Source organism: Anolis sagrei, chromosome 10 (genome assembly GCF_037176765.1).
Source record: "Anolis sagrei isolate rAnoSag1 chromosome 10, rAnoSag1.mat, whole genome shotgun sequence".
Classification (NCBI taxonomy): Eukaryota; Metazoa; Chordata; class Lepidosauria; order Squamata; family Dactyloidae; genus Anolis; species Anolis sagrei.
Window position 1 is genome coordinate 19,570,710 of NC_090030.1, and position 72,089 is coordinate 19,642,798.

General features: G+C 42.8%; 1 protein-coding gene and 1 long non-coding RNA gene across 2 annotated transcripts; one reads left to right on the top strand and one right to left on the bottom strand.

The window, feature by feature from the left end:
• Positions 1 to 20,583: 20,583 nt before the first annotated feature.
• LOC132762933 (uncharacterized) lies at positions 20,584 to 35,792 on the top strand. The gene is made up of 2 exons (XR_009630222.2): positions 20,584 to 21,085; positions 29,974 to 35,792. It is a non-coding gene; the product is annotated as an uncharacterized lncRNA (long non-coding RNA).
• A 2,271-nt stretch (positions 35,793 to 38,063) lies between these two features.
• On the bottom strand, positions 38,064 to 53,145 carry C10H8orf48 (chromosome 10 C8orf48 homolog). Its single transcript, XM_060756185.2, has 5 exons — positions 52,840 to 53,145; positions 48,808 to 48,939; positions 44,091 to 44,332; positions 41,415 to 41,567; positions 38,064 to 39,014 (listed from the first exon to the last, which is right to left on the bottom strand). The coding sequence occupies exons 1-5, from the start codon at positions 53,042 to 53,044 to the stop codon at positions 38,895 to 38,897; spliced, it is 852 nt and encodes a 283-aa protein (XP_060612168.2). The 5' UTR covers positions 53,045 to 53,145; the 3' UTR covers positions 38,064 to 38,894.
• Between the last annotated feature and the right edge of the window lie 18,944 nt (positions 53,146 to 72,089).

Sequence of the window (72,089 nt, forward strand, 5' to 3'; positions counted from 1 at the left end):
ATAACAAAGCAAAGTCAAGACGTCTCTTTGGCAAAATAGGAGCTGAGCGGAAAATAAAAGAACCGGACCAATTTTGTGTTATATTATGATATTGGGCTATGTCTACACCAGCTGTGGGCAACCTTTGGCTCTGGATTTTATATGGCAACGTAAAAGGGGCCCCAATTAACCAATTTTATATTCTGCACAGTCAACAAGGGAAGCCCCATGTGTGTCCAATGGCAGCAGTCTAGCTTAATTGTTTAAGAGGCTGATGGGGGAAAGGAAGGGACCTGAGGCTGTTAGGAATTGTAGGAGTTAATGTCCAAAACACCTGGAGGGCCAAAGTTTGCCCATGGCTGGTTTACACTGTAGAATGAATGCCGTTTGGTACCACTTGAACTGCCAAAGCTCAATGCTGTGGACTCCTGGGAGTTACAGTTTTGCAAGATCTTGAGCCTTCCCTGCCAATGAGTACTGGTGTTTCCCAAAAATGCAATCCCCAGGGTTTCATAACTTCAAGCCATAGCAGTCAAGTGCTGTCAAACTCCATTAATTCCATTGTGTAGATCCACACTTGGTCTAAAGCACACATAATTAAGACAGCTTAATTTACAGAGCTGAGGTATAGTAAAGGTAAAGGTTTCCCCTTGACATGAAGTCTAGTGCTCACCAATGCTTCCTCTTCATCCTAGAAAGAAGTGATGAGCGAAGTGCCGCAGGGCTCCGTCCTGGGCCCGGTCCTGTTCAACATCTTTATTAATGACTTAGATGAAGGGTTAGAAGGCAGGATCATCAAGTTTGCAGACGACACCAAATTGGGAGGGAGAGCCAATACTCCAGAAGACAGGAGCAGAATTCATGGTTTCCTCCTTTCTAACAACCACCATGTCAGACTACACAGAGAAGCCATTGAAATCCATAAGCATGTGGACAATTTCAACAGAAAGGAGGAAACCATGAAAATGAACAAAATCTGGCTACCAGTATTAAAAAAACTCTAAAATTACAACAGCAAAACAACAGAGAGGAAACAATCAGGGACAGCTAATCACCTCTCAACAAAAGATTCCCCCAGGCACTAGCAAGCCACACCAAAAAAACTGCCAGGCCATCAAACGCTAATCAAGGTGGTCAGTTGAAACATTCACACCTAGCTCCAGCAGACAAGAGTTCTTTGTCCCACCCTGGTCATTCCACAGATATATTGTGATGGCGCGAGTGGTGCCACCTATAGAACTTTAATTTGCAAAGGTTTAAACTGTATAACATGCCCAAACTTGCCTAGTTTGTAAATGTATAGTTGGATTGATTGGTTATTTATAGCTGTCAATCAATGTTGTTTACACCAATTATATTGCTTCCTCAGCTCAATTGCTTGGCTCTACCTCTTCCTGGAGGAGGGCAGAGCTTTTCCTTTTCCATTCTACCATCAAACTTGCTATCAGATGTGAGAAAGAGACTTGGCTCTAAAGCCCTTAATTAAGTTACCTCTCACCACCAATTCTAAGGTTTTTACCCTTGGGACTCATACTTCATGCCCAGATCACCCTGGACAACACTGAGGAGACCCAAGCACCTTCAAACCAGTTCTGTGGTATCAGAGGAAGGCTTTGTGTCTTCAAATATAGGCCATTTGGATTGGGGCTGTGAATGTTCAGGCATTTGCAGCCATTGAGAAAGAGGGAACCTTGAAAAGCTTCTCAGCTGCGAAATCTCCTTGGACCCAAGACAACCAGAGACTGTAATGTATATTTCCTTTACCCCTTTGAAACTTTCAGCTTATTGCCTTAAAGGGATAACTCTTTGTGGACAATAAAACTTATTTTGAGTTATCTACTGTGTTTTGGTCCTTGGAAGTTCCAGTTCTTTAAAGGAAGGCAAGAAGCAATCCCCTGGGGGAAAGATGTCACACCTATGTCTCTTTCTCTAAGAATTATAGCCCCCAGGTGTGCCAGCATATATATAAACCCATTTTCCTAGTTCCAACAGACCTCACTGCCTCTGAGGATGCTTGCCATAGATGCAGGCAAAACGTCAGGAGAGAATGCCTCTAAAACATGGCCATATAGCCCGAAAAAACCTATAACAACCCAGTGATTCTAGCCATGAAAGCCTTCGACAATACACTTACTAAGCTACAGTCACACCTGCTTATTTAGAACTACAGCTTTTGCTTAGTTACTGCATCCATTTAACCCTTTCAGTGCTTGACTCACATTTTTGTAATTAAAAATACCTAGTTAATTTTTAATATTTCTGACATCATATAATCCAGTTCAAAGCAGATAATCAGAATTTTATATGACCATGTAAAAGGGGCCTTGGAATCACATATTAGTCTACTTTCTTCCACCCAAAGCATTCACAGGATGGCAGGACATAATTCACTGGAACTCAATTTGGAGAAAATATGAATCGGCTCACAGAAGAATCACCTAGATCCATGTTAAAATCCATTTGCTTCCCACTTTAATTCATTCCTCATTAAGCAGCCAGAATGCTTTGAGATAAGGATGTCTCATCCAACCAACTTAATCCTTCCTTGGAGACGTGGCAGATGTCACCAAAGAAAGCCAGTAATTTTAATCAATTTTTTTAAAAAAAGAATCTTGTCAAATTATTCCCTGAGTTTGTTTTACTAGAACCTCAATTATTCATAATTACTGAGCTGACGGAGTCGACATGCCACACAAAAGTCTGAGAGCATTTTCCGGAGATGTGTCGTGTTGGTTTTATATCTGAGCAACCATAATCTGCAGAATTTTGTTGCAATGGAGAAAGTCGTTTTTCTGCAAGTCCTCTGCTTTTTGTGACTTTTCTTTCTTAAGATCAGTGTTTACTAACCTAGGGGTGGAGCCTCCAGTGGTGCAATAGGTTCAACCCTTGTGCCGGCAGGACTACTGACCGACAGGTTAGAGGCTCAAATCTGGGGAGAGTGGGTTGAGCTCCCTCTGTCAGCTCCAGCTCCCCATGCGGGGACACAGAATCACAGAATCAAAGAGTTGGCAGAGACCTCATGGGCCATCCAGTCCAACCTCCTGCCAAGAAGCAGGAATATTGCATTCAAATCACCCCTGACAGATGGCCATCCAGCCTCTGTTTAAAAGCATCCAAAGAAGGAGCCTCCACCACACTCTGGGGCAGAGAGTTCCACTGCTGAATGGCTCTCACAGGAAGTTCTTCCTCATGTTCAGATGGAATCTCCTTTCTTGTAATTTGAAGCCATTTTTCCGTGTCCTAGTCTCCATGGAAGCAGAAAATAAGCTTGCTCCCTTCTCCCTGTGGCTCTCTCCCATATTTATACATGGCTTGGCTATCATATCTCCTCTCAGCCTTCTCTTCTTCAGGCTAAACATGCCCAGCTCCTTAAGCCACTCCTCATAGGGCTTGTTCTCCAGACCCTTGATCATTTTAGTTGTCCTCCTCTGGACACATTCCAGTTTGTCAATATCTCTCTTCAATTGTGGTGTCCAGAATTGGACACAATATTCCAGGTGTGGTCTAACCAAGGCAGAATAGAGGGGTAGCATTACTTCCCTAGATCTAGACACTTTGCTCCTATTGATGCAGGCCAAAATCCCATTGGCTTTTGAGAAGCCTCCAACAAGGATGGTTAAACATCAGATTGTGCATCATTGCAGATGCACAATTCTCTCACACCAGAAGCGACTTGCAGTTTCTCAGGTTGCTCCTGACATGACCCCCTGGGAGGGTCATGAGGGGGTTTCAGAAAGGTCACCAAAGACCATCAGAAAACACATATTTCTGATGGTCTTAAGAACTCCTATGGCAGAGAAGGTTGAATATCTCTCCATCTGCCCTTCTCTTCCTTTTTGGTGTTGGTGAACTACAACTTCCATAATTCAATAACAATCTGTCCCCCAACTCCACCAGTATTCAATGTTGGCCATGTAGGAAATGTGCCAAGTTTGGTGCAGATCCATCGTGGGCTGCGTTCAGAATGCTCTTTGATTGTAGGTGAACGACAAATCCCAGCAACTACAACTCCCAAATGACAAAAATACCCCTTCCCCAACCCCACCAGTATTCAAATATTAGCATATCAGGTATTTGTGCCAAATTTGATCCAGTGAATGAACATACATGCTGCATATCAGATAATAACATTATGATTCATAACAGTAGCAAAATGACAGTTATGAAGTAGCAACAACAATAATTTTTATGGTTGGGGGTCACCACAACATGAGGAACTGTATTAAGGGGTTGTGGCATTAGGAAGGTTAAGAACCACTGGTTTAGATCAAGGAGTCATGCTTGGACAGAGAGAATCGGGCTCAGCTTTGGCTTTCGGTATGGTTACAGCCACTTTCTCCCTTGAACTCTGATGTATCACTCTCATATTTCTTTATGGAATTATGAATGCTCTGCCCTGTATTGAAAGGTCTCTTGGCATCCAACCTGTCAATATGTTCGCCCATAAGTCAGATCGTCTTAGGCTCTCCGTGAGTCCAAAATGACTTCAAGGCCTTGATGGGGGATAGAAACTTTTAGAACATACAAACCAAGCACATCTCTGGGCTATCCGCACCCCTGGTCAACTTTTGCTCCTTCTCTTTGAGTCCAAATAATGCCTTGGCATCTGTTACAGGCGTATTTGCATTTCTGTCACTTCGCATTACCACCAGCGCTGAATTTAGGCCGTCACTTCGAATCACGCTACACAATGTAATTGAACATGTCAAGGCAGCCGTGATGGAGTTTAACCTGTCACAATTCTCTCTTTGGCTTCCATTCCACATCGTGCAATCGTTGACACACCTGCCAGGAGTGGAAAGGCTTGGCAACAAGGCATTATCTATTAGCCGGAACCATCCAGGAGAGTGACACCTGCCATTCATAAGGCTAGTGATAACTCTAATGACCTTCTCCTAGAATCCAAAGTCCAGGATCCTGCAGCCCTCTGAGATCTTGGTGCACTGCAAATCCCAACAACCCTAGTTGATCAACAGTGAGGCGTGCAGGTCTGGGTTACATTGGCTGGATCTACACTGCCATCTAATGCAGTTTGAAATTGTGTTATATGCCAGTGTAAACTGCCTTTCATCTCCTTTTTGTTTGTATTTTTGTAGTGCAATCTTGCCATAGTGTTGCCATAGTGTGTTAAATCGTTTTGCTAAATGTAACTGCTGTGATATGATTTTATACTGTGTGGTACTATAGTTTGGTATAGTTTGTTCTACATGCCCCGCCAAAGACAACTCCCAGAATTCCATAAGATAGTGTTTCTGAGATTGGGTGTTGAGAACCCTGGAGTGGTTGCGAGGGGGTGTCAGAAGGGTCACCAAAGACCATCAGAAAATGCAGTATTTGCTGTTGCTCATAGGGGTTCTGTGTGGGAAGTTTGGCCCAATTCTATCATTGGTGGGGTTCAGAATGCTCTTTGATTGTAAGTGAACTATAAATCCCAGCAACTACAACTCCCAAATGTCAAGGTCTATATTCCCCAAACTCCAGCACTGTTCACATTTGGACACATTGAATATTTGTGCCAAGTTTGATCCAGATCTATCATTGTTTGAGTCCACAGTCCTTTCTGGATGTAGGTAAACTACAACTCCAAAACTCAAATTCAATGCCCACCAAACCCTTCCAGTATTTTCTGTTGGTCATAGAAGTTCTGTGTGCCAAGTTTGGTTCAATGCCATCATTGGTGGGGTTCAGAATGCTCTTTGATTGTAGGTGAATTATAAATCCCAGCTACTACAACTCCCAAATGACAAAATCGATCCTGTCCCATTACCCCCTACCCTACTAATATTTAAATGTGGGCGTATCGGGTATTTGTGCCAAATTTGGTTCAGTGAATGAAAATACATCCTGCATATCAGATGTTTACATTACGATTCATAACAATAGCAAAATTACAGTTATGAAGTTGCAATGGAAATAATTTTATGGTTGGGGTCACCACAACACAAGGAACTGTATTACTACTACTTAGGCGACCCCTCATTGTCCAAGTAGGTTAATCCTCCAGGGTGGGTCTGTAGGTGACTATGGACCCCGATTCTTGATCTGCATTGTCTCCCGCAGTGAGGGCAATGGTTTCCAGGTGGAAGGCGGTCCCGGTCGGGGTTGGTTTGACACGCCTTCCTCTTGACACGTTTCTCTCTTTCGCCCTCCATTCGTGACTCTTCAAATTCTGCAGCACTGCTGGTCACAGCTGACCTCCAACTGGAGCACTCAAGGGCCAGGGCTTCCCAATTCTCAGTGTCTATGCCAGAGTTTTCAAGGTTAGCTTTCAGCCCATCTTTAAATCTCTTTTCCTGTCCACCAACATTCTGTTTTCTGTTCTTGAGTTCGGAGTAGAGCAACTGCTTTCGGAAATGGTGGTCGGGCATCCGAACAATGTGGCCGGTTCATCGGAGTTGATGGCAGAGGACCATCGCTTCAGTGCTGGAGGTCTTTGCTTCTTCCAGCATGCTGACATCTGTCCGCTTGTCTTCCCAAGAGATTTGCAGGATTTTCCGGAGGCAGCGCTGATGGAATCGTTCCAGGAGTTGCATGTGACGTCTGTAGACAGTCCACATCTCGCAGGTGTATAGCGTGGTTGGGAGGACAATAGCTTTATAAACAAGAATCTTGGTATCCCTATGGATGTCCTGGTCCTCAAACACTCTCTGCTTCATTCGGAAAAATGCTGCACTCACAGAGCTCAGATGTTGTATTTCAATTTTGATGTTGACTTTGGTGGAGAGGTGGCTGCCAAGGTAGCGAAAATGGTCATGTATTAATGTATTAATGATGGAAATGGAACTGTATTAAGGGGTTGTGGCATTAGGAAGAGAACCACTGCCAGGGCAAGGGTATCAGGAGACCCTGTTCTTGAGGCTCATACCACAATCCACATATTGCGAATGTCATTCTGCTTCCCCATTGCAGCCAAGTTCTTGATCTTGCACAAAGGATGCAAATCCCAGTAAAAGTTAATGAGGCCTTTCAGGCAACCTGCTGGCAACGGAAAGTCAATCTCTTTTCCTCGCTGGAGATGTCCCTTCGCAACCTGTACTGTAGTTTCATTTTGCATTTTTGGCAGGCTATTTAGAGCTGATTTACTTACTGATCTGCCAACACCTCTCCTGCCTCCATAGTGTTGCTACATCAAGCTGCAACAGGACCAGTTTCTTTTTAAATCTCCAGCATCGATATTGCAAAGACTAACCTCACGGAGCAATAGCTTCTGCTCCTTGCCTCCAAGAACCAAACTCTGCTGGATTTCTTATCCCAAGATCCCAAAAGCTTGGGAAGTTACTTTCCAAAAAAGGCAGCAATTCAATATCTCCAAAATATCTGGAAATAAGGATATGCTGCAATAGCGTTTCTCTTGCTCCTGTTGCCATGACAAGTCTGTTTGGTGAGGATACTAGAGACAGCACAGTATAGTGGTTTGAGCATTGAATTATAATTCAAGTTTTGGGGTTTTAAATTATATGGTGTTCGTAAATAATAATAATAATAATAATAATAATAATAATAATAAGAAGAAGAAGAAGAAGAAGAAGAAACAACTGGAAAAGCTGAAAGAGAAACAACTGGAAAAGCTTACATGATATGAGGATTTAAAGATCGAACTGCAAAGACTCTAGCACAAGCCAGTAAAGGTGGTCCCAGTGGTGATCGGCACACTGGGTGCAGTGCCTAAAGACCTTGGCCTGCACTTAAATACAATCGGCGCTGACAAGATTACCATCTGCCAGCTGCAAAAGGCCACCTTACTGGGATCTGCACGCATTATTCGCCGATACATCACACAGTCCTAGACACTTGGGAGGTGTCCAACGTGTGATCCAATACAACAGCCTGCAGAGTGTCTGCTGTGGACTCACCTTGTTGTGTTTCAAGTAATAATATTAATAATAATAACAATAATATGAATTGCCACTCTCTCAGTCTCAGAGGGAGGCAAAGGCAAACTTGCTCTGAACACACCTTGCCAAGAGAACCCCATGATAAGGCTGCCATAAGCCAGAAATGACTCAAAAGCACACAACGACGACAACAACAACTATTACTGCTACTTTTGGAAAGACATGACCTTTTAGTGATCATCATCTACTCATTTGAGTGAATCTTCTCCTTAGTGGTAAATATCCACTAGTATTCCTGCAAGGCAAATTAGGCTTCTCGGTTGTTAGATTGATATACCTGGTTATCTCTCTGAACTGTTGGGAAAAAAGATATGCCAATGCACAAAATATTTAGCAGATCTCCAGAAGTGTTATTTCAGTTGTCCAAAAGAAGCACCCGATGGCTCAGCGGGTTAAATCCTTGTGCTAGCGGGACTGAAGACTGACAGGTCATAGGTTTGAATCCGGGGACAGTGCGGGTGGGCTCCCTCTGTCAGCTCCAGCTCCCCATGCAGGGACATGAGAGAAGTCTCCCACAAGGATGGTAAAACATCAAAACATCGGGGCATCCCCTGGGCAACGTCCTTGCAGACAGCCAATTCTCTCACATCAGAAGCAACTTGCGGTTTCTCAAGTTGCTCCTGACACAAAAAAATGTTGCCCGAAAATATATATCTACTTTCCCATGAAATATATTGTTTTTTAAATTATGCTCTCAAGAGACCAATAATAAGTAGTCTTCATTAAAAGTAACGTATTTGATTTACTTACAAACTTCATGTATTCAGCGTACAGGTACATTTCTTATTGATTGAGAGTTTAAACAGAAAGTTGTCTAAGGCATTCTGTTTCAGTCTCTTCTTTGTTGCATACAGACTAACAATCTCTTCAGTTGAATACATACTTGACTCAATAAGATTATACGCTGCGGCATACTGACACCAACTGCATACTGTACTGACTAAAGCCCTGGCCCTTAAGCACTCCAGCTGGAGGTCAGCTGTGACCAGCAGTGCTGTAGAATTTGAAGAGGCACGAATGGAGGGCGAAAGAGAGAAATGTGCCAAGAGGAAGGTGTGTCAAGTCAACCCCGACTGAGACCGCCTTCCACCTGGAAACCAATGCCCTCACTGTAGGAGAAGATGCAGATCAAGAATAGGGCTCCACAGTCACCTGTGGACCCACCGCCAGCACACTGATCCTGGAGGACTATCCTACTCGGACAACGAGAGATCGTCTAAGTAAGTAAGTAAGTAAGTAAAAAGTACTGACTGACTTCTAAAATGGAGTCTCAGTCTGCATAGTCCCAGATCTGGTCACATGATCTTCAGTCCCTCCCAAAACCTCAAACAACATAGAGTTAAGGGGAAACTGCATCTCAATATATACATACAATATAGTAAGCAATCACAATTATATACATAACAAGTAACTAATATAGGAGGCTTACAGATGGTTGCTATTTCCAGCAACAACAAGAGAGGGCCTTCTCAGAGGTTGCTCTCATCTTGGAACCAAGCCCCAGCAAATAAGCCCCAATAGGGCTGGGCGGTTTTGTTCGTTAATTTCGTAATTCGTTATTAATTTGTATTTAAATTAGCTTACGATCTGATATTGAGCCATTTTGGAATAGTGTGAGGACTTAAATAGATTCGAAACAATTTTTCAACTTATTTCGTAATTGTTTCGTAATTGTTTCGAAATTGTTTCGAAATTGTTTCGTAATTATTTTCGCATGCCTGGTGCAAGTTTTATAGTTGTTGTTTGTTTTATCACACCAACAGTCAACAACAGAGGGAGAGGGAAGCTTCAGAAGTTCCCCCTGTCCCATTTGGAGGTTTTTTTAGCATATTTTTAGCATATTTGGAGGTTTTTTTAGCATATTGCGCAATCGCGTCCGCCATTAACTAATCGATTTGAAATTTACGAAATTTCGTATATTTCGAAATTTTTAAAAGGAAAATTTCAGAATTCTTTAAAGAAACGAAACGTGATGGACCCCTTAAAAATGAATCGAGTTTAGAAACAATTTTTTTCGTGGTTACCCAGCCCTAAGCCCCAACTATCTTGATTATTAGAGTCTCAGTGAATCTTATTATTATTATTATTATTAATAATAATAATAATAATCTTCTCTCATTTTATACAGTATATCCTTTCTTTTGTTAGAAGATCTACCTGAAAGGCGCCAGATCTGGTCTGATCTTGAAAGCTAAGCATGGTCAGGCCTGGTTGATACTCGGATGGGAGGCCACCACTGAATCCCACGCTGTATTTCAGAGGAGAAACTGGCCAAGCCACCCCTGTGCCTTTCTTGCCTAAGAAAACCCTATGAAATGCAAGGGGTCCCCATAAGTCGAAAGGTACATAGATACACAATCTATTCCCAGTGCAGCCTGGCATATCATTTTGTTAAGTCTTTAACACCAGCAAGCATCAGCTGAAGTTGCAAGTTCCCTAGAAACCTTTTCAAAGCGAAGCAGAGTGGATTTGCCTCCAGGAAACGCATTTTACAGCACCAGCCGCGAACAACAAAAGGCCTGCCAAAGAGGTGGCAGGCACATCATTTCCCCACAATGATTTTTTGGGAGCTGAATGGATGCTTCTGTTCCCAGCAGAAGCATCAGCGGCAGTTTAAAAAACACCAACGACATGAATATCAGCACAATGTCAAAATGCGCATTTGCCTGCTTCCATTTCGATATATGTACCGTACATCTAAATGCCTTTTATGGGAATTGACTTTTGGAGGGCTGTTTTGAAAAGGAGCAACCTTTGCTTTGCTGCAAGGTCATTCCTTCATGTCATGAATAGATTGTTGTCCCCTGCTTTCAAGTTGGCTCTGACTAATGGCAACCCTATCCTAAGATTTTCCTATGGATACTTATTCTGAGGGAATTGGTCATTGCCTTCTACTTTTTTTCTGTGCCAGGAGCAACTTGAAAAACTGCAAGTCACTTCTGTTGTGAGAGAATTAGCCGTCTGCAAGGATATTGCCTAGTGGAAGCCCAGATGTTTTGATGTTTTACCATCCTTTTGGGAGGCTTCTCTTGTGTCCCCGCATAGGGAGCTGGAGCTGACAGATGGAACTCAACCCACTCTCCCCAGATTCCAACCACTGACCTGTCCATCAGCAGTCCTGTCAGCAAAAGATTTTTTTAATTGCCTTCCACTGAAGCTGAGAGAGTGTGACTTGGCCAAAGTCAAGGTTGAGTGGGAAGTGAACCCTGGATGCAGCTAATGCGGTTTGACATCACTTGGCAATGGGATCCTGGGACTGGCTGGGGAGTTCCAGTGGCAGCACTGTCATCGCATGGAGCTCGATTCCTAATCGGAACCAGTCAGGACATATCCTAATGTTCCCCTGCTTAGCTTGCTTTCATTCTGCGGCTGTTTGTACAGCCAAGAAGATGACAGATAGATGGGGAGGGAGAGAAGGAGAAAGGGATGGACAGAGAGATAGATGAAGGGAGAGAAAGAAAGATGATAGATAGATAGATAGATAGATAGATAGATAGATAGATAGATAGACAGACAGACTTAGGCCCCTTCCTCAGAGTTGGAAGGTTGGAAGATGTTTTTAGTAATGAGACGCTGAGGACTTATGTTTTTACTGGTTTAATATGGTTTTGTATTATATGTTAATTGTTTTAATGGTAATTTATGTTGCTGGGGGCATCGAATTGTCCCGACTGTAAACCGCCCTGAGTCACCTTCAGCCTGAGAAAGGCGGTATATAAATACGGCAAATAAATAAATGTATATAAACAAAAATGTAATGTTCATTTGTGGGATTAACATAACGTAAAAACCACTGGGTGAATTGACACAAAAATTGGACACAATACACCTAACAGTCCAACAAGTGTCCATCACCCCTAAAACACACATACACACATATACATACACACACACACACACACACACACACACACAAACAAAACCCCAGCGGAAAGAACTTAAAAACCCAAAAATACACCATATATATACATATACACATACACTCATGTACATATACACAGTCATACACACACACATGTATATATATGCACAAGCACACACAAATATACATATATAAACACACATACATATACACACATATGTATACACACATGTATACATATACACATGCATGCACATACACATATATACACACCAATATGCATAAAGACAAGCACACACATATACACAATATGCATGTACACACATATATATACATACACATATATACACCCACATACATATATATGCGCAAACACACATATATACACAAATATATGCACACAAAACACATATACACACACTTGGCCACAGCAACGCATGGCAGGGGATGGCTAGTAAACAAATACTTTCCTGCCAGAGCAGGTACCTATTGATCTACTCACATTTGCATGTTTCTGAACTGATAGGTTGGCAGAAGCTGGGGCTAACAGCAGGAGCTCACGCCACTCCCCGAATTCAAACCTGCGACCTTTTGGTCAACAAGTTCAGCAGCTCAGCGGTTTAACCCACTGCACCACCGGGGGTGGTGACTGAGTGCTCATTGGAGGAAGGATAATAGAGGCCAAGATGAAGTACTTTGGCCATGGAAAGCTTAGAGAAGACAACGATGCTGGGTAAAATGGAAGGAAAAAGTAAGAGGGGCTGACCAAGGGCAAGACTGATGGATGGGATCCTTGAAGCGACTGGATTGACCTGGAAGGAGCTGGGGGTGGTGACGACCGACAGGGAGCTCTGGCGTGGACTGGTCCATGAAGTCACGAAGAGTCGGAAACGACTGAATGAATGAACAACAACACCACCACCAGGGGCTCCAGATAGATAGATAGATAGATAGATCGATGGATGGATAGATAGATAGATAGATAGATAGATAGATAGATAGGTAGATAGATAGACAGTCAGATATACAAAGCTGAAGTTTTTATCATGAACATGGCTTGAACTCCCCCTTTGCTTTCTTGCTGCCAATGGCTGCGTATCTCAAAGGGCAGCAGCTGGGATGCTAATCAAAGGAGCCAAAGGGCCACTGGAAACTGACAAAGAACCAAGCGGTGGGTGAAGTGAGATCTATCTTTGTCCTGCCACCCCCATCCTCCGCCCCCTGTTTTTATTTTGAGCAGAATCAAAGTCCCGTTGTCCCCACAGCATGACAGAATCGTCCTCTGAAATGAAACGGATGAAACGGTGCTGCTGAGGTTGCACATTGCCTCTGCCAGTTTGGCTTCCCATGGATGCTCTGGCGCATCAAGAGCGTGGCCCAAAGGCAGAGGGGATCTTTGGCAGAAGGGATCTGTCACTTATCCTAACAGTCCCTCTAATGGGGTGCAAAGGCTTCCCCGGATTCTGAAGAGAAGACCAGTAATTCGCTATCATTATGAAAGGATCAGAAAGTCATGCTGCTTCCTTACATCCATCACAGTCTTATCTTACATTACTATTACTCTGTTATTGTGTGTTTCATCAGGGAGCCTTTCACTGCGTTGGGGAGCAGAGTCCTCATCAGCATCTTATTTTTACTTTAAACTTTTTGCTGATCCTTAGGAGAGGTTTTTCAGCAATTTGCAATGGCAGAAAAACTATTCGAAAGCAAGGTCCTACCATTTCTTACCCTCTGAACTGAGGATTCATTTGCACTACATCGTTATACCACCTTGATTCTGCTTTAATTACTATGGCTGCATCTTATAGTAAAGGTAATGGTTTCCCCTGAGATTAAGTCTAGTTGTGTCCAACTCCGGGGCTTATAGGGGTTCAGCCTGTGATTATTAGGCCTGGGTAACAACGGAAAATTTTGTTTCTAAAATCGATTCGTTTTTTGGGGGTTTTTGCGTTTCGATATTTAAAATATTTCCGAAATTTTAATTTTAAAAAGTTCAATATTTACGAAATTTCGTAAATGGTAAAAATTTACAAAACAATAACGAATCGATTTCCGAAACAATAACGAATCAATTCGTTAATGGCGGACGCGACTGCGAAATACGCTAAAAAACCTCCAAATGGGACAGGGGGAACTTCTGAAGCTTAATTAAACCAAAAACAACTATAAAAACCAAAAACAACTATAAAACTTGCCCCAGACATGCGGAAATAATAACGAAACGGCCTCAAAATGATAACGAAACAAACACAATAACGAAATACAAAACATTTACGAAACGATTTAAAAATTCGTTTTTTTAAAAAATTGCTCCAGACTGGTTCGTTATCGTTTTGTAATTGAAAAATTAACGAATTTTTTAACGAATTACGAAATTAACAAACGAAACCGCCCAGGCCTAGTGATTATCTCTTTGCCACAGGAGAAGGATCTGGCAAATATCATGACCTGTACCAAGCAGGGCTTATCGTAAGATTAATAAGGCTTGCTATCAAGAGGCTTCTTTGGGAAGGACTTATCTTAAGATGGATGGAAGTCCTTGCTATCAGTAGACATTCTGGTGCTATGGGGGTATAGGATGGTCCGCTAAATGGCAGCTCTTTAGAAAAAGCTGCTTAATGGAAGATTCAAGGTGTTGAAGTTAAAATATGCTATTGGAGTCAATGTAAAAGTGGAATTTTGTGATGCACATTGGGATACTTGTATGATGCATGCATATTATTTTCAAGGGTATATATACCAAGGCAATTCTTTTGTTCAGCATCCTGTTTCCTGGACTACCAGCAGGGTCCATATCCGGTTGGTGCCAACCGAGAATAAACTGTGCTTTTACAGACCTCAGGAACTCTCTTTTGTCTCTTTTCCTCAAACCTTCTCCCTGCCATTTCAATGCCACCTTCTACATGGCACTGTTTTGGTTATTTGATAGTGTAGTTCATGTCCCTGCTCAATTGTTCCTTCTCTGAGCTAAACATCTTTCCAAGACTTTGTTTCCAGACCTTGGTTGTCCAGCAGCCCCTGTTCTGTGTTAATCCATCCTACAAATCAAAACCGCCAACAGCATTTGCGGTCCATGACTCAATGCGCCCAGGCTTTCTTGCTATGTTCAGTAAACACATTCATTTAGAGATTTGATTGGGACTTAGATGCAGGCAGCTGTGTGCGAGTCAAATAGAAACGTACGAACAACAATGGGAAGACCCCACTGGAATATAAATCCCTAGCAATCACCATCTCACTGATCAAGATTGGTTTTGCAATTACTCCGGATTGCAGCAGGCTTTAAAAGCCTATTGGTTAATCAAGCAAACCACTAACCTCACGGAAGAAAATCTGTGCTTGTGCAAGAGTCATCCGTCTCTATAAGCTTTGAGAAAATCGGTTGCATGCTATCACCGGGGCAAAAGTGAAGCTCTCGATTTCAGTCTTTTATTGGCAAAATAGTACCTTGTTGGCGGGGACTCAGCGTGTATCTTCATTGTTGAATTAATGCAGTTGGACACCACTTTAACTGTCATGGCTCAATGCTGTGGGTTCCTGGGAATTCTAGTTTGCTGAGCCGCCAGCACTCTTTAGAGAAGGCTCAAGACTTTACAAAACTACACATTGTGACGACATGAAAATCATTTGATCGGCCCACACACTGCCTTGCCAGAGAAAGAAAATATGCCACGCAAACGAACAGTAAAGAACAAGTAGTTTACTCTTCGTCATTCAGAACAACATATTTACAATCATGTGATCGGTTGCATCGACTGACATAATGTCCTTTTATGAGAGACTTAAAATGGTCTTCCTTTGTCCATGTAGGTCAGTGTTTCTCAACCTTCCTAATGCCACGATCCAGGCATGTAGCCAGGGGGGGGGGGGGCTCGGGGGGCTTCAGCCCCCCCCGAAATTCTCATGGTGGTTCGCGAAAAGGTCTTACTGGTGCATTTTTAAACTGTTATGTTTATTAATATCATGATTTGATCACCATTCTCAATATATCCCATATGTATGGGGGTATTGGGGTAATGATACAAAAGGTTTGCTAGGCTAGACCCTCTTTCACTCAGACTCAGCCCCCCCCCCCCCGAAACTCAGCCCCCCCCGAAACCCCCCCTGAAAATTTTTTAGCCCCCCCCGAAACGAAATCCTGGCTACGGGCCTGCCACGATCCCTTAGTTCCTCATGTTGTGGTGACCTCCAACCATAACATTTCCGTTGCTACTTCATAACTGTAATTTTGCTACTGTTATAAATTCTAATGTAAATATCTGATATGCAGGATGTATTTTCATACACTGAACCAAATTTGGCACAAATACCCAATACACCCAAATTTGAATACTGGTGGGATTGAGGGAGATTGTTTTTATCATTTGTGAGTTGTAGTTACTGGGATATATTAGGGTTTTTCCGGGCTATATGGCTATATGGAGGCAATTTTTCTCCTGACGTTTCGCCTGCATCTATGGCAAGCATCCTCAGAGTTAGTGAGGTCTGTTGGAAGTAGGAAAAATGGGTTTATATATCTGTGGACTGACCAGGGTAATGTCTCAGCTGATCAACTTGATTTGCATTCAATGGCCTGGAAGCGCCTGGGGGGAATCTCTTGTTGAGAGTGAATTGATGTGCCTGATTGTTTACTCTCTGTTGTTTTGCTGTTGTAATTTTTGAGTTTTTTTAATACTGGTAGCCAGATTTTGTTCATCTTCATGGTTTCCTCCTTTCTGTTGAAATTGTCCACATGCTTGTGGATTTCAATGGCTTCTCTGTGTAGTCTGACATGGTGGTTGTGAGAGTGGTCCAGCACTTCTGTGTTCTCAAATAATATGCTGTGTCCTGGTTGGTTCATCAGGTGCTCTGCTATGACTGATTTTTCTGGTTGGAGTAGTTTGCAGTGCCTTTCATGTTCCTTGATGCGTGTCTGGGCAATGCTGCGTTTGGTGGTCCCTCTGTAGACTTGTCCACAGCTGCATGGTACACGGTAGACTCCTGCAGAGGTGAGAGGATCCCTCTTGTCCTTTGCTGAACGTAGCATTTGTTGGATTTTCTTGGTGGGTCTGTAAGTGGTTTGTATGTTGTGTTTCCTCATCAGTTTCCCTATGCGGTCAGTGGTTCCCTTGATGTATGGCAAGAACACTTTTCCTCTGGGTGGATCTTTGTCTTTATTCATTGGTGGAGTTAATAAAGAGCTTTATTAACTCCACCAATGATGGAATTGAACCAAACTTGGCACACAGAACTCCCATGACCAACAGAAAGGACTGTAAGGGTTTGGTGGGCATTGGCCTTGAGTTTTGGAGTTGTAGTACACCCAGAGAGCACTGTGGACTCAAACAATGATGGATCTGTACTATACTTAGCATGAATACTCAATATGCTCAAATGTGAATACTGGTGGAGATTGGGGGAAATAGACCTTGACATTTGGTAGTTGTAGTTGTTATAGTTCACCTATAATCAAAGAGCATTCTGAACCTCACCAACGATAGAATTGGGCCAAACATTCCACACACAACCCCCATGACCAACAGAAAATACTGTGTTTTCTGATGGTCTTTGGCGACCCTTCTCACACACACACCCCCCCGCGCGACCCCCCCCCCCCCCGGGTCCTAACCCCCAGGTTGAGAATCACTGGTGTAGATAAATTCCTTCCAGCAGCTCATGAAGCAAGAGCACATTCCAAACTGTGTCTCTCTCTCTGCTTCTCTGCAAGCATTTGCATAGCTCAAGCCTGGAAAATGTAACAGTATCCAAAAGTCCCAGACTCAGCCATCTCCCTGGGCGAAGCTCAACTAATCAGCTTCATGCATCTTATTTTACACACACACACTAACTGATTTCTTGCATGCTCCAACACACATTTCTGATTCCACACCAGTTAAAGCAGGGGTCCTGAAACTTTTTAAACAGAGGGCCAGCTCACAGTCCCTTAAACTGTTGGAGGGCCAGAAAAAACATGAATGAATTCCTATGCATGCTGCACGTATCTTATTTAAAACAATTAAAACACTTTAAAACAATACAATAATTAAAATGGAGAACAATTTTAACAAATATAAACTGATTAGTATTTCAATGGGAAGTCTTGGCCTGCTTTTGGCTGATGAGATGGGATTGTTGTTGTTGTTGTTGTTGTGTGCTTTCAAGTCATTTCAGACTTAGGTTGACTCTGTGTGAGAGCCGTTAAATGACCTTGGAGAGACATATCCGCCCCCCCCCCCCCCCCCGGGCCTTAGTTTGAGGACACCTGCATTAATTCGACTGTGTATATCCACCCTCATCCAATGCAAATGAGATTATCAAATTTCATAGAATCATAAAATCATGGAGTTGCAAAAGACCTCAAAAGCCATTCCATATTCTGCAATGTAGAAAGACACCATTCAATCCCTCCTGGCAGATGGACATTCAACCTCTTATTTTAAAAATTCCAGAGACGGCATTTACAAGGAGAGTTTGCTTTCAAAGACTTTGGGGATTTCTATACTTTTGGTTTTCTGCGTTTGGTTTCTCCCAACAATATCTTCCAAAGATAGACTTGGCTCAATGCACCAAGCATTTTTCTTGCTTCTGGCCAACTTTGCACAACAAGTTGGGTTTTCTTTTGAGATGGAGACAGACAAGCAATCTGAATGGCTAGGATCCAGAGATTTTGCAGAGGAATGATGTGTGTGTGTTTATATGTGTTTGTTCCAGATACTTCCTACTCATTGGCTAAAATAAGAAATTGGGAGGAGGCAGGAACAGGGACAGCAAACCTCAGAAATTTTGACATAATCAAGGAGACAAAACATCTTTTTCTCTTCATAAGGCAATGGGCCAGAATCAGTAAGTTTCATGGCTGAGCAGGGATTCGAACCCTGGACTCCAGAATCATAGTCCAATTTTCAAAACACTAAACCAGCATTTCTCAACCTGGGGGTCAGGACCTCTTAGGAGGGGTCTCAAGGGGGGTGTCAGAGGGGCCACCAAAGACCATCAGAAAACAGTATTTTCTGTTGGTCAACAGGGTTCTGTGTGAAAAGTTCGGCCCAATTCTATCATTAGTGGAGTTCAGAATGCTCTTTCATTGTAGGTGAACTATAAATCCCAGCAACTACAACTCCCAAATGTCAAGATCTATTTTCCCCAAACTCCACCAGTGTTCACATCTGGGCATATTGAATATTGTGCCAAGTTTGGTCCAGATCCATCACTGTTTAAGTCCACAGTTCTCTCTGGATGTAAGTGAACTACAACTCCAAAACTCAAGGTCAATGTCCACCAACCCCTCCCAGTATTTTGTGTTGGTCATGGGTGTTCTGTGTGCCAAGTTTGGTTCAATTCCATCTTTGGTGTAGTTCAGAATGCTCTTTGATTGTAGGTAAACTATAAATCCCAGTAACTAAAACTCCGAAATGACAAAATCAACCCACCTAAACACACACACACACACACCCAACCCCACCAGTATTCAAATTTGGGCGTATTAGGTATTTGTGCCAAATTTGGTCCAGTGAATGAAAATACATCCTGAATATCAGATATTTACGTTATGATTCATAACAGTAGCAAAATTACAATTATGAAGTAGCAATGAAAATAATTTTATTGTTGGCGATTACCACAACACAAGGAACTGTATTAAGGGGTTGTGGCATTAGGAAGGTTGAGAAGCACTGGGTTAAACCCTTATGCTGGCTGGACTGCCGACTGAAAGGTTGGTAGTTCGAATCCGAGGAGCAGGATGAGTTCCCATCTAAGCTCTAGCTCCCCATGCAAGAACATGAGAGCAGCCTCCCACAGGATGGTAAAACATCAAAATATCTGGGCATCTCCTGGGCAGCCAATTCTCTCACACCAGAAACGACTTGCAGTATCTCAAGTCGCTCCTTACACACACACAAAAATTCTATGATTCTAACTTGTACTTGGAATAGAGTGGCAAAAGCAAAATTTAGTGAAAGGACACAAGTGTGATTGTGGCTGATGTAGAGCATAGATGGGGAAAGCTTAATCCTCCATATGCTGTTGGATTACAAGTCTCAGAATACCTCACCACTATCCAAACGTGGTAGGAATGGCTGCATTGTCGGGAGGACTTGGATTGTATTATCCTGCATGTCAGGGGGTTGGACTGGATGGCTCTTGGGATCTCATAAAATGGAAGAGTTGGAAGAGACTTCATGGGCCATCCAGTCCAACCCCCCGCCAAGAAGCAGGAAAATTGCATTCAAAGCATCCCTGACAGATGACCATCCAACCTCTGTTTAAAAGCTTCCAAAGAAGGAGCCTCCACCACACTCCGGGGCAGAGAGTTCCACTGCTGAATGGCTCTCACAGTCAGAAAGGTCTGCCTAATGTTCAGATGGAATCTCCTTTCTTGTAGTTTGAAGCCACTGTTCTGCGTCCTAGTCTCCAGGGCAGCAGAAAACAAGCTTGCTCCCTCCTCCCTATGACTTCATCTCATATATTTATACATGGCTATAATGTCTCCTCTCAGCCGTCTCTTCTTCATGCTAAACATGACCAGCTCTTTAAGCCACTCCTCATAGGGCTTGTTCTCCAGACTTTTGCTCATTTTAGTCGCCTTCCTCTGGACACATTTCCAGCTTGTCAATATCTCTCTTCAATTGTGGTGCCCAAAATTGGACACAATATTCCAGATGTGGTCTAACCAAGGTAGAGTAGACAGGTAGCATGACTTCCCTGGATCTAGACACTATGCTCCTATTGATGCAGGCCAAAATCCCATTGGCTTTTTTTGCTGCCACATCACATTGTTGGCTCATGTTTAACTTGTCCATGAGGACCCCAAGATCTTTTTCACACATACTGCTCTTGAGCCATATGTCCCGCATTCTGCATCTTCTAACTCCATGATTCAGATACCTGTATCTTGAACCCCACAGCATCCCTCTTTATGTCTCTGTGCTTAGAGGCATGTCCATGCATTCCTGCGCTCCTCCCAAGACAAAGACATCCCTCCTTGCCTTTGGTCCCTCCTTCCTTCCCCAAACCCCTCTATCCATAAAGGGGGAAGATCTGCCTGCGCTGTCACACAAGGCGGGGGCTTCAGGCTGTGCGCTGTGTGCGCCTCTCTCTTTCCTTGTGGCAAGCGGTGCCTGCAAGTGATGCTCTTCCAGCCTCTCTCTTAGGCTGCGGTACTATACAGGGGAGGGGAGAGCGAGCATTTCCTCTTATTCAGCATTCTGTGCATCCAGTTGGCTCAGAAGGAGAGCAGAAGAGACCGCCGTGGTGGTGGTGGCACTCAGACCTCCGGCAGGATCTTGTTCAGGGACAAGGAAGGAAAGAAGGATACAAAGGAGGAGAAAGCAAGCCTTGGATGCAGCCAGAAAGATTCAGCCCAAGGAAGGTATGTGTGACATGCTCATCCTGGATAGATAGATAGCTAGATAGATAGAGAAATAGATGGAGAGATAGGCTAGCTAGAGAGAGAGAGAGAGAGAGAGAGAGAGAGGATAGATAGATAGATAGATAGATAGATAGATAGATAGATAGGATAGATAGATAGGATAGATGGATGGATGGATGGATGGATGGATGAATGGACAGGAAGGATAGATGGGTAGATAGATGGATGGATGGATGGATGGATGGACGGACGGACGGACAGACATATAGGCAGATAGATAGATAGATAGATAGATAGATAGATAGATAGATAGATAGATATTGCAATGTGGGCTCCCTTTATTCCATATAAAGGGAATCATTCTTCCATCCGTATGTATTGGAAGTGCAACCTTGCCAACACGTGCAAATAGCCATTCCAACAAATCCTAATTTCCTAGCAAAAGGGATTACAAGGGAATGAGGAAAAAGAGGTTCAGAGCTGGATTTTATTTTTTAAAGTGTGTTGAGAGAAAGCCTGTAATAGCTTACAGATATCTTCTGCTGGCGATTACCGCAAGCCAGCACCTCTTTGCATGCAAGGCAGCTCTGCAAAGAGAGAGGTTTCCAGCACCGCAGACAGCGAACCGTGAGCTCCAAAGTGTTGGCTGCCTATTATTATATTATAATAATAATAATTAATATCCTGGTCTTTTGTCTCAACTGAGACACAAAGCAGCCCACTACACCGAGAAAAGAACAATGCAACTCCAAATCCATGACATACAAATATTAAAATAGAAGGACATCAATTAAAACTCAATGGCATGCTGGGCAATTCAATGATGCTTGGTTGCATACCCCACAGAACTTAGGGGTCTTGCTGTACTGTGGCTTACGAACTATAAGAAAACAGAATCAATCAAAATCAGACATATATATATATATATATATATATATACACACACACATATACATACACACACGAGCATCTTGAGCAGTGTTTCTCAACCTTCGTAATGCTGCAACCCCTTGATACAGTTCCTCATGTTGCAGTGACCCCCAACCATAACATTATTTTCGGGGGGGGGGTTGTTGTGTGAGGAGCGACTTGAGAAACTGCAAGTCGCTTCTGGTGTGAGAGAATTGGCCATCTGCAAGGACGTTGCCCAGGGGACGCCCGGATGATTTGATTTTTTTTATCATTCTTGTGGGAGGCTTCTCTCATGTCCCCGCATGAGGAGCTGGAGCTGATAGAGGGAGCTCATCCGCCTCTCCCCGGATTCGAACCTGCGACCTGTCAGTCTTCGGTCCTGCCAGCACAAGGGTTTAACCCACTGCACCACTGGAGGCTCATTATTATTATTATTATTATTATTATTATTATTATTATTATTATTATTTTCGTTGCTACTTCATAACTGTAATTTTGCTACTGTTCTGAATCGTCATGCAAATATCTGATATGCAGGATGTATTTTCATTCACTGGACCAAATTCGGCACAAATACCTGATACGCCCACTGGTGGGGTTTGGGGGGGGGATTGATTTTGTCATTTGGGGGGTGTAGTTGCTGGAATTTATAGTTCACCTACAATCAAAGAGCATTCTGAACTCCACCAATGAGAAAATTGAACCAAACTTGGCACACAAAACTCCCATGACCAACAGAAAATACTGGAAGGGTTTGGTGGGCATTGACCTTGAGTTTTGGAGTTGTAGTTCACCTACATCCAGAGAGCACTGTGGACCTAAACAATGATGGCTCTGGACCAAACTTGGCACAAATACTCAATATGCCCAGATTTGAATACTGGTGGAGTTTGGGGAAAATAGATCTTGACATTTGGGAATTGTAGTTGCTGGGATTTATAGTTCACCTACAATTGAAGAGCATTCTGAATTCCATCAATGATGGTATCGAACCAGTCTTGGCACACAGAACACAAATGACCAACAGAAAATACTGGAAGGGTTTGGTGGGCATTGACCTTGAGTTTTGGAGTTGTAGTTCACCTACATCCAGAGAGCACTGTGGACTCAAACAATGATTGATCTGGACCAAACTTGGCACAAATACTTAATATATCCAAATGTGAACACCGGTGGGAGAAACAGACCTTGACATTTGGGAGTTGTAGTTGCTAGGACTTATAGTTCACCTACAATCAAAGAGCATTTTGAACCCCACTAACAATAGAATTGGGCCAAACTTTCCACACAGAACCCCCGCAACCAACAGAAAATACTGTGTTTTCCGATGGTCTTTGGCGGCCCCTCTGACATCGCCTTGCGACCCCCCCCCAGGGGTCCCAACCCCCCAGGTTGAGAAATACTGATCAAACCTTGGATAAATCTATTAAATGACAGGAAGGAGGGGCTGGGGTGGGATTAAAAAAAACATACAGCATATCACAAAAGAAAATCATAAAGAAATAATTGGAATGAGATACCCATAAAAAGGTCCACCGAAAAACTCAAGAGAAGAAAGGAGGTTGAACTAGATGGCCTCTGAGGTGCCCTCCATTTCTAGCATTGGGTTTCCTCTGCAGTCCGAACCATGGCAATAGGGACACTGCAACATCATTGCTTCCCAAAGTCAACTAGATTAGGATTTGTAGCATAAAGAGAGAGAGAGAGAGAGTACCCTTATAATCACAATGGAGGCACTTGCATTCCTAAACAGCAATACATGCTGAGTATCCCTTATCCAGAACTAGAAGTGTTTTGGATTTCAAGTTTTTCTTTTCCCGATTTCAGAATACTTGTATGTGCATCTATGTACGTCGTTAGATCCCTTGGAGATGGATCCCAAACCTAGACACAACATTCATTTCTCTTTCATATACATCTTAGTCCCAAGGTAGTTTAATATACAATATTTTGAATAATGTTGTGCACGAAACACTTTGTGGGCACTGAACTATCCAGAAGCCAAGGTGTCACTATCTCAAAAAGCCAGCTGAAGAAATTCAGATTTTGAAAAATTTAGGAATTTCGGACCTGTCGTTGCACTAAACATTAATTGCACAAACAGCATTGCTAAGTAACAATATTAATAATGGCATTTTCATATCAATTTTTTGGGGTGTCAGGAGCATCTTGAGAAACTGCAAGTCACTTCTGGTGTGAGAAAATTGACCATCTGCAAGGATGTTGCCCAGAGGGCGCCTGAATGTTTTACCATCCTGTGGGAGGCTTCTCTCATGTCTCCACATGGGAAGCTGGAGCTGACAGATGGGAGCTCACTCCGCTCCCCAGATTTGAACCACTAACCTTTTGGTGAGCAGTCTTGCCAGTACAAGGGTTTAACCCACTGTGTCACAGGTTTTGAAATAAATAGAAAATGGATGGAAAATGAGTTGCCACTGGACTTTCCGTATTCATGGTCTCTTTATTGTTGGCTCCGTCCAAAATTACAGTGAGTTCCATTTGCCATCAAGAGGAAGACATAGAGGAAAACAGATTGGGTTGGATGGGACAAGACTTTTTTTTTTACAGAGCCGGAAGAGCTTGTCTTAGTGGTTCAGATAGTAAAATATATTTTAGAGGTTTCCGCTGAGCAGAATGGGGTTGGACTGGATGGCCTTTGGGATCTCTAGAATTCTGTTATTCTTATTCTATGATCTATTTACCAATTGTGTAAATGACTGGATGTGTCAGTTGCTTATGACTGTTTCAATGTGCTCCATGCATTAAACAAGGCATAGAAAGCATAACGGCTGGTAGCAATCTACGTGTGGTCTTCACGCTTCTTTTCAACAGCATTGCATCTTGTCTACTCCAATACCAATTGAAATATGCAAGTTTGCTGTGAGTTTTCCAGGCTGTATGGCCATGTTCCAGAACCATCTCTCCTGACGTTTCACCCACATCTATGACAGGCATCCTCAAAGGTTGAGCGTTCTGTTGGAAACTAGGCAAGTGGGGTTTATATATCTGTGGAATAATGTCCAGGGTGGGAGAAAGAACTCTCTGTCTCCCAATTGAATCAAGGTGAAATTGGCCACCTTGATTTACATTTAATGGCCTCCCACTAGATATATAAATCCTATTTTCCTAGTTTCCAATAGACCCCTCAACCTCTGAGGATGCCTGCCATAGATATGTGTGAAACATCAGGAGAGAATGCTTCTGGAACATGGCCATGCAGCCTGGAAAACTCACAGCAACCCAGTGATTTTGGCCATGAAAGCCTTCCACAACACAATATACAAAAAGTTATGGCAAAAATATGTCATAAAGAGCAATTGGCTTCCCCAAGAGTAATGTGTCACCCTTTGGCATCTCAAAGAGATACATTGTTCTTATTGCTGTTATTATTATTTGAAACACAAGATGAGTCCACAGCAGACAAGATCACTCTGCTGGCTGTTGTATTGGATCACACATCGGACACTTCCCGTATCTAGGACTGTGTGATGTATTGGCGAATAATGCGTGCAGATCCCGGTAAGGTGGCCTTTTGCAGGTGGCAGATGGTAATTTTGTCAGCACCGATTGTGCTTAAGTGCAGGCCAAGGTCTTTAGGCACTGCACCCAGTGTGCCGATCACCACTGGGACCACCTTGACTGGCTTGTGCCAGAGTCTTTGCAGTTCGATTTTGAAATCCTCATATCGTGTCAGCTTTCCCAGTTGTTTCTCTTTAATCCTGCTGTCACCTGGAATGGCAACATCAGCAATCCATACTTTGACCTCACTACCTTTGAGGATGCTTGCCATAGATGCAGGCGAAACGTCAGGAGAAAAATTGCCTCCAGAACATGGCCATATAGCCCGGAAAAACCTACAACAACCCAATCCATACTTTGGTTTTTAACACGATCGTGAGGTGAAGAGTATTGTGCTCCAGAACACAATATTATTATTATTGTTATTGTTATATTGTTGTTGTTGTTATTATTATTATTGACAAAAAAGCACAGTATGTCACAGCAAAAGAGATCTACATTCTGGATTTTGTATCACAAAATCAAAAGTTGAACACTTCCCAAGTGTCCAGGACTGTGTGATGTATTATTATTATTATTATTATTATTATTATTATTATTATTATTAATATTATTATTATTAGTGTCCCAAAGAATTTAGCAAAAATGAAGTAGCTCTTAGAAAAGGAAAGAGGAATGATAGTTTCCAAGGTCTAGAAAGAGCATGCAAAGCTTCGTGGCTTATTCTACTATTCTAAGCAATTCTGGTCAGTTAGAAAAGGGAAGGTCTTCTCCGGAGCTTGAAAACTCCAGATCCTGTCTCTTTGCACCATTGTTTCCCTGCAGTCTGGCCAATCCCTGTATAATAGTTCTATTGTAATTTCCCACCGTAGATCCTTGTTTGCCGATTTCTTTAACCCCTGAATCTTTAATAGAAATGTTGCAATCCTTCCCAGAGGAGAGAACATTGCATTTTTTTTTGTTAGATAGCTAAGGAGTAAACTATCAATCAAAATGTGAGCAGGTCATAGCTGCATTGAAAAGGAGGTTGCAAAGTTCACATTGCACCCAATAGTCCTGGTTTTGCCACTGGTTTGAAAGAGACATAAGAAGCCCAAAGGCAGGTGTGATGTTAAGATGTGCGTGAAGCAACTGCCTCACCGTTTGACCTTGGGAAAAGCAGGAAGGGTTTCCTGTCAGGATTTCTGCAGGATGCAGGGAAACACTGACTACATGTGCATAATTTACAATGTATAACCCAACCTACATCTGCGAAAGGCAGCGAGGTGAAAGGACTTAGCATGCATTGTTCTGCCTGTGAATAGCATGAAAGGCATCTTGCAATAGGTTTCAGTGATTTAAGGAGTCCCCAGTGGCGCAGTGGGTTAAACCCTTGTGCCGGCAGGACTGAAGATCGACAGGTTGCAGGTTCGAATCCAGGGAGAGCGCAGATGAGCTCCCTCTGTCAGCTCCAGCTCTCCATGCGGGAACATGAGAGAAGCCTCCCACAAGGATGGTAAAACATCAAAAACACCTGGGCATCCCCTGGGCAACGTCTTTGCAGATGGCCAGTTCTTTCACACTAGAAGTGACTTGCAGTTTCTCAAGACATTCCTGACATGAAAAAACATGATTTAAATCAGCAAAGATGTTTTTGGTGTTCTGCATTTGCAGAGGAAAAGCCCAAGAGGATAAGGAGCAAGGGGCAGAAAAGAGGGAAATGGCTAAACTGATCCGTTGACCGATGGCACTTCTTGCACCTTCTGGAACATAGAAATTGAAGCATGGCACTATCTGCTTAGAGCAGTGTTTCTCAACCTGGGGGTCTGGGCCCCTGGGGAGGTCGCCAGGGGTTGTTGTCAGAGGGGTTGCCAAAGACCATCAGAAAAAACAGTATTTTCTGTTGGTTATAGGAGTTCTGTATGGAAAATTTGGCCCAAATCTATCATTGGTGAGGTTCAGAATGCTCTTTGATTGTAGGTAAACTATAAAGCCCAGCAACTACAACTCTCAAGTGTCAAGGTCTATTTTCCTCGAACTCCACCAGTGTTCACATTTGGGCATATTGGATATTAGTGCCAAGTTTGGTCCAGATTTGTCATTATTTGAGTCCACATTACTCTTTGGATGTAGGTGAGCTACAACTCCAAAACGCAAAGTCAATGCCCACCAAACCGTTCCAGTATTTGCTGCTGGTCACGGGAATTCCATGTGCCAAGTTTGGTTCAATTCCATCATTGGTGGAGCTCAGAGTCCTCTTTGGTTGGAGGTGAACTATAAATCCCAGCAACTACAACTCCCAAATGACAAAATATACCCCCTCCCACCAGTATTCAAATGTGGGTGTATGGGGTATAAGTGTCAAATTTGGTCCAGTGAATGAAAATACATCCTGCATATCAGATATTTACATTACGATTCATCACAGTAGCAAAATTACAGTTAGGAAATAGAAGCGAAAATAATGTTATGGTTGGAGGGTCACCACAACATGAGGAACTGTATTAAGAGGTCGCAGCATTAGGAAGCCTAAGAAACACTTGCTTAGAGCATAGTGTTGCAGAAGGGACTGCTTCTTCCCCCTCCTCACCTGTTCCTTGCTCCTTGGCACAACTGTTCCTTCTCTGCTGGATCCGTGCCACCAAGAGCAAGTGAGGGAGGGAAGGCCAGGTAAAGAATGGATGGGAAAAGCCACACCTTCTGCATCTGCTGTCCATGGGGTCATCGAGTTGGAAGAGACTCTGGCCTTATCTTCATAGCATTGAACTGCATTATATAAGGCTACATTGACCATAGGATGCAGTTCAGATGGGGCACCCAAGGGACATCCAATCCAACCCCCTTCAACCATCAAACCCTCCTGACAGATGACCGTCCAGCCTCTGATTAAAACCTCTAAAGAAGGAAGGAAAGTCCACTGGTCTTCCAGGCAACAGCATATTCCTCTGTCAGAAGTTCTTTAGGTGGAATCTCTTTTTCTGCCATTTGAACCCATTGCTCCATTATATCCTATTCTCTAGACTGGCCTCCCCCTCCTCAGTGGGACAATCCTTTCCAATATTCAAACATGGCTCTCAAGTCCCCTTCTCTCTCAGCTGTCTCTTTAAGTTAAACATTCCCAGCTCCCTAAGCCATTCCTCAGAAGGATCCATGGTTTCTAGACTTTTTACCATTCTCCGGACACCTTCCATCTTCTCCATGTCTTTCTTGAATCGTGGAGCCCAGAACCAGATACAGAGTTATTTGATCTAGTTTTTAAAAAGGAGTGGCTGGAATCCAGAAAGTAGATTTATGTATACAGGAAATGTGCAGAGTGATGTGGCGATATTGGAAATATAGATATTTATATATATATTGTATGTACATTAGAGGCACTGAAATGTAAGAAAAATCAGGTTCTCTCTGTATTAGAAAGCCAAGCTGACAGGACAAAGGGAAGCTGAAGTATCTGTGTCCAAGGCACAGGCAAGAGGGGGGTGAACATTCCAGTGGGGCGAGGTAAGAAAGTCCTGGTACCAACAGATATAAGTAAAAAGTTAGGAGTTTCTCTCCCTCCCTCCTGACAGGTCAAAAGTAGGGCCCCTGATGGATCTGTGTAAGCTGAATCCTAGTCATCTCTAACTTGCTGTAAGCTGCTTTAGGAAAAAAAATATGAAGACATGCCCCTTGCATGTCGAAGGTATAATTTGATATTTCTATGATGCAAAAGCGACGTAGCGATGATGTTAACGTATGTAGAAGCATGTTTCTTTGTTTGCCTGCATTTGAAGATGTATAAAAGGGAAAGTGAATGCTTTTATCCTTACTCTGGTTGGCTTTTGGACCTAATTCCATGTCAGAGTCTCAGCAGAAAATAAACGTACTTTTCTGCCTCCCAGAAAGGATCGCTCTTGGTATTATCTCTCCTATCTGCTGCTACATGAGTGGCTATAGACACTTGTTAGGTTTTCATGTGCAGAAACTCATACGTACTTTGTTTCTGCCAAAATGTACAGTCATCCTTCCACATTAGTGGTTTTTGAGCATTGATCTTTCATTGATTTAATCCATTTTTTTTGCAGAAGTATGTAGGTTTTTTCAATCTACCTCTAGTCTTCTTCTAGTCATACTGGAGGACCTATTCCTCGGCTCTCCAGTGCGATTCTATGGCCAGCTTCTAGTGCAGTGGTTCTCAACCTGGGGTCCCCAGATGTTTTTGGCCTTCAACTCCCAGAAATCCTAACAGCTGCTAAACTGGCTGGGATTTCTGGGAGTTGTAGGCTAAAAACATCTGGGGATTCCAGGTTGAGAACCACTGTTCTAGTGGAAGTTGGCCTTAGAAACATGATGGAAGACAGAGAAATTCTTAGAGAGGCAAAAAATTAGCATTTCTTTATCCATGGGGGTCCTGTTCCCCTAACTCTGGGAAATCTGGAGGACTGACTGTACTTTTAATGCAACTGACTCTGAACTAATCCTTTGACCTTTTCTTTACTTAGGTCGTATTTCCAGAAAGTCCAACCAACATGGAGAACTCCTCATTTTCCTGCTGAGGGATGAAGAACACCTGAAGAAACACTGAGTGTAACAGGTTCCAGAAGAACAAAGGTGCATAAATATGTGAATGAAAACGACTTGGGTGGAATTCATTGTAGCATCGTCCACCTTGAGAAGAACCAATCCTCCAGTCACTCAAGGACTTTTGAATGGGAGCTTGGTGGTCCTTCTGAGAGCCATCTGAATTCCTAGCTGGTTTCTGGTGCAATGTTTTGGAATGTCATCAAGTAACTATCCATTAAAAAGCCCTGAAAAGTGATTCCAGATTTTAGTGGAGAAGGTTGGGATATGCATGTTTTGTAGTGCATCAACTTCTCTAGGTTGTTCTTGTGGACTATGCAACATTGGGAACCATAATTGCAAGAAATATTACTGGGATATGCAAAATGGTCGTCTCAAAATCTTATTATAACATGGATTCCTATCACAGGCAGCTTTGAAAATGAAAGAAACCTAGCCAAGAAGTTGGGTCATATATGACAGCATCCAAAACTTGAAATTAAAAAAAATCTAAAGAACAATTCCAATTGTTAGTGGAGAAGGTTGGGATGTGCATGATTTGTTGTGCACCAACATTTCCAAGTGATTTTTGTGGAGTATGCAACGTTGGGAGCTGTGATTGTGAGGAAAATTGTCTTCCAGACACATTGGTTCATGATAATAGGGATTCCTATCCCATGCGCTTTGAAAAGGAAAGAAACTTAGCCCAGAAGTTGACTTCTATCCAACAGTATTCAGAGTTTTAAAACCAAAAGGTGGTTCCAATGTTGGGATATGCATGATTTGTAGTGCACCAACGTTTCCAAGTGAATTATTGAGGACTATGTTTCGTGGGGAGCTGTGATTACGAGGAAAATTGTCTTCCCAATGAACACATTGATTGTCTTATGATAACGGGGATTTCTTTCCCATGTGCTTCTGAAAACGATAGACCTAATCCAGAAGTTGGCTTCCATCCGCTATTATTCCAATGAGGCCCAGACTGGGAGGCACCTCCATCCCGGCGTTTTTGTCAGCCAGGGAATACGAGACTTATGGGATCCTGAACGCCACGCGGGACACTGCGGCCCCACAAACCCAAGAGTCCCTGTCATCAGCCGTGGCCTTAGTGGTGGTGCTGGCTCTCATCCTCTCCTTGGTCACCACTTCCCTGGTGACCTACTGCTTTCACAAATGGAAACTGAGGAGCAAAAGGCTCCAGAAAGCCCACGAGGAGTACCAGAAGGACCATGAAAGCAGTGGGCTCCAGAGCAAGCCCAGGCTCGTTTCCTAAGGACCTAACACATAAAAACAAACAAAAAACTGGGAAGAACAATCCTATCGAGCTGAGCTTGCAGATAATATTGACTGAGAAAAGGGTGAGGATATGGGGACTTGGAATGTACGAAGGGGCCACAATAATGGTTGCTTGATCCGATCGACACCTGTCATTCTATGGTGTGCCTCTCTCTTATGTTAGATGTATTTATTCATAACGATGTTGCATTTGGTGTCCTGCCGGGATCCCAGGGTCGCAATACTCCCAACGAGCCGCTTCATAATGTGCAATAGGATCACTCTGGTTTGAGAATGGCAGCTTTTCCTTTAGCTCAGATGAGTCTCTTGGCAATAAAAGGGCTCAAATGTCAGCTATTGCAAAAAAAGAAAAGAAAAGAAAAGAAAAGAAAGAACAGAAAACCATATAAATCTGCTAACTGAACAGCTAAAGGGTACTGTCCGAATTTCAGAAACAAAAAAGATCAAATGCTGCTAAATGCCAACCAAGAAAATACCCTTTTTGAAAGCCTCAAATTTCACTGATTTGAATGGTGATTCTATTTAAAACAGTGAAAATACACATATGTGCAGAAAATGCACTGAAACATCACTGCTAGTGATGAACAGTTTAGTTCTAACACGGGAATCTTACCATTAGGTGTGAAATGGTTGTAAAAAGATGGGCCTAGTGCAGGCATGGGCAAAATTTGGCCTTCCAGGTGTTTGGGGCTACAACTCCCACAATTCCTAACAGCCTATTGGCTGTTAGGAATTGTGGGAGTTGTATTTCAAAACACCTGGAAGGCAAAAGTTTGCCCATGCAATTAACAATCATAACTCCTTTTAAAAATGGTGTTAATATGTTTTGCCTCATTTGAAAGCATGAAAGAGTTAGATGCTTCCATTTCTGATCAAAGCCCTTTACAAATAAGGATGAAAGGAGTGGTTGTGTCCAAAGAATGCACCACCAAATAGGGGACTGCCAATGGGCTTAAAATCCATGATATGTTATATTGGGACAAGTGTTTAAAGGACAGCATTTCAAATCCTATGGCTAGTGTTCCCCAAAAGGCAGCTTGAGTTCCATTGTTACTTACACATGTGCCTCATGTTGGATTGGGTTAGATATTAGAGTGCTGGGTTGTCCTTTCCAGCATTGCAGTCCAACATTGAAGGGAATCTGAGCTGTTAGACTCAAAATAACCCTCACTTAGGATGATTCCACCATAAATATAGCTGAGTGCTAAAAGAAAACCTTATGGGTAGCAAAAACTTATGTGTGGAGAGCCAGCAACAGGATGGCACAGAATTGAAGAATCAGAATTTAAGTTCAAAATATTTATTAAAGTAAAAAGAAATCAATTCGAGATAGAAAAGGTCTTGGAGCTTACTAAAATTCATATTCTAGGAAGTAAAAGGATAAAAAGTCAAAAAATATCCATGCAGTTACATTTTGCCTGGAGAAAGGCAAAATGCGTCCTCAATGGAAGGAAGAAAAAGCAGAGAGAGAGCCAACAATGGAGAATGACCACATGGCCAAACCCAGGGCAATAAAAATACCTTTAAAGAGGAAGTTACCTCATACCTCACAGAGATTCCAGTGCTACATCTTCAAAGGGGGAGTAGATAGTGGATAGACATGCATTGGAATGGGGGGGGGGGGATCCCTCACTCTAATCCTATCTCTAGTCTAACTTCTCATTGAGAACTGGAGACTTGATGACACAAGAGACTTGTGCAGTCCAGGGATGAAACCCAACAGATATCCTGAGAGTGATCATTCCCAACAAGGGCTTACTGTGCTGACAGTGACATACATAGATATTCATGACTTATGACAATGAAGGTGTATCCAGTATTTATAAAATAACAGCCTCTTATCCATGCGGGATATTTTCAAAACTTATCCCTGGAAACAAGAAAACATGGAAAATAGCAAACTTTATTGAAATAAACAACTTCTGCTGGAAATTATCAGAATTGCACTGGAGGAAGGAGAACATTTCTAGAGATTTTTATATATTTCAGTGTGAATGTATGGTAATGCCCAGCAGAAGGATGCCATATGAAACTGGGAGTGCAGCTTAAGGAGTACTCTAGAAGATATTATCTGAATTACATTTCAACTTATTATTAAGGCAGCTTTTGTACATGATATTATAGAGAGAGGAATCAGTTCTGTTTGTTTCATGCCCCCAAATGCCTTGAATTGATCCAGATCAGCATCTATCCATTGAAAGGGGGAAAACCAAGATGGAATTCAGGTGGACACACTAAAAGTCATCCTTTGAATCCTAGAATAATCTAATCATAGAGTTGGAAGAGACCTCATGGGCCATCTAGTCCAACCCCCTGCCAAGAAGCAGGAATATTGCATTCAAAGCACCCCCGACAGATGGCCATCCAGCCTCTGTTTAAAAGCTTCCAAAGGAGCCTCCACTACACTCTGAGGCAGAGAGTTCCACTGTTGGACAGCTCTCACAGTCAGGAAGTTCTTCCTAATGTTCAGATGGAACCCTAGCCTTTCTTTTCTGAGCCGTAAGACCACTTGGGACCAAAGAGAACAGATTCCAACTTGCAATCCAAATACACATTTCTAGAAGAGCAGAATCAATTGCCCGCAGTCTAACTGGGTTGATTTCAATGGGCATTTTAAAGAAATGACAAAAAAAAAAAAAACACACCCCACACATAAATAAAGATACTATTTCATGCAGTGAAACCTTATAAAAGGCTTTCTTTCCCCTCTTAGACAAAGGGATGCCTCTGCAAAAGGATGCTTCAGAGAGACAAGAGAAAATGGAACATGCAAGTGACATCTTTACAGCCCGAATTGTTTTCTGGGAGGAAATGAAAGCTCTTCTACCTCCACATTCCCAGGATCTAATTTGGCCTTGGTTCTTGCTTTGAGTTCCATATGGGAGAAAAGTAGTACAGTAAAGTCTCACTTATCCAACATAAACGGGCCGGGAGAACGTTGGGTAACTAAAAATGTTGGATAACAAGGAGGGATTAAGAAAAAGCCTATTAAATGTCAAATTACATTATTTATTTATTTCGTATCAAAAGCATTGCATAAATTAGTATAAAACCCATAAAAATAGAAGGAGCACAGGTGGCTAAATATCACTTGACCAAAAACAGGCCACAGCAATGGCATTGTCTGTAGCCTCCAACAATTCTTCCTCTGTACATGAGGCAGGGCAAAGTGGACAAGCATACAGATGCAGAGTTGTCTGTTCTGCTCCACAGTCACATTACATTACATTATGATTTTACAAATCACATTACAGTATGATTTTACAAATTAAGCACCAAAACATCATGTTTTACAACAAATTGACAGAAAAAGCAGTTCAATACACAATAACGTTCTGTAGTATTTACGGTATTTACGAATTTAGCACAAAAACATCACAAAGTATTGAAACAGCTGTGGATCCAGCAGACTGCATTGGATAATACAGAATGTTGGATGAGCGAAGATTGGATAAGTGGGACTCTACTGTATGTTACTTGCTTACTTAAGTAATATATTTATGGAGAAAGAAGATATACTCCATAATTGATCTTCCCAATCTATTTTAATTCCAGGAGAGGCTTTTTCAACACGAAGTGATCCAGAGGGTGACTTTTAGGTCCTTTTATGCTTAGGAAATTGTCCAGAGAGGAAAAAACGTGGGAAAATTGGATCCCTTGGGATCATAGAACTCATTTTCCAAAACATTTTGGAGTGTCCTTGGTTCCTTGGCAGATCAATGTGGTCCTCCAAACCTTAAAGTTGTCCATCTCTGATCTAAGATGAGGCCCGGCTGGAGCATGTACACGCATAAGGGGAAATCTGTCTCTTCTTTTAATTCATACACATATTTAAGCAACTCATATGATTCCTCAGCTAGCCATTCTTTCGACAGGATTATAACCCTAATTTCTGACCCATCCATGCTTCCTATTCCTTTTTAGCATGTTTCTATTTTTGTCGTTTATCGCATTTACATCGTAGAAAAGTATGGCTCGAATGCGAGTCCACTAATCATTTTTAAGCGGAGTATAGACTATAACATCAGAACAATTATTTGGATTGGTTTGGTTTTTAAGTAGGTAGTATGTAAATATAGAGATATAACCATCCTGCTAAAGTATATAGCTTGCTTGCGATTATCATTAGCCAATGTAATGCTTCTTTTTCAATGAGCTGTGAAACTGTGGGAATGCTGTACATCTTTCTTTGGGAGGCAAAATAATAATAATAATGCATAAGTGTCCAGTTTTAAACACTGTAGAAGGAAATGGGGCGGGGAGGGGACTAATTCAAGTATTTAAAAAGGTGCATAAGGATATGCAAATATGGGTTTTCGTGGGACCTTCTCAGGAAGCCTGGGAGCAATTGCCACAGAGGTATTTTGGAAAATGTATTTATGGATCATAAACATGATTCGACGTGGGAACAAAACAATACTATTTTATTACTTAATAAAAGAAATAAAGAAGCAGTGAATATCAAGTTATTGGGGGAAGCTTTTCTTATTATCAAGGATCTAATTCAGCATTTCTCAACCTGGGGGTCGGGACCACTGGAGGGATTGCAAGGGGGTTTCAGAGGGGTCACCAATGTCTACCAGAAAACATATATTTCTGATGGTCTTAGGAACCCCTTTGGCAGAAAAGATCTCTCTGCCTGTCCTTCTCTTCCTTTTTGGAAACAGATGGTGAATCCTCCCACCAAAAGCCCTCTTCCGCTGTGATTGACTTGCCTCTCAGCCAAGGGGAGGGCTGTTTCTGAAACTCCAGGCAAGGAGGGGAAGCATGCTTGCCGCATGGCAGTGTTGTGCGCATGTGTGGGGTGAGGGAGAGCATGTGAGGCTGGAGGGAGGCTTGCACCAGTGAGTCTCTTCAAGATGTGAGAAGTTTGTCCCAATTCTATCATTGGTGAAGTTCAGAATGCTCTTTGATTGTAGGTGGACTATCAATCCCAGCAACTACAACTCCCAAATGTCAAGGTCTATTTTCCCCAAACTCCACCAATGTTCACATTTGGACATATTGAGTATTCGTGCCAAGTTTGGTCCAGATCTATCATTGTTTGAGTCCACAGTGCTCTCTGGATATAGGTGAACTACAACTCCAAAGCTCACGGTCAATGCCCGACAAACCTTCCCAGTATTTTCTATTCATCATGGGAGTTTTGTGTGCCAAATTTGGTTGAATTCACGTGTAGTTTTTGAGATGAGGCTAATCAAATAATGAATGTATTTACATACTGATATCAACAGAATCTAATTAACCACAAGCCAACAAGGATTTTTCATCAGATATAATTTTAGGTCAATCTTATAGAGTGTTTTGAGCTGAATTTAGATCTGTGTTTATTTTTTCTCTATGATGTGTAGTTTTTGTGATGAGGCTAATCAAATAATTAATGCATTTACGCACTGATATCAGATTCCATTGACATCAGTGCATAAATGCATTAATTATTCAATTAGCCTCATTGCAGAGATAGAGAAAAAATAAACACAGATCTGAATTCAGCTCAAAACATTCTATAAGAATGACCTAAAATTATATCTGATGAAAAATTCTTGTTGGCTTGCATAACAAGCAAGCACTGTTGGCAATCTGAGAAATGTCATCCTTATTCCACTGCCATTCTATTATGCCCCGCACATGGAAGGAGAGATTTTACTGACTGCACTTGGGGCAAACCTTTGTGTGTGTGTGTGTAGCTTATCTCCTTCCATTAAACAGCACTTTCAAACATATACAGTGAATTAGCATAATAGTGAAACACACACACACACACTTACTTACTTACTTACTTACTTACTTACTTACTTAGGCGATCCCTCGTAGTCCGAGGATGATGGTCTTCCAAGGTCGGTGTTCTGTCAGTGGGTCAGTAGGTGACTGTGGAGCCCAATTTTTGATCTGCATCTTCTCCTGCAGTGAGGGCATTGGTTTCCAGGTGGAAGGGGGTCCCGGTCGGGGTTGGCTTGACGCGCCTTCCTCTTGGCACGTTTCTCTCTTTCGCCCTCCATTCGTGCCTCTTCAAACTCCACAGCACTGCTGGTCACAGCTGACCTCCAGCTGAAGCGCTCAAGGGCCAGGGCTTTTCTCAGTGTCTATGCCAGAGTTTTTAAGGTTGGCTTTGAGCCCATCTTTCAATCTCTTTTCCTGTCCACCAACATTCCATTTTTTCGTTTTTGAGTTCGGAGTAGAGCAACTGCTTTGGGAGACATGGCCGGGCATCCGGACAATGTGGCCGGTCCAGTGGAGCTGATGGCAGAGGACCATCGCTTCAATGCTGGTGGTCTTTGCTTCTTCCAGCATGCTGACGTTTGTCTGCCTGTCTTCCCAAGAGATTTGCAGGATTTTCCAGAGGCAGTGCTGATGGAATTGTTCCAGGAGTTGCATCAGATATAATTTTAGGTCAGTCTTTTAGAGTGTTTTGAGCTGAACTTTTATCTGTGTTTATTTTTTCTCTATGATGTGTAGTTTTTGTGATGAGGCTAATCAAATAATTAATGTATTTACGCACTGATATCAATTAGATTCTATTGACATCAGTGGATAAATGCATTAATTATTCAATTAGCCTCACTGCAGAGAGAGAGAAAATAAACACAGGTCTGAATTCAGCTCAAAACACACTATAAGAATGACCTAAAATTATATCTGATGAAAAATCCTTGTTGGCAAACTGAGAAATGTCACCCTTATTCCACTCCCATTCTACTATGCCCTGCACATGGAAGGAGAGATTTCACTGATTGCACTTAGGGCAAACCTTTTTATTTTGTGTGGCTTCCAATAAACATCACTTTCAAACATATACAGTGAATAACCATAACAGTGATATATATATATATATATATATATATATATATGAATGATCAATTCCCACAAACCAATCATCCCAATTCAAAAACAAAACAAGCATGACAACATTTGTATTACATTTATGTCAGCTCTTTCATGCTCTTCTTGCTTCCCTATCCACAAACAACATCTTTAATTTGATGCCACTGCTTGCTGCCTTGGAATCATCAGGGTTGCAGATTAATTCCTCAATATATTTGTCCTTGTTAGCCATCTCACACGCTCCAGTTTCCCTCTCCTGCCATTCCTCTCCCTTTTCATCTACCTGGCTCTCCAAGCTTTACATTTCACAAGGGGGAGCAGGCACCTACTGGGCTGAAACCCAGTTATTACACCTCCTCCTTGCTTTGAGAAAAAGATAATCATTTGTTTTCCTTACAGATGGAAGCAGAAGCATTGAGTTGCTCTAAGATCACATAAAGGAAATTCACAAAAAAAACAAAAAAAAAAAAAACAATGCCAGAGGCTTGCTAGAATAATAACAATAATACTTTCCTCTTCCATAATGGGGACTGCGGGGAGGAAGAAAGGTCAGCTATAGTATTAAGGGGTTTGGGTTTTTTTTGCTTCAGGATGGGATGAAGAATGAGATCACAGTATCTGACCCAAAAGATGACACACGTTTGCCCAGAGAATTGATTGTTGATATTGCAAAGGCTCCACTCCTCCAGGGAGTAACTTACGTGGATTCAGAATCTGTGTTCTGCCTCGATTGACCCACACAGGGCTAGGAGGCCTCACACAAGGATTTCAGAGCTCTCTCCTTCAATCTCTGCCATATGTGCCTTGGATCATCTGAAAGCTTAGGAAGGGTCTGGTGGATTTCTCCAATGAGGGTGAGAGAATCCTAATAGGAATGAGAGAGATGGTGAAACGTTTCCCTTTGAAGAGCTGTTGAGAATAACAACAACAAAAACAACAACAATAGGGTTGCTGTGAGTTTTCCGGGCTGTATGGTCATGTTCCAGAAGACTTCTCTCCTAATGTTTTGCCTACATCTATGGCAGCCATCCTCAGAGGTTGTGAGGTTTGAAAACATGCAAATGTGAGTAGATCAATAGGTACAGCTCTAAACTTGTTGACAAAAAAGGTCGCAGGTTCTAATCTGGGGAGTGGCATGAGCTTCCGCTGTCAGCCCCAGTTTCTGCCAACCTAGCAGTTTGAAAACATGCAAATGTGAGTAGATCAATAGGTACCGCTCCGGCGGGAAGGTAACAGCAATCCATGCAGTCATGTCGGTCACATGACCTTGGAAGCGTCTATGGACAATGCTGGCTTTTTGGCTTAGAAATGGAGATGAGCATCGCCCCCCAGAGTTGGACATGACTAGACTTAATGTCAGGGAAAAACCTTTATCTTTACCTTTATAATAGTAGTAAAAGAAAAGGTAGAGGTTTCCCCTCTCCTAGGTCATGTGGCTGGCATGACTGCATGCAGCACTGTTACCTTCCTGCCGAAGCAGTACCTATTGATCTACTCACATTTGCACATTTTCGAACTGCTACGTTGGCAGATGCTGGGGCCAACAACAGGAGCTCACCCTGTCCACGGATCTGGACCGCCAACCTTCTGATCAACAAGTTCTACAGCTTAGCAGTTTAACCCCCTGTGCCACTGCAGCCCCACAGTAGTAGTAGTAGTAGTAATATCCCACTTCTCCAAAGATTCATGAAAACATTTCTCCTCAAATTGCCAAGTTGGTTTCACACATTTTGGGTGAAATACCCTTTTCAACTAATAATAATAATAACAATGCCATGAAAGCCAGAATTGAAAAGTCAACAACAGATCCCAAATGTAGACTCTGCAAGGAAGCAGATGAAACAATAGATCACATCTTCAGCTGCTGCAAGAAGATCGCGCAGACAGACTGCAAGCAGAGGCATAACATCGTTGCCCAGATGATTCATTGGAACTTGTGCCACAAATACCATCTGCCTGTGACAATGAACTGGTGGGATCACAAGCTGGAAAAAGTTACTGAGAATGAACACATCAAGCTACTCTGGGACTTCCAAATTCAGACAGACAGAATTCAGACAGAAACAACACTCCTGACCTCACAATTGTGTTAAAAAACAAAGTTTGGATCATCGATGTCGCAATCCCAGGTGACAGCAGGATTGAAGAGAAACAACTGGAAAAGCTGGCACGATACAAGGATTTAAAGATCAAACTGCAAAAACTCTGGCACAAGACAGTAAAGGTGGTCCCAGTGGTGATGCGGCACACTGGGTGCAGTGCCTAAAGACCTTGGCCTGCACTTAAACAGGCGTTGACAAAATTACCATCTGCCAGCTGCAGAAGGCCACCTTACTGGGATCTGCACGCATTATTTGCCGATACATCACACGGTCCTAGACATTTGGGAAGTGTCCAACGTGTGATCCAATTCAACAGCCAGCAGAGTGTCTGCTGTGGACTCATCTTGTTGTGATAATAATAATAATAATAATAATAATAATAATAATCTTTATTTATACCCCACCACCATCTGCCCAAAGGGGACTTGTGGTGGCTTACATGAGGCCAAGCCCAGTAGCGCATTACAACAGAAGAAAACCAAAAACACAAAACAAACTTCACAATAAAATAAATAAAAAATAAGAATACAATAAAACAGGAAAATAAATCAGCTTAAGAAAAGCTCTGCAAATTGGGTTGTAGGATTTTTCGAGCTATATGGCCATGGTCTAGAGGCATTCTCTCCTGACGTTTCGCCTGCATCTATGGCAAGCATCCTCAGAGGTAGTGAGGTCTGTTGGAACTAGAAAAAATGGTTTATATATCTGTGGAATGACCAGGGTGGGACAAAGGACTGGAGCTAGGTGTGAATGTTTCAACTGACCACCTTGATAAGCATATAATGGCCTGACAGTGCCTGGAGCAAGCTTTTGTTGAGAGGTGATTAGATGTCCTTGTTTGTTTCCTCTCTGTTGTGCTGTTGTAATTTTAGAGTTTTTGAATACTGGTAGCCAGATTTTGTTCATTTTCATGGTTTCCTCCTTTCTGTTGAAATTGTCCACATGCTTGTGTATTTCAATGGCTTCTCTGTGTAGTCTGACATGGTGATTGTGAGAGTGGAAATTCATTGTCTCAGTCCAGATAAACTGAATCAACAGCTGAGTGTTAAATCAAGACTTTATGCCAATTCCATTAAAGTCACGGTCTGCTTAAGTCGAGACAAACAATTGGATTTAAAGTGATCAGGAATTATTGGGACGCTTGCAAAAATGTCCTGACTTACCCTGGTGTACATGTAGTCTTCCAGTTTCTCTTGGAGCAAGACCTTTTCCATCAAGACCTTCCTGCGTCTGAGGAAATCAGATTCTGCCAGCTCTGCTCTTTTCTCCACGCAGTGTGGACACCGCGAGGGTTGGTGTATTTCGATTTCTGCTAACTGAGGGGCAAAACCAACAAATAATAATAAAACTTTATTTATACCCTGCCACCATCTCCCCAAGGGGACTAATCAAGACTTTTGCTAGAAATAATAACTGGTCTTTGACATCAGCTGCTTAGTTTTGTTTGCATTAACTAAGTGATGCCTTCTCGTCCAATCTCCCTCAAACCTACTTTATGCAGGATCAGCAGCATCAAGGGGAAGAGGTCTGTGATATTATGATCCTGAATGCTAGCCAATGTCTAAGTTCAACCTCCCAATAGTTTATCCTTGCTAATATAATGTTTCCACAAAACCAGTGCAATAAACAAGGCTAAATTATGCTTATTGAAAGACAACAATGTATGTTACATTTGGATTTGGTTCTCAAAATGTGCTCCACGAAGCATACTGAGGGCCTCTGCAGTTCCCTCCTCATCTCTTCTCCTTCCCGTCTAAGCTTTTCCTACTCTTTCCTGCTTCTCCTCCTCCTCCTTCCATCTCCCTTGCCACCAAAAGCCTTTTTTCCTCACCTTCCTCACCACCCAGATCCCTTTCCCCTTGCCTTGCTTGCTTCCAAAACTCTATCTCCCATTGCTAAGGGGTGACTTGATTGTGTGTTTCCTGAATGGCAGAAAGGAGTTGAACTGGATGGCCCCTGGGATTTCTGCTATTATTATTATTATTATTATTATTATTATTATTATTATTATTTTACCACTATTATTATTATTATTATTAATAATAATAATAGCAGAAATCCCAGGGGCCATCCAGTTCAACTCCTTTCTGCCATTCAGGAAACACACAATCAAGTCACCCCTTAGCAATGGGAGATAGAGTTTTATTATTATTTTACCACTATTACTAGGAGCCCCCCGTGGCGCAGTGGTTTAAAGCCCTGTGCTGGCAGGACTGAAGACCGACAGGTCGCAGGTTCGAATCCCGGGAGAGGTGGATGAGCTCCCTCTATCGGCTCCAGATCCTCATGCGGGGACAAGAGAGAAGCCTCCCACAAGGATGACAAAACATCAGAAATCATCCGGGCGTCCCCTGGGCAACGTCCTTGCAGATGGCCAATTCTCTCACAACAGGAGCAGTTGCTCCTGACACGACAAAAAAAAACCCAAACAAACCACTATTACTATAAAGATGGGATTGTCATCTGTTGGGAGTGCTTTGATTGTGCTTTTCCTGCATGGCAGAAGGAGATTGGACTTGATGGCCCCTAGGGTTGCTCCTATTACTATTATTATTATTATTATTATTATTATTATTATTATTGCAAAGGCTGGATGGCCATCTGTTGGGGATTCTTTGATTGTGTTTTTCCTGCATGACAGAATGGGATTGGTTGGCTGGCCCCTAGGGTTGCTCCTATTACTACTAGTCCTACTACAACTTGTGTTACTGCTACTACAAAGACTTGGATGGCCATGTGTTGGGGATTCATAGATTGTGCTTTTCCTGCATGGCAGAAGGGGGCTGGACTAGATGGCCCCTGGGGTTGCTCCTATTACTATTATTATTATTGCAAAGACTGGACAGCCATCTGTTGGGGAGGCTTTGATTGTGCCTTTTTGGCTTGGCAGAAGGAGGTTGACTGACTGGCCCCTACGGTTGCTATTATTTCCACTACTACTACTATATATTTTATATTGTATGTTAATGTTTTAATAGTTTTTTAATTTTGTGTTTTAACTTTTTTATTGTTATGACTGTTGAGGCATCGAATCATTGCTACTTATAAGCTGTTCCGAGTTGCCTCTGGGCTGAGAGGGTATATAAATATGGTATATATATAAATAAATACTAATACATCTGTTAGGGGTGCTTCAATTGTACTTTCCCTACATGGCAGAAGGGGGTTGCCTGAGTGGCCCCTGGGGTTGGTCCTATTAATATTATAACAAAGGCTGGATGGCCATCTGTTGGGAATGCTTTGATTGTGCTTTTTTATGCATGGCAGAAAGGGGTTGGCTGGCTGGTCCCTGAGGTCTACTGAAATATTAAATATTGTATCGTTCTTTCTTTCTTTTTTGCACTACAAGCGAGACAGTGTCCATAGGAATTTGTTTGTTTGTTTTTTCCAATTAGTTCACACAGACACTCTCCATCCATCTGCCACGGGCCCGACCCACCTGTCAAATTTCAAAACACAACATGTCAAAAAGTTTGCCCATGCTTGATATATAAACAGTATATATAATATTATATATAAACATTTCTTATGCTTCAAATAGGGCCCTGCCCTAAATAATACACCATCTTACAGGAAAACCACTATTTTACTTAAGGCTAATCTTACTTTTGGAACTGTCTTTATTACAAACGCAGGTCTGTATGAGTTTCTTCGTGCAGCAAGCCAATATGCCCCCAAACTATTGTTCCTTCTATCTAAAGTAATTTTGAAAAATAACCTCTGTGTGTGTGTGTATCCATCTTCTCAGAAAGAATCCTGAAACACTTGACAATGTTGAAATCCTACATTGTTTAACTTTTTGGGAGTTATTGCTTCTGTTAGATTTCTTTTTTTAGTACCTGCTTCAGGGTCTCCTTGATATTTTTCAGACGGAGTCTGTTCACTAACTGATCAGGGACAATGCAGTTGATATCACCCATCGTCAGCTTCTCAGAAGTGCGTCTATGGCTCTGATTCTTATACTTTCTCCTCTTTGGTGGTGCTAAACTTGGCGGATGATGAAGCCAGTTAATCTTGACAGCACAGAAAGATTGGAGCGCTCCCAGTTCTTCCTCCGAAGCCTCAGGAATCCGCGTCAGTGCTGCACCAGCCAGACAAAAATATCAATTACTCTTTGAAGGGCAGGAGGAACAGCATCAGCTTTCCATCTGTGCAACCTGTTCTCGAGAATTAGCATTCGCAAAGCGTGAGAGAGCAATTTCAGAGCTCACCGCGGTATCAAGGACAAAAGACAAGACCCTCCGTGGAGAGAGGTGAGGATGGCAAAGGCAAATGGAAATGAAAAATGGCAGAAAACGTATGTGCCGTCGGAAGAATGAGACGGCTGAGGTCAGAGCAGAGATTGCAATAATTAAGAGAAAACAGAAATGCAGTAAACACAAGCAACACAGAAACTGCCCTTAATGCAAGAAATTCATTTCACCGCTTAGGGATAACCATTTAACTAATTCCATTTAGCCAAAAAGTACATTAAAGGTAAAGATTTCCCTTGATATTAAATCTTGTTGTGTCCGACTCTGTGGAGTGGTGCTCATTTCCATTTCTAAGTTGAAGACCCTGCATTGTCTGTAGATGCCTCCAAGGTCATGTGGCCAGCATGACTGCATGGAGCACCATTACCTTCCCTCTGGAGCAGTACCTATTGATCAACTCACATTTGCATGTTTTTGAACTGCTAGGTTGATATAAGCTGAGGCTAACAGCAGAAGCTCACTCCACTCCCCAGATTCGAACCGTCGACCTTTCAGTCAGCAAGTTCAGCAGCTAAGCGGTTTAACCCGCTGTGCCACCGGGGGCTCAAAAAAGTACATTACATGTCAGCAAAACAAATGAAAATGTTGGAAGGATAAACTCCGGTCTATACGGTGTACAATTAATGCAGTTTGACACTACTTTAACTGTTATGGCTCAGTGCTAAAGAATCCTCTGAGTTGTAGTCTGGTGAGTTGGATTAGGACATATTTCAGTTATGGGGAAGGAGAGGTGCAAGAATGGGGAATTAAATAATGAGCACTTTGGGCTTATTTTATCAATTAACTAAGCAGTACGTAAAATATTTCAGTTACTCAGCCTGGAAACCATTAGGACGTTATGTCATAAGAAAAAAGGAGAACAACTTTGGAGGGATTTCTAAAAGGTTGGGGTCAGCCCCTAAAAGAACCACAGAAGTAGCCTAACACTGGCGGATTGGGATTTAGCAAAGGACCAGGAAAAAAAATCGGAAAAGAATAAAGGCACTGTTGTCTAGATTTAACACTCTGCATTGCAGGCATTTAAACAGATATTACAAACCACTCCAGTTTAATTGAAGGGCTTTGTCAGCAAGCGTTTTTTGCCTTTGTGATTTAGGAACCCGAATGAGGGACTTCTGAGAGGCAGCCGCTTGAGTCAGGTTTCACAGTATCATAGTGAGGCTAGATTATGGCTTTACATTTTTTTATTCTTATTTTTTGAATGATTCACCTGAAAAGTAATACTTCAAATGGACAAATTGCTCCATTATCCCAAAGCTTACCGAGTGGGCCTTAATTATCCTGCAGCTAATCTTCAATTATGCATAAAAACGATTAAGTAGTTATTCCTACCCAGTTCCAAGTAGATAAAACAAATTGTAAGAGGCTCCCCTGGCTGCAAACGCCAACGTCCTATTAAATTCCAAGAGAGACAATTTTGGGCTTGGGAACATAAAAGCAGCAGCGGTTATTTCATGCAGGTTATTGTTCTGCCTTCAGAGAGGCAGCCTGAAGACACTGCTGCTATGATTAAGGATATATTGCTGAACCCAAATATAGCTCCAAATATAGAGCGCCTGCAAAGAACCTGGGAAAGGCAGGATGATTTTATACTCTGACAAAATATTTCACTATGGCCAAAACTGTTTCTGTGGAGATCTTTTTGGATGAAATGCAAGGTGTTCAATCTGCAAACAGAAGTAAACACCAGGGAGATAGGGTTTTAACAGAGACAGAGAACAACACACTGTATGTGATATAAAAAGGTTGAGTATTCCTCCCCCAAAATGCTTGGAATAAGAAAAATTCAGATTTTGGGATTCTAAGTAGCTTACTAAATCTCATTGTCTAAGGAAGGTAAAACATTGAAATGTACATGCAGCTACATTTTGCCTTGAGAGAGGCAAAATGCATCCTTACTGGAAGGGAAGAAAATGCAGAAGAGACAATGGAGGAGACCACATGGTCAACCCAAGGGCAATAAAACTTAAAGAGGAAGTTCCCTCATAGAATTCCAGTGCTACATCCTTGAAGGGGGAGGAGACAATGGCTAGCAGGAAGAGGAGGAAAGACAAAGCGCCTTTTGGGGAAATATACATAGGAATTCTATCTCTAGTCTAGCTACTGATTGAGATCTGGAAACTTGATAACACAAGAAACTTGTGCAGTCCAGGAAATAAAAGTTTATCCTAACTCACCACACATAAGTTTCTGCTGGTTATGAGGTTTACTTCTGATACTCTGCTATATTATTATTATTATTATTAATAATAATAATAATAACACTTTATTTGTATCCCGCTACCATCTCCCCAAGGGACTCGGTGTGGCTTACATTAGGCCGAGCCCAAACACAACAATACAAGCAATAATCACAACAATACAAGCAATAATCACAACAATACAAGCAATTAAAATAAAAACATGAATAATAAACATATAACAATTCAAGGTGCTGGTCTTGGCCTACAAAGCCCTAAACGGTTCCGGCCCAAAATACCTTTCTGACCGCATCTTGGCCTACGAGCCCACGAGGACCTTGAGATCGTCTGGGGAGGCCCTTCTCTCGATCCCGCCTGCATCACAGGCACGGCTGGCGGGGACGAGGGAGAGGGCCTTCTCGGTGGTGGCCCCCCGGCTGTGGAACACTCTCCCGGCACACATCAGACAGGCGCCCTCCCTCATGTCCTTTCGAAAAAGCCTTAAGACCTGGCTGTTCGAGAGGGCATTTAATTAAGTGCTAAGCAACAACATTACGGTAATGAGAACTGGAATGGTATAAGGAAGATGAGACTGGCTATGATTCTACTAAGAGACGAAGCGGATTTTTATGTAGTTTGTATTTGTCGTATAGTTATATGTTGTTGATACTGGCCTTTGTAACTGTCTTTTTATGTGTACTGTACACCGCCATGAGTCGCCCGTAAGGGCTGAGAATGGCGGTTAATAAGTGCATCAAATAAATAAATAAATAAATAAATAAACATTATCAATAAGACAACATACAATTAAAAACTGTGGGAAGGCCAAATGTAAAATTAAAATTGGAAATAGTGCTGAAACATGGACGAAAAGGTGATAGTGGCGTTTGTGAAAAGACATAGGAGCAGACCTAAAAATGTAAAGTGCTTTAGAGGGACAAAGTGCTAAGGGATCATTATTCCGGGAAGGCACACTGGAACAACCACGGCTTCAAGTTCCACCTGAAGACTGCCAGAGTTGGGGCCTGCCTGATGTCCTTAGGGAGTGAGTTCCAGAGTCGAGGGGCCACCACCGAAAAGGCCCTCTCTCTCGTCCCCACCAATTGCGCCTGCAATGCTGGCGGGATCGAGAGCAGGGCCTCTCCAGATGAACGAAGAGATCGTGTGGGTTCGTATACAGAGATGTGGTCACACAGGTAGGCGGGTCCCAAACTGTTCAGGACTTTGTAGGTAAGAACCTGCACCTTGAATTGGGTCCGGTAAATGAATGGCAGCCAGTGGAGCTCCTTGAACAGGAGGTGGAATCACTCAAACTGAGAGTTATTTTGAGCTTTACAGTTCAGATTCCCCAACAAAATGCCATAATGAGATGTCTTGCAGACTTGTGGCCCAAATCTAAATACAACATCAATTTATGTTTCACACAAACATAGTAATTTTGCATATGGTGGAAAAGGCAATTCTAGACTTCTTGCAAACAGTCCTTTGCTGGAGGCACAGCAAGAACAAGTGCGCTCACACCTGGGAAGCACCCTGATGCTATGGAAACCAAATGCAAAAACTGAAAGCAGAAAAGGTTGCTTTGTGCCACACAAAGGACACCTCTCTTGAGGCAGTTGAGTCAAGAGCCAAAGACTAAGAAAACCTGCAAGGACAGGACCAGGCAAACAAACAGCTAAGCCCATTTTTTCCAGGTCTGTCAATCTTCTCAGTGAGTTATTTGTCACTCCCAGTCTATTACAGTTAAGAGGATTTTATGATGAAATTAAAAATATAAAAGAGGCCAAAGACCTCAAGTGATGTGCCACAAACTGGAGGATTGAGTTTCACACAAGCATCCATTCTACAATCATAAGAACAAAAAATATTATTATAGACCAATTCTGAAAGCAAGAAAGTGTCATAAATAGAGAGAGGCTGCTATCCAGAGAAAAAAAACAGCCCTCATATGCAGATGGCAGACAATCATGGCCTTGGCCATGGGATTGTTTGGATATTCTGAAGAGAGGAAGAGAAATATGAGAAAGAGAGAAACAGGTGCCAGCCAGTCAACAGCGGAAGGGCTTGAAGAGAGAAATTAGTGTTTTCTATCAGCTTCCAAGTGACTCTGAACATGAACTCACCATTAGCTGGTTCCACAGTAGATCTGGCAACTGCAGTAGTAGTAGCTTTGTTGACGTTCAGACGATTGATCCATTTTCTAGTTAAATACTCCCTGGATGCTGCTGGGTCCAAAAAGTCTCTGTTCTTTATTACTTTAAAAAAAGTGGGGAGAGAGAGAGAGTTGCATGAATATTGTATGGTTTTTAAACTGTATTGGACTTAATAATTTTAGGTCACTGGGTTGTTGTAGGTTTTTTCGGGCTATATGGCCATGGTCTAGCCCGAAAAAACCTACAACAACCCAGTGATTCCAGTCATGAAAGCCTTCGACAATACAATTTTAGGTCACTTTGAGCCACATTACTTGGGGAAATAATAACAATGACAACAATGCCATTTGAAAGGAGAACAAGAGCACAAAGTAGCCTGTACATGAGGCATGCCGATGATGTTTGGCACCAAATCAATAGTCAATGAAGGACACTTGGAAACCAAAGCTGGTTCACCAACTGTATCAACAGAGACGTGTGTGTTGCATTCAATGGAGTCCCTGAAGGAAGCTCTCTACCCATGGAAGACTAGAATAGCAATCCTATACATGCTGGTCCAAGAGAAATTCCCAGTAACTACTATGGAAGTGGCAGTGGGCCTTGGTGTACATTGTGATTTGATTCTAAGGCCTTGCAATTGGTAGCAAAATTTACAGATGCTTAAGTTCTATTATATTCAATGCCATAGTAAAATCATGCTTTGCTTTTTTGATCCCTCCCCCAAATAAAAATATTTGGTTGAATCAGTGGATGCTTAACCCATGGATACAGAGAGACAATTTTACTTTAAATAAAGCATGCAGTGGACCCATAACCATCCTGTGCACTCTCTCTTGAAAGTTAACTTTCGGTAAACTTTTAATGCCTTACATCTGAGTTACGTATGCTTCCAATTGTTTTTGTGAAGCCAACAGGAAGTCACCTGGGAAGGTCAAGAACTTGAACATTGTTTCCATCCTAAATATCTCGATGTCACCTTAGATCGAACACTAGGATATAGGAAACACTGCTTGAACACCAAGCACAAAATTGCTGCACGCAATAACATCCTGCGAAAACTTACTGGCAGCACATGGGGTGCAAACCCAAAATTAATAAGAACATCACCCTAACCTTGTCGTACTCAACTGCTGAGTATGCCTGCACTGAATGAAACATGCAGAATAATCACAGGATGTCTTAAACCTACACCCGTTGATAAACTCTACAAGCTAGCTGGCATTCCCCCCCCCCCCCCCCCCCCGATGTGCAACGGGAAGTTGATACTAAATGTGGTAGTTTGCAGACGACACCAAATTGGGAGGGATAGCCAATACTCCAGAGGACAGGAGCAGGATTCAAAACGATCTTGACAGATTAGAGAGATGGGCCAAAACTAATAAAATGAAGTTCAACGGGGACAAATACAAGATACTCCACTTAGACAGAAAAAACAAAATGCAAAGATACAGAATGGGAGATGCCTGGCTCGAGAGCAGTGTGAAAAAGATCTTGGAGTCCTTGTGGACAACAAGTTAAACATGAGCCAACAATGTGATGTAGCGGCAAAAAAAGCCAATGGGATTTTGGCCTGCATCAATAGGAGCATAGTGTCTAGATCTAGGAAAGTCATGCTACCCCTCTATTCCGCTTTGGTTAGACCACACCTGGAATATTGTGTCCAATTCTGGGCACCACAATTCAAGAGAGATATTGACTCTAAGCTGGAATGTGTCCAGAGGAGGGCGACTAAAATGATCAAGGGTCTGGAGAACAAGCTCTATGAGAAGCGGCTTAAAGAGCTGGCCATGTTTAGCCTGAAGAAGAGAAGGCTGAAAGGAGATATAATAGCCATGTATAAATATGTAAGAGGAAGCCACAGGGAGGAGGGAGCAAGCTTGTTTTCTGCTTCCTTGGAGACTAGGACGCGGAACAATGGCTTCAATCTACAAGAGAGGAGATTCCATCTGAATATGAGGAAGAACTTCCTGACTGTGAGAGCCGTTCAGCAGTGGAACATCGACACCGAAATACAACACCACCTGAGCTCTGTGAGTGCAGCCTTTTTTTGAATGAAGCAGAGAGTGTTTGAGGACTGGGACATCCGTAGGGATACCAAAGTGCTTGTTTATAAAGCTATTGTCCTCCTAACCCTGCTATATGCCTGTGAAACATAGACTGTCTACAGACATCACATGCAACTCCTGGAACGATTCCATCAGCGCTGCCTCCGGAAAATCCTGCAAATCTCTTGGAAAGACAAGCGGACAAACGTTAGCGTGCTGGGAGAAGCAAAAATCATCAGCACTGAAGTGATGGTCCTCCGCCATCAACTCCGCTGGACCGGCCACGTTGTCCGGATGCCCGACCACTGTCTTCCAAAGCAATTGTTAGGAAGCGCCTGAAGACCTGGCTGTTCCAGTGTGTCTTTCCAGAATAGAAACTCTTGGTTTCAAGTCCCAAACATCTTGCTAGAGATTTAGGATTATCTGCACATTGTACCTACCCAAATACCTCTACATATTACCTGTCACGACAGCACTTTTTAACTTTGTCCATTACATTGGCCCGGTCCTTGGTTTTAAATTGCGTCATGAAACTTTCAAACCTGTATTTTGCCTATAAAAATCCCTGTAAATTCTGTATTGCTATGCTTGTAGTGGAAATATCCCTACAGTGCATCCGATCTCAGCTGAATCGCTCATTGAACCTCGATGCCCCTTCTTCGCTTTGGCAAGAGTCTCATTTCAATTATTAATATTAAATAAAATTGCTGGAATCAGGATTCTCTGAAGGCTTGCCAAGGTAGCATTCCCTCTTTGGTGGGAACTAAGGGTCATCTCTCCGTGGAGTTGACCCCCCTAAAGTCTAGTTCGACTTTAACGGTGTCATTGTTTTATTGTTTTATTGTTTTGCTTGATGTTTTATTATTTGCTTATGAGTTTATTGTATATTGTATGTTGTTGTTGTCGGCGGCCTTGGCCTTTGTAAGCCACATCGAGTCCTACGGGAGATTTTGCGGGGTATAAATAAAGTTAATAAATAATAATAATAATAATAATAATAATAATACTCCAAACTTGACAGTCACCTACGGATCTGTAGGGGCAACGAAACCAACATATTTCCCAAAAGGCAGAAGCCCCCTTTCCAATAGGGAGGGCAAAGATGGACACCACAAAAGTTGAATCCTTTAAACTGCAAAAAACTATTTATTATTGCGTGGCCATAGCAATAACGACAAACAAGCATATAGGGATGCAATCAAAGGGTTTGTCACAACCCCCAATGGGGCTGCAGAGCATTTATAGTAAATGGAATATACATTTTCATTGGTTCCCGAAGACAAATCATTTCATTGGTCTAAGCTAGCTATGCAGTTGTTCATTAGTTGTTTATGATTTTGATTGGCATTATAGCACACGTGGGATCCTAACAATGGCACAACTATAACATAACTATGGTTCATTGTTCTCTGACCATGACTGTATCTTATCTGTTAGTGTGTTGCAAACATGGCTTCAGAGCGACTGGGAAACTTGGGGGTTCTAACTAGACAACAGCTAGCTGGTTTTGTCCAGATATGCGGTTATCCTTGAATAGTAACTTCTTCTTTGGAGCACTGATTTCTCAAACAATCAGCATTTTCTGTGAACAGAGGCCTACTGCAGAAATAGGCCAATATGGCAGTAAATCATGACATATGGGCATTGGGGAAATATCTGAAAATCCCCTTTTTAAAACCACATCTCCTCCAGATCCACAAGAATACTGATCCTGGAAGACTATCCTACTCGTCCAACAAGGGATTGCCTAAGAAGTGGCTGAGGGGGAAAAGGAAAGGGCCTGAGGCTGTTAGGAATGGTGGGAGTTGAAGTCCAAAGCTCCTGGAGGGCCCAAGTTTGCCCATGCCTGCTTTAGAAACGAAATGACTTCTGGACCATTTTAATGGCTTGCACATCCCTAGTAGATGCACCCCAAGCTTCTTTTCCAAAGCCAAAACCTACTGGCAGCTGGACACACCTTCACTATTTTGACTTGAAGACTGGTTAGTGTTTTCTGACCGATCCCAGGAAGCAGGCCATTCGGTGTCCTCTCCAGAGGAATAGGAAGCGAATGGTTCATTGTCATATTCTCTGCAGGTTTCTTCTTCTTCTTCACTGAAGGAAGTAAATGTATCCCCAGAATAATCCGGAACGGGGCTGCTTTGGTTCCAGCTCAGCTCCATCGGTTCATCTTCACAACAGGCCTCACCGAAATCCTTGTAAAGCGAGGCCTGGGTTCCTCCTGCAGGCCTCTCGCGTTGCCACGGCAACCACTGAGCAGCGTCGGGAGTAACGCTGTTTATTGTTCCCCCGGAACATAGTTCCAACGCACTCCGGTTCCGGTTGGGAGTCTACCTTCCAGACGCTGGAGCAGGATTGCAGTTGTTTGGGAAACTTCACTCGTTGTTGTTGTTGTTTCTTCTTCTCCCTCTCTCTCTTCGTTTTTCTCCTTCTCCTCCTCCTCCTCCTCATTCTTTCCCTTCTTATAATAATATATTATAATACGTTGTGTATACATATAATATTTATAATATTATAATGTAATGCAATATGATACTAATAATAATATATTATAATTATATATTTTATATTACATGTAATATTACTAATAATATTACAATATAAGGGTATTGTGGAGCCCCCGGTGGCGCAGTGGGTTAAAGCACTGAGCTGCTGAGCTTGTTGATCGAAAGGTTGCAGGTTCGATTCCAGGGAGCGGCGTGAGCTTCCGCTGTCAGCCCTAGCTTCTGCCAACCTAGCAGTTCGAAAACATGCAAATGTGAGTAGATCATTAGGTACCGCTCCGGCGGGAAGGTCACGGCGCTCCATGCAGTCATGCCGGCCACATGACCTTGGAGGTGTCTATGGAGAACACCAGCTCTTCGGCTTAGAAATGGAGATGAGCACCATACCCCAGAGTCAGACATGACTGGACTTAATGTCAGGGGACTACCTTTACCTTTAAGGGTATTGTACAATATAGTAATATTTAATACTGATATTTTACTATGCTAATCATATAATATATTGTATGTATATATATCTTGTAAGCCACTTTGACTCCCCTTCGGGGTGAGAAGGGCAGCATATAAATGTCACAGATAAATTCTTCTTTCCAATTATCCTTCTCTCCCCATTTGCTTTTCCCCTTCTTCTTCTCTTTCTTCTTTTCTTCCTGCTCGTCCCCTTTCTTCTCTTTCTCCTCCTCTCCGTTCTTTCTCTTCCTCCTCTTCATTTTTCTCTTCTCCACCTTCAACTTCTTCTTTCCCTTCTTCTTCATGCCCTTTTTCTTCTTCCTCCTTTTCTCCACCACTTCTTCTTTTCATCCTCCTCCTTTTCCCCATCTTCTTCTCATTCCTCTTCTTTGCCTTATCATCCTCCCCATTCTTCTTCCTTCTTCTCTTCTTTTTCCTTCTTCTTCCCCTTTTCTTCTTCTCCTTCTTCTCCACCCCTTCTCTACGTTTCTTCCTCCCCCTCTTCTTTTCTTTTCTTTTCCCTTCTCTTCTTTTTCTCCTCCTTCTTTTCATTCTCCTCCTTTCCCCCTCTTCTCATTCCTCTTTTTCGCCTTCTCCTCCTCCCCATTCTTTTTCCTTGTCCTATTCCTCCTAGTCCTTCTTCTTTCCCGTTTTCTTTCTCTTTTTCTTCCCTTTCCTCTTCTCCTTCCCGTCTCTATTTTTCTTCCTCCTCCTCTTCTTTTCCTTTCCCTCCTCTTTCTTTTCTCCTTCTTCCTCCCCTTTTTCTTCTCTCTCTTTTTATTAGAATTAGTTTTTATTAGTCGACATTTGTAGATTACAATTAAGGAGGGGGAACAATAGTGGTGATAGGAAAGTAGGAAATTGAGGAGCTTAAAGGCCTGGTCATTTGGGGAAATTGGTTTGGGGGTTCGGGAAGGTTAGGGTTGGGGAAATGATGAGGGGAGAGTGGGTTGGGATAGTAGGGGCATATCGGGAGGGAAGGGCATTTAGGGTGGGGAGCTTCCAGTTCATTCTACAGAGATGTAAATATCATTTTTTTTTAAAAAAAGGAGTTTCCTTGAGTTATTGCTATCCGAATGTCTTTACTATCCTATTTATGTATTGATCTTCATTTTTTCCTGCAGATATATTTTAAGCTGATTCCACTTGATTTGATTTTCTTTCTTTCTTCTGATTTTTTATTATCTGTGACAGTCTGTCCATATTCATAATTTCTCCAATCTTAAAGAGCCAGTTCTTAATTATGGGAGGGTCTTTATCTTTCCGCTTCTGGGTGACTGTTATTCTCGCTGCGGCAGTGAGGTAGAACGGAATTTTCTCTTCATTTTTTCCAATTTCAAAGTCTATTATATTCAACAAATAATATTCCGGTTTCAGATCGTATTTTATCTTGATATATTTTGGCAGTGCTTGTGGATTATTATCTAATACTTCTTGATGTTCTTACAACCCCCTAACCCTAACTCAACCCTCCCCTTTTTCTTCTCCTGCCTCTTCTCCTCCTCCTCACTATTCTTCTTCCTCCTCCCCTCCTCCTCCTTCTTTCCCTTTTCCTTCCTCCCTTTTTCCTTTTCTCTTCTTCCTCTTGTACTTCTTCTCCCCTTCTTCTCCTTGTTCTTCTTCTCCCTGCTCCTCCTCTTTTCCATCTCCTCCTCCTTCTTTTCCCTTCTTCCTCTTCTTTTTCTTCTTATTCCTCTTCTTCACTTTCTCCTCATCACCATTCTTCTTCCTCCTCATTTTCCTCCTCCCCTCTTTCTTCTTCTTTCCCTTCTTCTTCCTCCCATTTTTCCTCTCCTTCTCCTCTTCTCTTCCTCATTTTCCCCTCTTCTTGTTCTTCCTCTCCTTTTTCTTTTCCTCTTCTTCCCCTCCTTTTTCTTCTCCTTGTTCTTCTTCTCCTTCTCCTCCTCTTCTCCGTGTTCTTCTCCTTATTCTTCTCCTTCTCCTCTTCTTGTTCTTCTTCTTCTCCTTCTCCCTGCCCCTCTTCTTGTTTTTCCGTCTTCCTCTTCTTTTTGTTCTCCTCCTCTTCCTCTTCTTCCTCTCCTTGTTATGGCATCTTTGGAATTGTAGTTTTACAATATGTTTTGTCTCCATTGCCCAAGAGTGCTAGGACCGCACCAAACTACAGCACCCAAGACTCCATAGCATTGATCCAGGGCAGTTCAAAGGGAGTCAATTTGCCTTCATTCTGGACACCTTAAGTTCACAATTGGATGCAGCACCTTGGAGAGGGTCTTTGACTCACTTCTGCAATGCAGATGCACCCCAGACTTGGCTCTTTGGGCAGGAGTCTGTTCTGGCCTGAATGCTGGGTTTGAACCTCAGTGTCTTTTCTCTGCAAAAAAAAGTTATATTATCACTAAATTACTTTCCACTTCAGAACATTTTAGATAGAAAAGATTACAGGATCCACGTGCACGACTTTCCGCTTCACTGCTGGGCTTCTGGCACGCATCCCATTAAGACACCTCAAGACCTTTTTCTGGGTCTTTCAACTTCCTTCCCAAACCCAAGACAGTCCGCGACTTTTCTTTTTAATGAAGGCTTCCTTTCCTGAACTCTGTTCATTTACAGAGAGTTTGTCGGGTCTCCCGGCAGGATCCTCTTTGTGTCAAATTATCCCGAAAAGGATGGAATATATTTCCATAAATCGGAGAGTATCTATGTGTGCGTTGTCTCAGGCTGTTAGTGGCCCTCTGAAGCAATGGGAGGGTGGCTTCCTTTCATGGAAATGAAGAGCCGAAGCAGGAGCAGCAGCAGAGAAAACCATTTCTTACATCTCATCAAAGAGAAAAAAAGGAAAGAGATGAAATAATATTATGCAGAGCTGAAAGGCCAGCGGAAATACTTTTGGTTTAGGATTATCTGCTCTTTTTACAGAGCCAGCTGGAGTCTCTATAAGTGGTGGAGATGATGTGAGGTCATCAATATAGGATTATGGGATCTTATATTTGCAAGGGACACCCAAGGGTCATCTAGTCCAACCCCATTCTGCCAGGCAGGAAGATACTTCTAAAGCATTCCCAAAAGATGCCCATCAAAACTGTTTATAGATAGAGATAATAATAATAGTAATCATCATCATCATCATCTTTATTTATACCCCGCCTCCATCTCCCCAACGAGGACTCGGGGCGGCTTACATGAGGCCAAGCCCTAAAAACATATACATGAAGACAAATAAAACCAAAACACCTGTTGTGACTCAGTTTGATTCTGAGTCTGAAACTGCACCCTGTGGGTCTTGTGAGCCAGAGTTCCAAGACCCACAGTTCCCTGATGAAGAGGATGATGGGATTCAGATTTCTGTTGTGCCTGCTTCAGACGGTGCAGCAGGGGAAACATCAAGTCAGTTCTCAGGGGAAAAGAATGTCAGTGGGATAGATAATGGCCAGGTGGAGTTGTCTTCGCCTTCTCAGCCTTCCCACGGTGATTTAGCCCAGCTGAACCAAGATAAAGAAAGCCTTGAAGATAGTGAATTAATGAGCAGGCAAGAACGCTTAAAATTAAGGGTTCAGAGGAGCTCTCGCTTAGCTGGTAAGTGAGAAGCCAAGTCGGCCAAGGGTCATCGCAATGCGTTCATGTTTGCAAAGGGTATTTAGCCTTCTGGCTGACAAACGGGAGTTGTCAGTTCAACGCAGCTCTTTCCATGCAAAGTTCTATGGATTAACCTTGGTTTTAAGCAGCACACTTTTGGCTTCCAGAATCTGGGATTTTGGGTCTTGTGTTTCACTGTTCTACCATGGACTCTTGTTTGATCATTTCCGAAATGATTATGCTTCATGTTTTTGCCTTTGGATCTTGGGAACTGTGTTTTTGCATTCAAGCCTTTGTCCTGCTATGAAACATTTGCATTTCTTATTCTATGTTTTGACTTTGCTTTTTTCTCAATAAACTACAAAATCTACAGCTCTGGTGTGGTGCTGTTTGGGAGCAAGGTGAAACTACCCTGAGTTGCAACAACACTAACAACAATAGAGTAAAATACATACAGTAAACAATATAAAAATCATTCACAATCACAATAAGGATGAGCATGTACAAGATAAAATATTAAAACTTGGATTGAGATCTCACCACGCTTCCAGCTCTTACAGACAAAAAAGTCTTTCCTTATATAGAAATATGTAATTTATTACTGCCTAGACCAGGGGTGCTCATACTTTTTAAACAGAGGGCCAGGTTACTGTAACTATTAGTAACCAGGTTACTCAAACTATTGAGTAACCAGGTTACTCAAACTATTGGAGGACCAGATTATAATTTGAAAAAAAAAATGAATTAATTCCTATGCACACTGCACACATCTTATTTGTAGTGCAAAAACATAAAAACAATTCAATAATTAAAATGAAGAACAATTTTAACAATAATAAACATTAGTATTTCAATGGGAAGTGTGGGCCTGCTTTTGGCTGATGAGATAGGATTGTTGTTGTTGTTGTGTGCTTTAAAGTCCTTTCAGACTTAGGTTGACCCTGAGCGAGAGCCGGGTAAATGATCTTGGAGGGCCGTATCCGGCCCCGGGCCATAGTTTGAGGACCCCTGGCCTAGACCGTAGGCTGTTAGGAATTGTGGGAGTTGGAGTCCAAAACACCTGCAGGGCCGAAGTTTGTCCATGCCTGGCCTAGACCATAAGCCATTCACACACGTGCACGATAGATAGATAGATAGATAGATAGATAGATAGAGATCAAAGAAAGTATATATGTTGTTTGGTTAGTTTATACCACAAAGGCTCCTCCATGGCTTAATGGATCTGGACCAAATAGAGATTTATCTTTTGTCTCAATGAACAGATAAAAGTGAGATGTAAATAGATATAATAAAAATAATACCACCAATATGTTATAATAATGACACACATACTTACTTACTTAGGTGATCCCTCGTAGGATGATGGACCTTGAAGTGTAGTGTCTTGGTGGTGAGTCCGTAGGTGGCTGTAGAAACCTATTCTTGACCTGCATGTTCTTTCACCATGAGAACATCAGTTTCCAGGTGGAAGGTGGTCCCGGTCAGGGTTGCTTTGACACACCTTCCTCATGGCACATTTCTCCCTTTCACCCTCCATTTGTGCCTCTTCAAATTCTGCAGCACTGCTGGTCACAGCTGACCTCCAGTTAGAGCGCTCAAGGGCCAGGGCTTCCCAGTTCTCGTGTCCATGTCACAGTTTTTAAGCCCATCTTTAAATCTCTTTTCCTGTCCACCAACATTGTGTTTCCCATTCTTGAGTTGGGAGTATTATAACTGCTATGGGAGATCATGATCGGGCATTCGGACAACGTGGTCAGTCCAGCGGAATTTATGTCTTCCCAAGAGATTTGCAGGATTTTTTGGAGTCAATGCTGATGGAATCATTCCAGGAGTTGAGTGTGACATCTATAGACAGTCCATGTTTCACAGGCATATAACAGGGTTGGAAGGACAGTAGCATTATAAACAAGCACCTTGGTCTCCCTATGAATGTCCCAATGCTCACTCTCTCTGATTCATTCGGAAAAATGCTGCACCCGCGGAGCTCAGGAGGTGTTGCATTTCAGTGTCAATGTTGACTTTTGAGGAGAAGTGACTGCCAAGGGAGCGGAAATGGTCAACATTTTCTAATGATACACCATTAAGCTGTATTTCTGGTATTGCAGAGGGATTGGCTGGTGACTCCTTGAAGAGCACTTTGGTTTTCTCGATATTCAATGAGAAGCGGAGCTTCTCGTATGCTTCTGCAAAGGTGTTTAGACTGGCTTGTAAGTCATCTTCTGAATGTGCACAAACTATGTTATCATCAGCATTTTGGAGTTTTATAACAGACTAGCTGTCCCCTGCCACGCGTTGCTGTGGCCCACATGGAGGTTCTGTTTGGGAGGTTTGACCCAATTCCATCGTCGGTGGGGTTCAGAATGCTCTGTGATTGTAGGTGAACTACAAATCCCAGCAACTACAACTCCCAAATGTCAAGATTCTATTTTCCCCAAACTCCATCAGTGTTCACATTTGGGCATTTTGAGTCTTCATGTAAAGTTTGGTCCAGATCCATCATTGTTTGAGTCCACAGTGCTCTCTGGATGTAGGTGAACTACAACTCCAAAACCAAAGGACACTGCCCACCAAACCCTTCCAGTATTTTCTGTTGGTCATGGGAGAACTGTGTCCCAAGATTGGTTCAATTCCATCGTTGGTGGTGTTCAGAATGCTCTTTGATTGTAGGTGAAATATAAATCCCAGCAACTACAACTCCCAAATGACAAAATCAATTTTTTTGAGTGAAGGACATACATTGGGTTGTTATGTGTCTTGGGCCCAAATTTGATGTCAATTTGTCCAGTGGTTTTTGAGTTCTGTCAATACCACAAACGAACATTACGTTTTATTTATATAGATGGTGTTGTGACCTTGGTTTTGGCTTCCAGTCTGCTGACGTTAAGTAACTTGCCATCTGTCCAATAGATAGCATTGGACCTGTGCTCTCATAAATCTCTTCTTGGATATCGCAAAACTTGAATTCTCTCCCAACTTCATGGAATGATCCAAATACCCACAAGACTCGCCTGTTAGCTGCTGCAGACCCTCTGTGCAACCCACCTCCTGACTCAGGATCTCAGCCATTTATTTTAAAATTACCCGAAATTGAAAATAGGGACATCTTGACACCCCAATCAGCCACAATAATGGCTTTAGCCATTATTCATCTCCTCCAACCCATAATTTCTGAATGCCATGCTGAGGTCCCCTTTGAGGTGCCAAGTTGCAATCATCGCTTTTGGCTGCTACACAAAGCACTGGAGAGGCAGCTTTGTGGCCTAATGAACATGAATTATTTAATTGGGAAGGCCAATTCCTACTCAAACAGTGAGAGATGATGATGTTGAGTCTTTTGACTCCATGGGATGCCTCTTCAGCCTCAAAATGATCCAAAGGTTGGGTTTAGCTTAATTCAATGGGATGATAAACTGCGGTCTCTAGTGTCAGCAGGTGTCTTCCATGTCCAGAGCACCAGATATACACTGTCAAAATAATGCGGTTGGACATTACTTTAACTGTTCTGGCTAAATGCTACCGAAACATAAAAGTTGTGGTGTTTTTGATTTCTCTGCCAAAGAATGTCAAACTACAACTCCCAGGATCCCATAGCATGGAGCCATGGCAATTAAAGTGGAACCAAACTGCATTCATTTGACTGTGTAGATCAAGTATAGGCAAACCCAGACTCGGGGGCTGGATGCAGTCCCTTGGGCTCTTTTCTCAGGCCCTTCTCTCTCTTATCATCCAATCTTTCCTTTTCTCTTTCCTTTCACCTTCCCTCCATTGCCCCCCTCTTTCTCCCTCATGCATTCCTTCCCTTCCACATTTTCTTCCTTCCTTCCTTCCTTCCTTCCTTCCTTCCTTCCTTCCTTCCTTCCTTCCTTCTCTCTTTCCTCCCTCCCCTCTGTCTTTCTCTCAAACTAGTACAGGCCACAGCAGAAGCTAGAAATGGAAATGGATATATTTTGGGATGATACAAATCAGACATTTTTAATAGTTATCATGCTACTACTATAATTTTAAAGAGCCAGTATATGGAAAGTGCTTATTGTACTTTTCAAGTTTGTATATTTTATGTCATGGCCTATGGCTAGTACAATAAACAATTCAATTCTTTCCTTTTGTCTTTCCTTCCATCTCTTTCCTTTATCCTTCCCTTCCTTCCATCCATCCATCCTTCTCTTCTTCCCTTACATCCTTCCTTCTTTCCCTTCTGTCTTTCCTTCATTCTCTCTTTCCTCCTCCCCTCTCTCTTTCTCTCTCCCTCCATTCCCTTACACCTTTTCATCCTTCCTTCTTTCTCTCTTCCCTTCCTGCCTTTCATCCTTCCCTCCCTTTTGTCTTTCCTCCCTCCTTACTTCTCTCCATTCCCTCCCTCTTTCTCTTTCCCTTCCACCTTTTCGTCCTTCCTTCCTTGCCTCTTTCCACCCTCTCTCCCTCTCTCCTTCCTTTTGTCTTTCCTTCCATCTCTTTCCTTTATCTTTCCCTTCCTTCATCCTTCCCTTCCATCCATCCATCCTTCTTTTCTTCCCTTACATCCTTCCTTCCCTTTTGTTTTTCCTTCCTTCCCTTTTTCCTCCCTCCTTCCCTCTTTCTCCTTCCATCCTTCCCTTCCTCCCTTCCTTCCTTCCTTCCTTCTCTCTTTCTTTCATCCCTCCTTCCACCACTGGGCATTCAGTGCTTCTAGCAGGGAGTGCTAGCATGCAGCCCCCGACTTAGAAAGTTTGCCCATGCCTGGTATAGATACACCCTTGGTTTTATTCTGAGATGTCAGCTCTCCAAGGTCTTTAAGTAGTTCCAGTGCTTTGGGTTGTTTCTTTGAAGACCTATGGCTCTTCTGGAGCCCACAGTGATGCAGCGGGTTAAACTGCTGAGCTGCTAAACTTGCTGACTGAAAGGACAGCAGTTCGAATCTGGGGAGCAGTGTGAGCTCCCGCTGTTAGCCCCAGCTTCTGACAACCTAGCAGTTCGAAAACATGCAAATTTGAGTAGATCCATCAGTACCACTTCGGCGGGAAGGTAATGGCACTCCATGCAGTCATGGCGTCCACGTGGGCTCTTCAGCTTAGAAATGGAGATGAGCACTATTCCCCAGAGTGGGACACAACTAGATTTGAAATGGCAGCGGGGAGGCTTGAGGAAAAGAGACAAAAGAGAGTTCCTGAGGTCTGCAAAAGTACGGTTTATTCTCGATTGGCACCAACTGGATATGGACCCTGATGGTATTCCAGGAAAACAGGGTGGTGAACAAAGGAATTGCCTTGTTTTGTATACCCTTCAAAATAATATGCATACATCATACAAGCATCATAATGTGTGTCACAAAATTCCACTTTACATTGTTTCCAACAGCATGTTTTTAACTTCAATACCTTTAATTAAGCACCTTTATCTAAAGAGTTGCTATTAGAGGACCATCCTGTACCCCATAGGGCCAGAGTGTCTTCCGCAGGCTACAGATAGCAAGAACTTCCATCCATCTTGAGATAAGTCCTTCCTGGTATGAAGGAGCATCTTAATGACAAGGCTATATCATTAATCTTACGATAAGCCCTGCTTGGTTCGAAAGGATCTCTTGATATTTGTCAGAAGCCTTAGACATTCCTTTCCTAGACCCTGGGCTCTTATGGCATCTAATTTTCAGCTTTGAAGAAGAGCATATTTTCCCAAGTGAAGTGAAGTTCATGCATACATATCCCTTTGTAATTTCAAATATATTTACTAATTCTTTTTTCTAATATGGTTCCATCCAATATATTTTCCAATGTATGTATTACTGTTATGTATTTTCATCAGACTTAATGTCATGGGAGAAATCTTTACCTTTTTATGGCTCATCTAAAGTGTGGAATTAATGCAGTTTGACACTGCTTTAACCGCGATGGTTCCATGCCATGGAATCCTGGGAATTGTAATTTTCTCTACCAAAAAACTGTACATCAAACTATAACACCCAGGATCCCATAGCATTGAGCCATGGCTGTTAAAGTTATGTCAAACTGCATTCATTCTACAGTGTGGATGTATTGTCGAGCAATTTAGAATTGCTGTGGATTAGGCCCAAGCCATTGTGGGTTGCCTGGTGAGAAAAGAGAAGCCAATATTCCAGAATAAATCTCACCAAGTTGAAGCAGAAGCCATCGAGATGTTTATTTCATTCCAGCTGGAGTGGATGTCAAACTGCAATCATTTGCCAAACCCCACATGCCTTGCTAAGCAAAACAACATGGTTCTTATAGAAAATACAAGCTGTCAAATTCAAATTTCCCGCTTCCCCCCCCTCTTTGCCGGCTTCACGCTAATTGGATAGAGTCATCAGCTGGCTGGGAGGTGTGACCGGCTTAGCCGTGCCTCAGCCAATCAGGGAGCCAGCGCCGCTTCAGCCTCTCGGCCAATGGGAAGGAAGGAAGCAGTCCGGGCAGGAAACAATGAACTGGGAGGAAAAGATGATTGGATTAAATGACTAATGGCTATATAATGGCTAGCAATAAATTTTCCTAAACTCTCGAGCTGGCCTGGTTATTGTCTTTAGTTCCTGGAAATGTTTCTTTGACTGATTAGGAAGTCAGTTCCTTTGTTATCCTTGGGTCCTGAGTATGGGGTCTGTTGATGATATCTTGGATCAATATCGGCCAGAAGAATTGACACAATGGAAGGAGGCTGAAGTGACCAAAAACTTTTTTGTGAGAGGTGATTAAATTGTCCATAGGACCCATCTCTCAGGTGGGCTAGTCTTTTGGCCCTCTGAGGCCTGAAGAAATAGGGTCATTTGTTTTTTCAGTCATGCAAAGAGTTTTTGGTGAGTCCTTTTGTCTAGGGATTAGCTGGCCCAGGAAGTGAGAGAAGGCTTCCCAAAGCCACGAGGTGCTGGGTTCATGAAAAGGTGGCATTTCTTCATTTCATACTTCATATAGGCATATGGGAATGTGGGAACAAGGGTAAAATCATGTAAGAGTAAAATCATGTAAAGGGAATCATGCCAGCCCACCCTCCCTCCAGAGTCCATCAAAGGTTCGTATAGACCAGTGAAATATCATAAAGGTTCATAAGGGTTTGGTATAGGGTCCATAAGAGTTCCAAAGTCCATGAAAAGTTGATTAAAGGCTTCTAAAAGTTCATAGAAAAGTCCGTAAACTGTGGGTTACAGGGGCATTGCCATGTGGGGCCATGGAAAGAGCCTTAGGCTCCCACATGATGGAGAGATAGCGGATTATGGGATCATTCCAACCTGGGGTCCTTGGTAAAACTATGAATTCCTTGGTTTTGAACCATCTTTTACAAAGTCCTGTGGGTAGGTGCATGTATCTGGAAGGGTCACAGCCCAAGCAGCATTGCTTTCAGTCGCTGTTTTGCACAATGGCATCTCTGCCTTTTGGACAACTGCACAGAAGTAACAAACCAAGACTTTACTTAAGGAGGGGAAAATAGTTCCAGCAAGAAGAGATCTTTTCATTGTTCAACTAAAGCTTTCCTGGAAGGGATAAAATATCCTGCTGCTAGCCATCTCTATCTTGCCTTTAATCCACTGCCTCCCTTCATGGGCTTTAAAGCGCTTTGTGTTAACATCAAGTCGACATTTCTCTCGAATGCCTTGACTTTCCAACCTCCTGGAAGAGAAAGAAATGTGAGCAAGGCTTGAAAGCCAGGAGAATGGGCCCTTAGTTCTTTCTTAGTCCATTCTCTTCGCTTCGCAGTCATGATCTTAAGATGTTTTCAGCCGGAAGCTGGATGATTCTTCAAACGCTGCCAGCATTGGAAAGAGAGACAGCGGACTTTGATGGTTGGAAGGGAGAAAGAAATAAAATGAAAGGTATTGAGTTTCATTACAAACAATACTAGAGTTTGTCAAACTCGAGGCCAAGAAATGCCACTGCAAAAGGAAGAGTCTAAGTTAGGGATAGCTGAAAAAAATCAATTTGGTGCATTGTACGATTCAGATTCTATTTGATAGAAAGAATTTGGTTTTTGTAAAAGTCCAAATTTGAGTGCATTTACACTGCAGAATAAATGCAGCTTGACACCACTTTAACTGCCATGGTTCAATGCCATGGGATCCTGGGACATGTAGCTTGCACTATTGGGCAGAGAAGACCTTGTCAAATGACAGCTCCCGGGATTCTGTAGCATTCAGTGCAGCAAAAAGGATGTTAAATGGTGTCATCAAAGGCTTTCATGGTCAGAATCACTAGATTACTGTGATTTTTTAAGCCGTTTTCAAGAAGCATTCTCTTCTGACGTTTCACCCACATCTATGGCAGTTATCCTCAGAGGTCGTGAGGTCTGTTGGAAACTAGACAAGTGAGGTTTATATAACTGTTGAATATCCAGGGTGGGGGAAAGAACTCTTATCTGCTTGAGGCAAGTGTGAATGTTGCAATTGGCCAGATTGATTAGCATTGAATAGCCTTGCAACTTCAAAGCCTGGCTGCTTTCTGCCTGGGGGACTCCTTTGTTGGGAGGTATTAGCTGCCCTGGGAACCCCTGGTGGTGCAACAGGTTAAACTACTGAGCTGCTGAACTTGCTGACCAAAAGGTTGCTGGTTTGAATCCGTAGAGCAAAGTGAGCTCCCGCTGTTAGCCGCAGCTTCTGACAATCTAGCAGTTTGAAAACCTGCAAATGTGAGTAGATCAATATGTACCGCTCTGGCGGGAAGGTAACTGTACTCTATGCCGTCATGCTGGTCACATGACCTTGGAGGAGTCTATGGACAATGCCAGCTCTTGGGCTTAGAAATGGAGATGAGCACCAACCCCCAGAGTCAGGCACAACTGGACTTAATATCTGGGGGAAAACATTACCTTTACCTATTAGCTAGCCCTGATTAATTCTTGTCTGGAATTCACCTTTTTTTAGTGTTGCTCTTTATTTACGGTCCTGATTTTAGTGCTTTTTAAAAAAAATACTGGTAGCCAGATTTTGTTCATTTTCATGGTTTCCTCCTTTCTGTTAAAATTGTCCACGTTTCAATGGCTTCTCTGTGTAGTCTGACATGGTGGTTGTTGGCCCAGCATTTCTGTGTTTTCAAATAATATACTGTATCCAGGTTGGTTCATCAGGTGCTCTGCTATAGCTGGTTGGATTAGTCTGCAGTGCCTTTCATTTTCCTTGATTCATGTTTGATTCGCTTTGAAGCTGCAAGGCCATTCTATGCTAATTGAGGTTGCAACATTCTCACTTGCCTCAAATAGACAAAAGCTCTTTCTCCCGCCTTGGACATTCCACACACACACACACACACACACATATATAAACCCGACTTGCCTAGTTTCCAACAGACCTCACAACCTCTGAGAATGCCTGCCATAAATGTGGGTGAAACATCAGGAGAGAATGCTTCTGGAGCATGACCATATAGCTCAGAAAACTCACTGCAACCCCGATGTTAAACTGCATTAATTCTAGTGTAGATGGAGCCTGAGAAGAGTTCTTCTCAAACATTCAACAAACCACATCATGGAAACAGTATCAAATAAAATGCAGAAAATTTTTATTGGTGACATCATTGATTTAGATACAGTTGAAAAAGCATAGTTGATTTATGTAAGAGCTTTTTCTTTTTAACAAAGACAGCTTCTTGTGTCCTGGAAGTGCTCAAATGCAAGAGGCACAAATGCCCTCTTTGTGGTTAAGCTTGAAGAAAAGGAGGCTCTCTGAGGTCAAATACCATTGTTATCTCCAAGCATTTATAGGGTTTCTCCTCCATGTGAATTATTTGATGTGAACTTAGACTTCTACTGCTAGTGAAACTCTGTCCACACTCCAGGCATTTATAGGATTCCTCTACAACCCACCTCCCTCTGTTTTGATGCTCTTCCTCAGAGCCGGACTGCGCCTTCCTATTGGCTAGGTCTGTGAAGAATCCCCGCCCACTAGAGCCCCCATTGGTCGCTTGCCGCTTTCTGGTTTGGATTGATGGCTGGCAAGGAGGGGGAGGAAGGGAGGAGGGAAGGCGGGGCCTGAGAACAGAGAGAGGGGGAAGGGGTTACTGGCCCCGCCCCCTCCGTTTCCTAGAGAGGACTCTTCTTTCTTTTTCTTTTTCTTCCGGAAGAGGGAGGGAGGCCCCGCCCCCTCCGCCATTTTTGCAGGGAGGAACATGGGTGTTTGGGGGGGGGGGGTCTTTCCTCCTTTCAGAATCCTAGAAAAGTTGGAAGAGGCCCCAATGTCCGCCCAGCTCAGCCCACTCCTTTCCTGCCTACCTTACTTCCTGCCTAACTACCTTCCTGGCTACCTGCCTTCCTTTCTGCCTCTCTGCCTGCCTGCCTACCTTCCTTCCTCCTATCTGCCTTCCTTCCTGCCTGGCTGCCTGCTTACCTACTTACCTTATCTGCCTTCCTTCCTGCCTAGCTGTCTGCCTGCCTGCCTATCTACCTACCTTCCTCCAATCTTCCTTCCTTCCTGCCTAGCTGCCTGCCTGCTTACCTTCCTTCCTCCTTCCTTTCTGCCTTCCTTCCTGCCTAGCTGCTTGCTTGCCTGCCTGCCTGCCTACCTATCTTTTATCTGCCTTCCTTCCAGGCTACTTGCCTTCCTTCCTGCCTAGCTGCCTGCCTGCCTTCCTCCTATCTGCCTTCCTTCCTGCCTAGCTGTCTGTCTGCCTGCCTATCTATCTCTTCCTCCTATCTGCCTTCCTGCCTACCTACCTTCCTCCAATCTGCCTTCCTTCCTGCCTAGCTGCCTGCCTGTGTACCTTCCTTCCTCCTTCCTATCTGCCTTCCTTCCTGCTTAGCTGCTTGCCTGCCTACCTACCTACCTTTTATCTGCCTTCCTGCCTGCCTGCCTTCCTCCTATCTGCCTTCCTTCCTGCCTAGCTGCCTGCCTGCTTACCTGCCTTCCTATCTGCCTTCCTTCCTGCCTAGCTGCTTGCCTGCCTGCCTGCCTACCTTTTATCTGCCTTCCTTCCTGGCTACTTGCCTTCCTTTCTGCCTAGCTGCCTGCCTGCCTACCTTCCTCTCATCCACCTTCATTCCTGCCTAGCTGCCTGCCTGGCTAACCTACCTGCCTGCCTGCCTGCCTACCTTCCTCCCGTCTGCCTTCATTCCTGCCTGGCTAACCTACCTTTTATCTGCCTTCCTTCCTGGCTACTTGCCTGCCTTCCTGCCCGCCTGCCTTCCTTCCTCCTATTTGCCTTCCTGCTTGCATGCCTTCCTCACATCTGCCTTCAGTCCTGCGTAGTTGTCTGCCTGGCTAACCTACCTTTTATCTGCCTTCCTTCCTGGCTACTTGCCTTCCTTCCTGCCTAGCTGCCTGCCTGCCTACCTTCCTCCAATCTGCCTGCCTACCTTCCTTCCTTCCTTCCTTCCTTCCTCCTTCCCACCAGCTTTCCTTCCTGCCTAGCTACCTGCCTGCCTGCCTACCTTCCTCCTATATGCCTTCCTTCCTGCCTAGCTTCCTGCTTACCTACCTACCTACCTCCCATCTGCCTTCCTTCCTGCCTAGCTGCTTGCCTGCCTGTCTACCCACCTTCCTTCTTTCCTGCCTGTCATCCAGCGTGCCTGCCTTCCTTCCAGCCTACCATCCTATCTGCCTTCATGCCTGCTTGTCTGCCATTCTTCTTTCCTTCTTTCTGTCTTTCTTTCTGCCATTATACAGGAGAAGCACCATCAAAGCAACCCCCCCCCCCCACGTACACACAGATAGCCACCCAGCCTCTGCTTCCAAACATAAAAGGAGGATGGAGAAGATCCCCCCAGAGAGGGCACAGTCCAGAGGGACACAAGAGTTTCAGCAGCAGGGCTCCTCCACCTTCTGTCCTAAACAGGCCCAGCTCCTTTTGTTGCTTTTGAAACCGCTACTTCCCAGAGGGATTCTTTCTTCGTGGCTTCCAGACTTTGGATCCTTCTAGCTGCCCTCTTCCTCTGGATCCCTCCTTCCAGCTGAGAGCCCCTGTCCCTCTTGAATGGTGGCTCTCCGGAACTGGACTCAAGGCTTCTATTATTCTTTCAGATGAGAAGGCCTGGCCACAGAGGGAGAGGTGCACCCAGACTTCCTGTAGTGGGACACTAGACTTTTTGGGAAGCAGCCCCAAACCCTGTTGGCTTTTTTAGCTGCTGCGTCACATTCTTGGCTCACATCCAGCTTGTCCACCAATAATCCAAAATCCCTAACCGGGCCATTGCACCCAACCAGGCCATTGCACCCAAGCTAGTCAGGTACACAGACACACACATATACATACACACACACACATACACATTTACACATATAGACAGGCTTGTATAGACAGACACATACATACGTGGGTTCTTCTCAAACGTTCAAGAAATCACTCCATAAAAACAGTATCAAATTTAATACAGAAAAATGTATTGATGACATGTTTAGATCCATACAGTTGAAAACATACAGTTGATTTGTGTAAGAATATTTTCTTTTAAAAAGACCGCTTCTTGTGTCCTGGAAGTGCTCAAATTCAAGAGGCACAAATGCCCTCTTTGTGGTTAATAGAAAACTTGTGGTCTTGGCAATAGCCAAGATTTAAAAGCCGTTGAGTACCTTCTAGCATAACTCCATTGAAGTATGCAGTCTTTTGCCTTTGCATCCACAAGGTGGGGTTGCAAGTTGCAAACTGAATTATTTATTGAAGTAACAAGAAAAACGTTCCTACCACCCAAAAATAAAGATAGCAAAGGACTATACACCACAAGTGTTTCACATGGCAGCTCAACTATGCTTGGTTTTAAGAAGTTGGCCAAAATAAATGGCCTTGGATGTATGTTGTGTCTCTACAGTGCTGTGAGTTGAAAGCAAAGATTTGACAACTTTATTCTGCTTTGGACATTATCTTGCAAACCAAAAATGCTCTTCCCTTACAATCCAGTTTTCCAAACACAAAGCTTTTTGAGTTGTCCAACTCCAGTTGTGCCTACTCTACAGAGTTATTGCAGCTTAATATCCCTTTAAATTTTACAGTTCCATCCCATGGGGTTCTGGATCTTACCCTTCCAAATTACAATGCAAGAAAGAGCTGATAATTCTGAGTACCTCCCCAAACTAAAGATCCCAAGCTTCCATATGACAGAGCAGTTCAAGGCTAGCTAGGTTTGGTGTCTAACCCTGTTTGAAATGTATGGATGTTGCACACCTATTTCTTTTCTATTGACCCATGTGTTTGCAATCAAATCAACACTTTGGGCAACATAGTGCATCTATATATGCATATTAGACCAGTTTAATACCAAAGTTGTTGTAGGTTTTTCGGGCTATATGGCGATGTTCTAGAAGCATTCTCTCCTGATGTTTTGCCTGCATCGATGGTAGGCATCCTCTGAAGATGCCTGCCATAGATGCAGGTGAAATGTCAGGAGAGAATGCTTCTAGAACATGGCCATATAGCCTGAAAAACCTACAACAACCCAGTGATTTCAGCCATGGAAGCCTTTGACAATAAGTTTAATCCCACTTTAACAGCCATGGATCAATTTTATGGCATCCTGGGATTTCTTTAGTACTGTGGAGAGACATCAGAATCATTTCTGGAGAGCACTAACCCACTTATCCAAAATGCTGAATTAGAGACATAACATCAATGGTAAAAACATTGTTGAACTGCTGCGTAGAGGAGAAAAGAGCCTACATAGTGATCAGTCTAAATAGTCAACACATATTTAAAACTTTATACGTAACTAATCCTTTTAAAAAAAGTAAGCTGTAGCATATACAGGGTTAGGATGTGGGTGCTTAATCCATCTCTTCATAAAAGAAGGATATCTTGTCCTAGAACAATGCTTTAACCTTCAAAATTTGCTTCGGGGTCTTGGATGTTTGCTGGAGACAAGGTGATGGTTTCCAACAAAACATCTTCAGAAATTGGAGGACTAGATGGCATCTTGGATGGGTTGCTTGAGCCAGGAAGCATCTCAGCAGCATCCTCAAGACTCTTAGTTTAAGGGGAAGGTGGATCAGCATTCACATAGGTGTCAGAGTCCTGTGTGAGACCAGATTTTAGAGGAAGAGTAGGAGGATCACCCCTTGTCTCCAGGGGATGATGGGCCACGTCTGTTGAGACCGTCTCCTCACCGGAGGCTGTCGGGCAGCGTAGTGTTCTTAGCCGATGACGAAGATGGGGAACAACCATGGAGAAAGAGATGCATAAGAGGAAAAACCCAAAGCTGGCCGGGAGGAGCCAAATGTATTTCCAGGGAACTGCAAAAATAGAAGAGAGGCAATGCAGTTATTTTGTATAGTTGTGTAGATGGATGCCTTCAAGACGACCTGAAGGAGAAGACACCATAGGGCCTTTTTGATAAAATATTTTTGCAGAAATCACCATAGTCTTTCCCTTCCTTTCAGGCTGGGGAGAATATGGTTACATAAAATATATTTTTTAATATGTGTGTTTTCTATAATGTTTATAATGATGTGTTTTTAGTTATGTTGTGACCCACCTCAAGCCATGAGGAGAGACGGGTAAGTAATAACATTATTATTATGATTATTCAGCCACACCTAGAGGTCCTTTCAAGGCATTTAGAAGCAATACTTAGGTGTCATTATTATTATTTGATAAATAACAAGATTAGTACACAGCAAACAAAATCACTATGCTGGTTTGTGTATGTGATCACATGTCAGACACTTCCCAAGTGTCTAGGACTGTGTGATGTATCAGTGAATAATGTGTGCAGATCTGAGTAGGGTGGCCTTTTGCAGATGACAGATTATTATTATTATTATTATTATTATTATTATTATTATTAACTTTATTTATACCCCGCAAAATCTCCAGAAGGACTCGATGCG

Coding starts and splice junctions, on each gene's coding strand:
- C10H8orf48 (XM_060756185.2), bottom strand. CDS start 53,044: ATGGAGCTGAGCTGGAACCAAAGCAGCCCCGTTCCGGATTATTCTGGG. Junction 48,940..52,839: donor TTCAAGTCAAAATAGTGAAG/GTGTGTCCAGCT, acceptor CTTTTTTTAAAG/TAATAAAGAACAGAGACTTT. Junction 41,568..44,090: donor TCAAGGAGACCCTGAAGCAG/GTACTAAAAAAA, acceptor TTTGCCCCTCAG/TTAGCAGAAATCGAAATACA.